At 54.1% G+C, this 68227-nt stretch overlaps 4 protein-coding genes across 5 annotated transcripts in view; 2 read left to right on the top strand and 2 right to left on the bottom strand.

Annotated features, from left to right (window-relative positions):
- FANCE (FA complementation group E) overlaps positions 1–4734 on the top strand; it is a 13878-nt gene extending 9144 nt beyond the window's left edge. Inside the window, exons 8-10 of the mRNA XM_032410188.1 lie at positions 893–959; positions 2649–2774; positions 4193–4734. Of these exons, the coding sequence (XP_032266079.1) occupies positions 893–959; positions 2649–2774; positions 4193–4294 (295 nt within the window). The 3' untranslated portion in view covers positions 4295–4734. The remainder of the gene's footprint in view (positions 1–892; positions 960–2648; positions 2775–4192) is intronic.
- A 795-nt stretch (positions 4735–5529) lies between these two features.
- RPL10A (ribosomal protein L10a) lies at positions 5530–8019 on the top strand. The gene is made up of 6 exons (XM_032409961.1): positions 5530–5612; positions 5924–5998; positions 6074–6154; positions 6510–6658; positions 7335–7507; positions 7814–8019. The coding sequence occupies exons 1-6, from the start codon at positions 5608–5610 to the stop codon at positions 7982–7984; spliced, it is 654 nt and encodes a 217-aa protein (XP_032265852.1). The 5' UTR covers positions 5530–5607; the 3' UTR covers positions 7985–8019.
- Positions 8020–11964: 3945 nt separating this feature from the next.
- On the bottom strand, positions 11965–34175 carry TEAD3 (TEA domain transcription factor 3). Its single transcript, XM_032410121.1, has 14 exons — positions 34055–34175; positions 33112–33318; positions 23844–24095; positions 21976–22040; positions 18111–18173; positions 17046–17057; positions 16315–16452; positions 16169–16218; positions 15524–15585; positions 14597–14700; positions 14284–14457; positions 13939–14079; positions 13707–13859; positions 11965–13526 (listed from the first exon to the last, which is right to left on the bottom strand). Exons 1-14 carry the CDS (start codon positions 34173–34175, stop codon positions 13413–13415), a joined length of 1656 nt encoding a protein of 551 aa, XP_032266012.1. The 3' UTR covers positions 11965–13412.
- Positions 34176–34556: 381 nt separating this feature from the next.
- Positions 34557–47000, bottom strand: TULP1 (TUB like protein 1). Of its 2 annotated transcripts, XM_032410186.1 has the most exons (15): positions 46954–47000; positions 46778–46829; positions 46299–46389; positions 45840–45995; positions 44777–44926; positions 43464–43565; positions 43270–43389; positions 42856–42974; positions 42676–42681; positions 40074–40244; positions 39794–39906; positions 38806–38920; positions 38626–38724; positions 36327–36498; positions 34557–34690 (listed from the first exon to the last, which is right to left on the bottom strand). In XM_032410186.1, exons 1-15 carry the CDS (start codon positions 46998–47000, stop codon positions 34557–34559), a joined length of 1647 nt encoding a protein of 548 aa, XP_032266077.1. The 2 variants fall into 2 exon arrangements, with proteins under 2 accessions (XP_032266077.1, XP_032266078.1); XM_032410187.1 differs by lacking the exon at positions 45840–45995.
- Positions 47001–68227: the final 21227 nt, after the last annotated feature.

Here is a 68227-nt window from a genome sequence, read left to right as displayed (position 1 = left end):
TCTAGATATTAAATGTGATAATGTATATAGACCTCAGCACAGTACTTGGCCCCGAGTTGGTGCTCAAAAATTGTTATTAAATTGGTGTTCAATTTGGCTATTAAAACTGGGGAGTCAAGATCCAGACACGTAGAAACAAATGACTAGCTAAGAGCCCACTGACACTAAAGTGAACTATAAAATGCTGACTCTCACGTGAGAAGGGGACAGTCTGAACAGTAACATCAGCCACCACTGATCGAGTCCTTTCTCTGTGCGTTAGAGTCATTCTCTCAGTTAGTCTTCACCCAGTGCTGTGAGGTGGGTGCCGTGGCCGCCCTAGAGACGGAAAACCTGAAGCCCAGGGCTGTTAAGGGACGTGGGCCAAAGGTCACAGAGCCAGCAAGTGAGAAAGCCTGGGATCAGACTCCAGGCCGTGCAGCCAGGAGGCCACACTGCTCCCGGGGGTGACACGCTCCCTTTCCACACGAGCGGAGGACTGCCCTAGCCCAGGAAGCACAGCTGGAGTGGACGTCCCCGTGGGCTGGGCTCTGCCCTCTAAAAAGCCTTATGGACCTCTTACTGCGCCATCGTCCTCTTCCCTGGGTCACCCTTACCTTCTGTACTCACGATGCACTCTCCACTCCTGCTTGCTTTTCAGGAAACCTTGGTGCACCTTACACCAAATCCTTCGTGGTCTGCCCCAGGAGTCTTGGGTTGTAGCCTTCCCAGCACCGAGTGTGGGCTGGCTACTGGGTGGCTGCCAACATGGGTCGGGGGGCGGGGGGCTCTGACTACTTGCTCTGTTGGCTGGGGGATCTTGGCTGTCTCCGGGGCCTTGCCCTGCCTTGGGGGTAGGAGCAGTAGATACCCAGATGTGGGCTGTCCTCAGCGGGGCCTGTGCTTTTTGTAGACAGATCTTGGAGCTGCCCTGGAAAGAGGACACTTTCTTGGTGTTGCAGTCACTGCTGGAGCGGCGGGTGAGCAGGCTGCCTTGGGGAAGGGTGGGTGAGGAAGCGCCGCGGTGCTGTGGACGGGCGTGGGCCTCCTGGGTTTCTGGTCCCTCCGGGGATGGAGGCAAGCAGAACAGCTGCCCTGCAGCAAGCTGGGCCGTGACAGCGGGTGAGTCCTGGGGCTTGAAAGGCTGGTAGCCGAGAGCGGACTGCGTGGTAGAGCCCAGCTCTGCCTCTTCCTAGCTGCGTGGCCTTGGGGAGGGACTTGTGTGTGTGTGTGAAATTTTATTTCATTTATTTTATTTTTATTTATTTTTATTTTATTTTATTTTATTTTATTTTGGTTTATTTGAGAGAGAGAGAGCAAGTGAATGCAGGAGGGAGAGGGAGAGAGAATCTGAAGCCGACTCCATGCTGAGCACGAAGCCTGACAGGGGGCTCGATCCCATAATCCTGGGATCGTGACCCGAACAGAATTAAGAGATGCTTAACTGACTGAGCCACCCAGGCGCCCCGAATTTAATTTTATTTTTGAATAAATAAATAATAAACATGTTCACAATTTTTTAAAAAGATTTTATTTATTTGAGAGAGAGAGACAGAGATAGCACGAGTCGGGAGGAGAGGGAGAAGCAAACTCCCCGCGGAGCAGGGAGCCTGACGCGGGGCTCGAGCCCAGCTCGATCCCAGGACCTTGGGATCATGATCTGAGCTGAAGGCAGACACTTAGCCAACTGAGCCACCCAGGTGCCCCTCACAAATTTTTTTTTAAGATTTTACTTATTTATTTGAGAGAGAGAGAGTGCATATGTGTGAGTGGGGGCAGGGGCGGAGGAAGAGGGAGGGCGAGAATCCCAAGCGGACTCCCCACTCAGTGCAGAGCCCTACTCAGGGCTCAGTCCCATGACCCTGAGATCATGACCTGAGCCGAAACTAAGAGTCAGATGATTAACCGACTGAGGCACCCAAGCGCCTCTATATTCACAAATTTTAAAGCTCAAAGGATATAGTGAAAAATGCGCCCCCCCCATCCAGACTCCCCTCTCCAGGGCTAGTCAGCATTAGTAGTTTCAGGGGAACTCTCCCAGAGGTGCTTTTATATACAAGGACACGTGTTTAAGGTGACTTTTTGCCTACTTTTTTGCGTAGATGACAACACAGCGAGCTCAGGGCTCTGTACTTCGCTTTTTTAACTTACAGTATATTTTGGCAATTTTGCCATATGACTACCTAAAGTTCCGCCTCATTTGTTTATAACTTAGGTAGCTGACCTAACCTCTTTATGCCTCAGTTTTCCCATCTACAAAAGGGGAGTGATGATAGTATGTACCACACAAGGCCGGGGTGAGGTCGAAATGCTCATTGGTGTAAAATGCTCAGAACAGTGCCTGATGCATAACAAGTATTTATTAAATTATTATTAAGGAGAGCTTTTGTTGTTATGCTGGCCGTACCCTGGGGACTCCTCAGCCCTTTATATCTTCAATCACCAAGTGAGGCCGAGACCTGTGTGCCAGGCTTTATGTGCATTATCTCATTTAATTCTTTACCGTCTTTAGCGTTAGATATCATGAGCGCCATTTTTACAGATGCAGAAACTGAGGCTTTGTTTGGTTATGTGACCTGTCCAGGGTTACTTACTTAGAAAGTGGTAGAAGTCGGAATTGAATCCAGGGCCCTTTCTTCTTCTCTTGTCTCATCTCCCAATGTGTGCAGGTGGAGATGACCCCTGAGAAGTTCAGTGTGTTGATGGAGAAGCTCTGTAAAGAGGGGCCAGCAGCCACCACGTCTGTGGCCTATGCCAAGCTCATGCTGACGGTGATGACCAAGTATCAGGCCAATGTGAGTATTGGTAGGGCCATGAGGGCTGGTGCTGCTGCTCTGAGTATGCCACGAGCGGGTACTTCTAGATGTTTGCCAGGGAAGACACCCTGAGTGTTAACCAGGGAAGCTACAAGTTCAAGCCTCAGACTGGGGCATGAGACTGCTTAGGAGTTCGTTCATCCAGCCCACACTGCCATGAGCCAGATGCTGTGTGGGGCTCTGAGGAATCAACAGTGTCCATAACACAGTCCCTGTCCTTGACTTGACACTCTCCACTGGTGCCAAGCTAGTGAGGCGGGAGAGAGATGATAACCAGATCAGCATAGTATCTGGAAGGAGCCAGGCGAGAGGTGTGCACGGGGCATTTGGTTGCAGAGGGGGAGGAGGCAACTAAACCTTGTTTGTGGTTGGGAGTTCGGACAGGCTGCTCAGCTCTGAAAGGGTGAGTGGTGGCCAAGGGCCAAGACTGAGGAAAGGGCATTTCAGGCAAAGGAAACCGTATAAGCGATGAGCATCCAAGGGGATCTACAGGTAGTAGCTGAGGTCTAAAAATGTGAGAGTGGATGGTGGGAGGGGTGAGGTTAGAGGTCAGAGTTAAAACACTGAGAGCTAATACCACAGAGCCCCTGCTACGGCTTAGGCACTGTTCGAAGCCCTTTGCTTATGTTAACTTGCTAGTTTATTCCGTGTGTTGGCCCAATGATAAAATACTATTATTAACTCCATTTTATAGATGATGAAGTTGAAACCCAGAAAGATTAAAGTGACCTGCCCAAGGTGCCATGGCCAGGCCATGCTAGCATCCTATGGAAGACCCTGTAGGTTATGATGAGGAGCATGGACTTTTATCTTGAAGGTCAGGTATCCTTGGCTGTTGGCTCTTAACCTTTTTTGGGGAGTCACAGTCCCATTTGATGACTTGATGAAAGCTATAGATCCTTGAGTGACTTGGTCAGATTTGCATTTTGTAAAGGAGTCTCTGGCATCTATAAGGAGTGGAGACTGGAGAGAAGATACATGGCAGAGACCTGTCAGGAGGTTGTAGTGGCAGGTCAGGGAAGAAATAGCAGGCCCCAGAAGGAATGTGGCAGCCACAACAGAGTATCTCTGACCCTCAGTTTTCTCATCTGTATAATGGGAGGGTTGTGCAGATTACATGAAGTTATGTTTATAAAGTGTTGCTACGTAGTAAGCACCCAATAATTGTCATCTGTTATTAGTGTGGCTGACTTAGTAAGTTGTACAGTTAATATTTGACCCCAGGTCCACTTGAACACAAAGACCTTGTATAATCATGGTGAAGTAAAAGTAATGCGTTTAGATATCTCCTCCATTGTCCTTGTGTCCTGATTCCTCTCTCTTTCCTCCTAAACAGTGCCATGGGGCAAAGGGGAAAGGGTTGCTGGAGTCCTGATATGATTCTTCCTTCTCCCCAGATCACTGAGATCCAGAGGCAGGGCCTGGCCACAGCCCTAGAGCTCAACACCACTTTCCTGAGGAAGTCCCTGAAGGCCGCCCTGAGACATCTGGCCCCCTGACCATGCACTAAGGGACCACACTCCTGGAGCTCCCTCACCAGCTGCCTGAAGGACACTTCTGCCCTCAGCACCTCACCCTGACCCCTTGCCTGGGGGTAAAGGCTGAGGTCCGCTGCCTCCCTGCTCCAGGACGCAGAGAGGACATCTTGGCCTCCCAGCCAGCAGGGAAGGTCCTGGGCTAAGCAGCCTTGATGAGCTTTATTTCCAAGGGATGCTGACCTTGGGCTCACTCCTTGTCACTTTTACTTCAGACTGTGGGGACAGAAACTTTCAGAAAGGCCTCAGTAGGGTCAAAGCAGACCTAGGTAGATGAATGATGCTTCAGGATCCCTGAGGTGACCTGTGTCCTCAGCACAAATATCTTGCACTCAAGTGTATGTTATGACCCTCTGTGTTCTGACTTGGATAATAATTTATTAAAAAGCAGGTATTTAATAAAAAGCAGGAAGTTTTAGTATTTTCTTCGAAGCAGCGTCTGCCTTCCTATGAACTCTGGGTATTTGTTGAAAACCAACAGACACCACCACCACCCACCCTACTCAGTGACAAGGGGCATCTTTTTCCTGGTGAAGGTGACAAAGTTCTCAAGTTCATTCATTCACATTCTTGGCGATGATGTGTGATGCCACTCCGCTCAGCCCTATCAGAGCTGTCTGTTGCGTAGGTGAAGTGTGCACTGACCCCTGGGGAATGGGGCCTTGAAGGTGGGTGCAGCTGTCTGGAGTTGGAGAAGGTTTGTTCATAGTAAACACTTAACTGGGTAGGTGTGATTCAATCAACTATCAGCTACCTTCCCAGCTCTTCCCCCACTGCAGGCTTCGAGGGGCCGGGAACAGAACTTTCATGACATTTCCCTTCTCACGACTTCTCTGAAACCATGAGCCCCAGAGCAAGATGATGAGGGACAGGTCAAGACTAAAGCCTGCTTTTGCGACCCGAAGCAGGGGCGATGGGAGGAAAAGGGTGGAGGGACAAACATGCGGGAACTGCACGCTCTCAGCGGCCATCACGCTGCGGTGCCCAGGACCGGCCTCTTAAGTGGCCGGCAGTAGCTGGCGCGAATGGGGATATTCTCCGCGTGCCACGGGGCGCCCGGGACCGCCGCACCTCCTCGCCTTCGAGCCAGTCTAGTTGTGCAACGCGCGGCAGCGCCCTCTAGCGGCAGCAGACGGCGGCGCTCCCCGGGATTGAGCGACCAGGCCGCGCTCGGGAGGAAGCTACAGGAAAAGGCATCTCGCGAGAACAAGAGCCCTATTTGAGCGCATGCGCGAACTCCATTGCTTTCTTTTTTGGTTACTGCGGCGCGAAGAGCCATGAGGTGAGTGGCGCTTAGGGAGCCATCCGCCCCCATCCGCGATTCCTGGCACCCTGGTAGGATGGGAAACTTGCGGGCTGAATCGGAGGTGGTCTTTGGCCCTGTTTCGCTCAGGGGCATGTGTCGCCGGGCGTCGTCCTGCAGTCCCCGGCCCCCAGTAGGGTATCTCTTCCTCGGGGCTTGTCGTTGTCGCGCCCAAATCGCCCGACGTGGTGTCCGGAATCCCCTCGGGTGGGGTGCGTGTGGAGGCCCGAGGCTTCCGACCACGCCGAAGCCTCCAGGTGCCGAGCGCTCGTCTTGCGTCTCTCCCGCAGCAGCAAAGTCTCCCGCGACACCCTGTACGAGGCGGTGCGGGAAGTTCTGCACGGGAACCAGCGCAAGCGCCGGAAGTAAGCCCGGGCTCGGGGGGAGGGCGGCGGCGTGCAGGCCGCGGGCGGCCGCCTGACTCTGTCGCCTTCTCGAAGGTTTTTGGAGACGGTGGAGCTGCAGATCAGCCTGAAGAACTATGACCCTCAGAAGGACAAACGCTTCTCGGGCACCGTCAGGTTGGCACCGCTCTGACCCCACCCAGCCCTCCGTGCGCCCCCGTGCCCGTCGCCACCCTCCAGGCTCCTGTTGAGCTTGAGACGTCGGGCGCGGGTGGCACGGACGCGCCTGGGTAGTTCAGACCCCCTGCCCCGGGCAGGCGTGGCTGGACGGACCCCCACCCTGGGTCTTAAAATAAGAGGGGAGGCGTGGGGAGGCCCTGGCCGAGCCCGCCGGCTAGTTTGAGAAGCCAGACTAGCTGTTGGTGAATTGGACGTTCTGGGTAAGGCTCCGTGGCTGCAGCGGCCCCAGACCCCTTCACCTGCTTTCGGAACCCCAGGCTGGGCTTGACCTGTTCTGTCCCCCAAAACGCAGGCTTAAGTCCACTCCCCGCCCCAAGTTCTCCGTATGTGTTTTGGGGGATCAGCAGCACTGTGATGAGGCCAAGGCAGTGGATATTCCCCACATGGACATTGAGGCCTTGAAGAAACTCAACAAGAATAAGAAATTAGTCAAGAAGCTGGGTGAGTGTGCCTTAGGGTGGTTTTGTATTTGGGCAGACAGTTGTCATGGGAGTGGTAGACAAGTGGCAGTACTGCCATCTGGATTTTAAAATGATGGGAGAGGGTGCAGAGAATCATGATGGAAAAGATTGCTGTGGTGGGTTAACTTGAGTGATAGTTTTTAACCTTTTAAAGATTCCTTTTTATATTTGCTTTGAGGATTCTTCTGAACAGGTGAGCTCCCCTAAGTTGACCAGTCAGGTGCTGGTATGTTCTGAAATAGGGTTTCTACTTAAAGCTCTCTCTGTTTCTTATTTTTTTTCTATCTTTGTCCTATGTGGTGGAAGCATTTCACAGATAGGAAACTGGTACCCTGGTTGTCCTGTGACTAGGAAGTGGGCAGGCAGGATTGGAACTCAAGCAGTCTTAACCAGTGTGTGCATTTACTATTGGAACATGAGGAGAGTGGGTCAGCCTGGGCTTCTGACACCAGGTTTCATGTGAATGTTGGGCCAGTAAAAGTTCAGGGGGTAGAGATAAGCTGGAATGAGGAGAGGATTAAAAAGACTTGGTACGTGGAGAAGAGGAGTAGAGTGTGGTGGTTAGAGGCCACTCTCGTGGTTGGTTGACGGAACTCTGTTTGGAGCTTGCCTTCGAGAGGCCAGATCCTAAGCATCCAATGGCTTCTTTTTACCAGCCAAGAAGTATGATGCCTTTTTGGCTTCAGAATCTCTGATCAAGCAGATCCCACGAATCCTGGGCCCAGGCCTGAATAAGGCTGGCAAGTTCCCTTCCTTGCTGACCCACAATGAGAACATGGTGGCCAAAGTGGATGAAGTAAAGTCCACCATCAAATTCCAGATGAAGAAGGTAAGGAGGTCTGACTGGGTTGCATAGCTTAGTTAAGCCGTGGTGGTGGTAGGCACCACCAGCCCTGAAGTTTAGCCCCATTCTCCAAATGGGAGCCCTGGTTTGCGTTTCTGTGGATACTTAGGACATGTGACAGTCACTGGGCAGAATTGAAGTTTTTCACATAGCCCTGGTCTTCCTGGCCTGGGGTCAGAGTACTGTTCGTAGGGTCACTGGAGGGGTGGGGAGGGGTGGGCCTGTAGATGTGCCTACTCTGATTCTTTTCCATCTAGCCGTCAGCCTGATTCGACCTCACTCTTCCCGCAGGTGCTGTGTCTGGCAGTGGCTGTTGGCCACGTGAAGATGACAGATGACGAGCTTGTGTACAACATCCACTTAGCAGTCAATTTCCTGGTGTCCTTGCTCAAGAAGAATTGGCAGAACGTCCGGGCTTTATACATCAAGAGCACCATGGGCAAGCCCCAGCGCCTGTACTAAGGCGCACAGTTGAATAAATCCTAGTGCTACCCTTACCTGTCTGCCTGTGACTAGGGAGAGGGAGGTGCTTTGTGAGCTGACACTGCATGCCATAGCACTGTGCTGGTGACAGCAGTTTCTGGCACCCACTGATGGGTGGTCATGTTCTCCATACTGCAGACCCGGAAGTACATTCTGTCTACCTTCAAAGCCATGTGGTCTTACTTAGATCTCTTGGATACTTTATAACATGTAATGGGCTGCTAACAGGACTGAAGCTTTTCTGAACCCTGAGAAGGGCAGATCTGGGCTAAGACTCCAGCCTGTAGTGCTCCCACTGCTTGCTACTGGAAAGGGAGGGGTAGGACCTTCACATTTTGAGGACAGTGACTCTTTTCTCAGCAGCATGCTTAACCTATGGCCTGAAGTTGCCTCTCTGTAACCATGATTTCTTTCGTGGGCTTCTTGTTTTAGCCCTCTAAATTGTGCATTTGGGCTTTTGGTAGGGATCACAAAGAACGTTGGGTTCCTAGATTCTAAAGGATGGGAGGGGTGCACAACCCTGATTTGCTTGTCTGATCCTAAATTAAATACTCTGTATTCAGGCTAGTAATTTACTCTGTGAGATGCTTAGGAAAACACAAGTAGGAGACCTGTAAAATAATGTAATTGCCCCTGTTTTCTAGGGGAGTTTAGCAAATGGGTAGAATCAGGCTGTGGAAGCTTAGGCCGTCTGCTCTCCAGGTAGGTAGGCTCTGCCCTCTTCCTGACCTGAGGCACTTCCCTGTTTGGGGGGGGGGCGGGGGCTTTGTTTCTGTTTTTTTAGATTTTATTTGAGAAGGAGCAGGGGGAGAGGGAGAAGAAGACTCCCCACTGAGCAGGGAGGCTGATGCAGGGATCCCTGGGATTGTGACCTGAGCCAAAGGCAGACCGAGCCACCCAGGTGCCTCTTCCCTGTTGGGAGTTCTTGCCTCCAGCACCTATTACTGGGAAGTTGGGTTTTGGTATGGGAAACCTGTGATTTGATTTTAAGTTAGTAACTTCGTAATTTTGCTTAAAGGTAAAATGGTTACAACCTAATCTTGGAATGAGTCTTGAGTTTGGGTTCCAGGGTTAATAGGCGTAGTTTGCTCCTTTCTCTATTATTAAAGCGTTAGAAAGGAGTGCTAAAATACCTATGCTTGTCAGACAATGTTCCAGACAGGGAAAAAAGCTGGCATATAAAACTAGTTGGGACCCAATTTTATTGAAAGGAGAAAGTTTATGCAGAGTAAAAGTGATTGGAAGTTTCCATATCAGAATGTTGGCCATGCTTAACTCAGGGAGAAAAATGATCGGGATTTTCTGAAGTTCTATGATCTTTGTAATCAGAAGAAAAACTAAGGCAAAAGGATATTTTGAGGACTAAGAGAGTGTAATCAGAAATGGCATCTGTCCAGCCTCACAGTGTGTGCTCAGGCTGAGAGCCACGAGGCAGAAGCCTCAAGTCCTCAAAGTTTGCTAAGCTGGACCCCAGCTGCGCGGCTAGCAGCCAGTCCTGAGGGCCTCGGTGGGCAGGGCTCTGAGCCTGAGACCGGAGAGATGTTTCTGGTCCACCAGCGGCCGCGCTGTCCCCACAGTAGCTGTGGAGGGAAGGGTTTTAAAGGCGGTTTCTCACTTCCCATGTCTGCTCAACTGTTCAGTGGGTGCAAGAAGGCCACCCCGTGATTGCCTGCAGGCAGAACCCCTCCCACTCCCTGAGTTTGAATCCCAGTTCCTGTGAGCCTGTTCGTTATTCTCAAAACGGTTTCCTCACCTGAAAGCGCAGATGACAGCACCTACCTAAGACAGTAGGACCACATTCAAAGCGTTAACGTGCTTTGCGCGGTGCCAGGCTCTCAGCGCTCAAACAGCAGTTGTGAAATGGCAATCACATGCGGCTACAGACAGACGGGTTCCAGCCCCAGCACACAAATATCTGCTTGTCTGGCTCAGTTGGGTTTAGGTGCTGAGGAATGGGGAGAACAAGGTGGCTTCAAAATTAGTCACGCCTTCCTGTTTGAAATGAGCCAAGGATTAAACATTTTTTAATAGTTTTGGAAACTCGAGGGGAGGGTAAGGGGGCGTTTTAGAAATACTTGGGAACTTGAGTCTTCCTGGAGTATTGATTTGAGTCGCGTGGATTTAAATCAGACCCATTCTATCAAGCCTTACGCCCTCGGGTGGGAGTCCTTAAAAACCCACTATATTAAGCAAATGCTGACTCCCTGCTTTCTACTGGGCTGTGGGGAATCCGCAGAGCCCAGTGCCCGCTCTCCCAAGGCCCACAGCACTACAAGAAAGAGGAGTAGGCAGGAGAAGGGAAAGCAAAGGGAAAACGGGTGGAGGCCGACTGATTCCACTGTGAATGAAGTTGGCTGTTTAACCAAGTCCCAGCCTCTCGGATGATTAAGGCTTAGTGTGCACCTGAGTTAGGATTCAGAGTTCAGCTATCTGGAGAGCCCCAGTTCTCAGGCATTTGTGCTACAGGGAAATAAAGAGCCCCCGTGAAACCTCAGAATGGTGCCTAGGCCTTGAGTGTGGCGTTGACCACCAAAATGGCATTCCTCCCTCTTCCCTGGGAACATCAGAACAGGCACAGGGCAGGAAAGACAGAACTACAGTCCTGGTCTTTGAGGTCCAGCCATCTTGGCCCTTCCTTAGAGCTTCCCACAGAACCCGGAGCAGGGGAGAGCCACTTCCAGGAGAGGGCCCTAGGCTTTGGGCTCACAAGATTTACCTTCTTATTCTGGTTCCTTCCTTACTTTGGGACCTTGAAACTAGTCATCACCGACCTCTGGCTCTGTTACATTGGGGAGGAGGGGCAGTAGCGGGGCAGGGCGGAGTGGGGTCGGGGGAGACAAGCTAGGAGGCCAGCCATATTTCACTTGAGTTTTCTGCATGAGACCTACATGATTCTAAAAGAAATTACCCGAAGGCTGTTTACTCCGGGAGAGTGAAGGCAACAACGCACGTGATGATGCCTCAAGCACCCAACAGACTGAATTACCTGTTAGCCCAGAGATTGGATTTTGCATCCAGCCTTAGGCCTGGCACACGGGGGGTCCTTCATAAACCACTTTCTGACCCAGGACCCCCACCTACCTGCCTGGGGCTCCAGGCACCGTCCCCATCCTGCAAGTGACAGCCTGGGGTCCATCCAATGTTGTGGACTAAGACAAAAGGCTATCAGATGATTTAAATAGTCGACCATGTGCATGGACTTGGGAGTCGGGCTGACCAGATTCAAATCTTGGTGTAGCCAGTGACCGGCTCAGTGAAGAGAACATTTAACTTCAGTCTGTCTCCCCGTCTGTAAACTTGGATCAATGATCTAGAAGACAGTAGATTCTAGAGTAGGGTTGCCAGATGTAGCAAATGAAAATACAGGACGCTCATTTAAATCTGAACTTCAGACAAACAACGCATGTCCCCTCCTCCTCCCCCTTCTGTGGTCCCTGTGGTATGTGCACAAGCCGGCTCAGAGAGGAGAGCAGGGCTCTCCCAGGCAGACAAGAACAGGTTGGGATCTGGCTTCCCCTCCTAGCAGCCATCCCCTTGGGAGAACACTCATCCTTCTTGAGGCTCTCTTCTCTGCTCTCAAGTGAGGATAGGACAGTGAGAACCAGTAGCAGCCATCATGAAGACTGGGGAGTTAGCAGGGGCTCCATGTCAGTAGTTGTGTGACCTTGGGCAAGTCACTTCAAAGAGACAATTTAACTGAACCTAGGCCAGCACTGGGCACATTTCAGCACTCAACTCACGGCAGGAAGGGGTCAGAGAAAGGGAGTGTGCAAAGCTTTTATGGGATCTTTGAATCATACCTATTTTGAGTGTGGGTATGGTGTGGGGCCCCCAGCAGAGATGGGGGAGGGTGGGGTGACACATCAGGACCTAACCTAGTGGGAGCACCCACACGAAGCTAATCCAGCCCAGAGAGGTCTGCCACACGCTAGTCACACAACTAACCCACAAACAAATAACTTTAATTTTTTTTTTTCTTTCTTTTTTTTTTGGAGCAGGAGCCGGGCCTTGAGGACCCCTGCCCCAGCCCCGCGCCACGTTTATGATATAACCCATCACAGCTGGATTTAAAAAATACACAAAAAAATATAATATACATTATAAAACCTATGTTGGGTTTGGAAGTGGCCTGAGCAATATGCAAACTGTGAGGACCTTCAGGAAGCTCAGGGGCGGGCGGTGTAAGGAAGGGAAGGGGCACAGTACTTCATATGAAACTCGTCAATGCCCAGAGGCGGCTGGTAGACAGGCCAAGCTGGCTGAGGGCTCTGGCTGTTGGGGAGGAGCAGCAGGGGAAGGGTGAACCTTCAGTCCCAGAACTGGCTCTGGGGAGCTGCTACTCCAGGCCTGGGAGACCGGAGGTGGAGAGAAACGTAAGGGACTGGTGCCCACCGAGGGCTCACCAAACCCAAGTCTTGGGCATTTGAAAACATCAAATCCTTCTGATACCCCTTGTCCCTGGGACACTGGTCTGCCCAGAGGCTGGGAATCCCATCTTCCTACTTGACCCTCCAAGCTATTTTGGAGCTTGCCCCTGGGGGCCTTCTCCTATCAGGAAGGTGCTGAGGGGCTCAGGCCCCGGATGTGGGCCGGAGCAGCTTGGAGGAGGTCGGCACAGGGGCTCCCGAGGCCCTGGCTGCACTGTGGGCTGACGGAGGGCACCTAACAGGTGCCAAGCACCTGCTGCTCCTCTTTTCCTGCCTGGTCAGAAGCAGCTGCTCCCCTGGGAGGAGGCCCCCAACCTGGCTGGCCCCAGCCCCCAGTACAGACCGTCTCTCCCACCCCCTGCGGCTGGCCCCCCACTCCAGGGAGGCAGTGTATACCTGGGCTCTGGGGACAGACAGCCCCGGATGAGAATTCCAACTCCGCCCCCCTAGCTGGGTCCCTCGACTTCTCGGAGTTTCAGCCCATCATGAGACACCAAGACCCACGCTTGCCTTGCCCGGTCTGAGAACGGCACCAGGCCCGGCACACCACAGGTGCAAGAAAGTGGGGGCCCCTCTCTCTTCTTCTCACCCTAACCCCAACTCGACACTCTCCTTCCTGGGGCCTCTGCACTCTCACCTCCTCGATCTCCATTCTACCCTCCCCTGCTGGCCACACATGCCTGAGCCTGAAGGGGTCGGATCCGCTCACTGGAGGTTGGGCAGAGCTGGGTGATGGTTCAGCGTCCGGGGCAGGCTGCCCCACCACGGAGCCCTCCTCTCTTCTCCCACAATTAAAGCGCAGAACAGTGGCAGGGAGTGTGTGTGCTGGGGGTAGGTGGGGAGGCCTCCTGGGTCCTGGGCCTGAGGCCTGGCAGGCGGGTGAGTCCTCAATCCAGACCTCCGGGGGGGAGGGGAGGGGCCAGGCAGGTGTGTGGAAAAGATGCTTGTCCTGGATCCTGGTGCTGGGGGCCGACGGTGGCCTAGTCTTTGACGAGCTTGTAGACATGGTGCTGGGCCCCGTGCTCGCTGGTGGAGACTTCAAAGACGAAAGCAATGACAAGCAGGGTCTCCTGGGAGTCCCGGCTCGTGACCACCTGGGGGCCAGGTAGGAGGATGCAAGGGGTTAGGTGGCACAGGGCCACGGGGGGGCGGGGGGCAGGGGCTGAGAAGACCCTTCTTCTTTCTGGACAGCAGTCTCCTCACCTGAGCCATGGGGCTGGCCACCCCCACTTTGAGGCCCCGTGCCCCCCACGCGCCCTGCTGCCCCCCCCCACCTGCAGGATGGTGAAGTTCTCCAGGACGCTGTTCATCATGTACTTCTCCGGCAGGTGCTTCAGCTTGTGGATGAAGTTGATCATGTACTCGCACATGGGGGAGCGGTGGATGCGGTACACGAAGCGCCCGTTCTCCAGCCTGGCGTACTCTGTCTGCGCACAGCCGCGGGGAAGGTGTCACCCCCACGTGCCTGCTCCCGGCCCCTCCGTGCCACCCTGGGCCCCCACTCACCTCTACCTTCTCCACCACCTGCTTGCCAAAGGAGCACACCTTGGTGGAGACGCTGATGGTCATGCTATCTGCCGAGCTGTACTGAGAGCTGACCCCGTAGAAGGCTCCGGGGCCCTCCTGGATGGTGCTGTTGAGGTCGGCCTGGAGCGGGGGGTGAGCCGGGGTGGCGTCAGGTGCAGGCAGAGGCCAGGGGGAGGCTTCCCGCCGCGCCACGACCGTGTTTAGCCCCAGGACCCATCCCTAGCACCCTGCCCACGGGCCACAGGGTCCCCGGTGGGCGGGGTGGGCCCAGGTGCGCTTTGCATGCTGGGGATGGGGTTGTCGGGAGCACAGAGGGCAGCTCACCCAGAACTTGACAAGGAAGAAGGCGTTCGGGGGCCCCTTCTCATAGAGTTCCTTCAGTCCACCCTTCTTCTCAGGGAACTTATCGTAGATCTGACGCACGTCGACGGCCTCCAGCGGCGGGTCTGAGAAGGCAGGGTTCGTCTGGCCGATGTGCACAAATAGGTGTTTGCTGTACTGTGGGGAGGGCCCAGTACGGGGTCAGGGGAGCACTCAGGACTCGACTGCCCCGGGGCTTCCCACGCCCAGGCCCCTGAGCCGCGGCCCTGAACCACAGGCTCGCGCAAACCCTCACCCCCACCGCCAGGCACGTTACCGTGTCAGGGTCTCGCTGCACCTCCATGAAGGCCGAATACTCGAGGAGCCGCAGCCGGGAGGAGGCGATGGTGCGGTCCTGCCACACGGGCACAGAGGCAGCAGCTGGGGGGAGCGGGGTCAGGGGCTCGTAACCTGGGAGGGCGAGATGGACCCTCATCTGCATGGGCGTGTGCGCATGCTTACGTACGGAGCTGCCCCCCAGCTGCACGGAGCCACTGGGCAAACTAGAAAATGGCGCCCCTTTCGGGGAGGAACACAGGCTGGATTTTGAGCCCTCTGCCACACCTCCTTGTACAGTGTGCAACCTGCACAACTGTGCACGGTGGGCCCAGTAGCATACATGGGGGGTGGTGGTTTATATGTCACTATTAATGTGTGTCCAAACAGAAAATGCAGATGAGTAAAAAGGGAAAAATAATAATTATCCCGAATCCCAATACCTAGACAGAGTGATACTCTGTTAAGATTTTGGTGTATTTCTTTTTTTTTTTTTTAAGATTTTATTTATTTATTTGAGAGAGAGAATGAGATAGAGAGAAAGAGCATGAGAGGGGGGAGGGTCAGAGGGAGAAGCAGACTCCCTGCTGAGCAGGGAGCCTGATGCAGGACTCGATCCCAGGACTCCAGAATCAGGACCTGAGCCGAAGGCAGTCGCTTAACCAACTGAGCCACCCAGGCGCCCTTTGGTGTATTTCCATAGACGAATTTTACAAATATATAGCAATGTAGTATCTTCATTGGTGTGTACAACACTGAAAGGTAAGGGGCCTGTTCGCGGCCTTCCCAATCCCCTACAGATGCCACACACTTCTCCCTCCCAAACACAGGCACAGCCTTGGGCGCCCGCTCTTCTGAGCAGTGGTGCAGGTGTGGAGGGGCGGAGGGGCGGAGGGGCGGTGGCGGCGGTCTCGTGTGGGGCACTTACTGCTGAGCGTGGGCGGCAGGGGCGGCTGGATGGGGTAGGCTGGCTGTGCAAAGGGCTTGATGCTGCGGACAGGAGCACAGCCTGGTTAGAGGGTCACCCCCCAGCCCCACCTTCCACCTGGTCCCGTCACCTGGGAGTGTCATCTGGTCTCGGAGCCACCCCACCTTTCTGCAAAGGCCCAGAAATGCACGCCGGCAAGCTAACTCACCCGCTTTGGGTTTTCTCCACATTTGAGCTTTTATGAAACCCTGCTGCATCTCACAACTGCGGTGCACGCTTAATGTGGCCTTTCAACCCCACCCTGAGAGCTGCTCATTAAACTGAGGGTGTGTCTGCGGATGCAAGCCCTCTCAGGACCCAGGGAACCGAGCAGCCTCGACTCCCCCACGTGCTGACTCGGAGACCCACCGACAGCGACGGAGGGAGAAGTAACCGAAGGGTGGCCGGACGGACAAGTGGGATGAGGAGGCTGATGAATGAACAAACACGTGAATGGAAAGACAGACGCACGGCTCTTACTGGTGCTCTCCATCCTCTATTTCTGAATTAAAACTTGGCTCAGCTGTTGCTGGCACCCGGCTCATAGGGGGAGTCCCAGCGGCCGCCAGGGCCCAGGGTGGGAGAGGGCTGGACCTCGATACTCACTCCTGAGAGGGTCCAGGCTGCTGTCCCAGGAGAGGGGGGCTGCTCCAGAACTGCAGGGAGGGGACAAAGCCCGGCGGCCCCTCAGCATCCACCACCCCGCCACCGCCCAGCCCCGAAGGCACTCCCTCACCTCAGCCCCCCCATACCCGTGAGGAAGTGGAGAAAACGCCTTGGGGCAGAGGGGAGGGCGGGCTGAACTTGTTCTGTAGGACGCTGGCGGAGACGATCTGGGCGGACGACATGGATGCCATGCTTTGGAGGGCTTTGTCCTTGGAGACCTGGTCCTGGGGAGGGGAGAGGCCGCGTGGGGACGGGCCAGGTCAGAGACCGGGCCGGGGCTTGCCTCACCTCGGGGCCCCTCCAGGCCCTCAGGGCTCTGTTGTGTGGGCTCGGGAGAGTCTCAGCCCCTGCCTGGGCCTGTCTCCTAAGAGGACCTCACTCCTCTGGGTCCAGTGCACGGTAAGAAATTATTTTATTTTATTCCATAACCCAGTATATACCTGAGCACTTCCCCTTATGTTGTGTGGCATGTGCTCTCCTATTTCCTAGTCTGTTTCATCAGTGGTTCTCAAAGTATGGTCCGTAGACCAATGGCACCAGCATCACTGGAAGCTTGTTAGAAATGCAAAGTCTCGGGCCCCAGCCCAGACCTACTGATTCAGAAACTCTGGGGGTGAAGCGCAGAAATCTGTCTTCACCAGCCCTCCCGGCGATTCTGACGCATGCTAAAGTTTGAGAACCACTACATCTCATTTTTAAACAATGTCAGTTGCCAACCTATTAAATTAATTTCACAATTCATAATTTGGAAATCCTGTGTTAGATGTTCTCCCCCTCCCACATCGTCCCCCAGGGGAGGGAAGGGCAGGCTACTTACCAGGTTCATGGCCTGTGAAGGAGAGGGAAGGTAGATTAGAAGAGGCACACGTGAGGTCGATGCAGGGTGGGGACATGCCCTCTCACCCCCCTCCATTCAGTGGCCACCTGGCTTTCAGGTCTGAGGAACCCAGGGGAGCTCAGAGGCAGCTGTGGACCCTCCCCCAACCCCACTGCTACCCAGGGGGAGGGCTTGCTAGCTGGGGGTGCCCTGCAAAGGGCAGGATGAGGGAGGGCAGGCTGGAGACCTAGATGGTGGACCATGCTGTCGCCCCTGGGGTCTGTCCGCGTCCTCTGGAGCTGTGATATAGGCATGGGGGCCTGGAGCGGGAGGCCCAGTCTGCTGCGCAGCCGGGAAGCAGGTAGAAAACACGGCCTACAGGGGCCCTGAGCCCCATGCTCTGAGAGCCTCAGCTACAGAGCAGCCAGGATTGGGCATCCAGTGCAAGGGACAGCCAGGCCCACCACCATAACTCTGCCAGCCGATGCGCCCGTGTCTCCTCCCTGCCCACCTGAAGGCCCCGTGCAATTAACAAGCAGCAATCAGGAGGAAGGAGAAAAAGGAAAAGGAAGAAGAAGAGAGGTGGGCCCTAGTGGCCCCCAGATGGTCTTCCTCTCCCTCACTGTAGGGCTGGCTGTCCCCCTGGGCTTCTGCTTAGTCTACAGGGGCTGTGGCCCGCTGTAGCCCGAAGTGGCCTTTGGGCTTCATGCTGTTCTTTGTGTTTGAGACACCCTCCACCCCACCACAGCCCTTCAGCCACCTCTCTGCCCTGCGCTCAGAAAACAGCAGGGCCAGGCCAAGTGGCAGGGGACTCCCTACCTTCAGCTTGGACTGAATCTCTCGAGATTTCCGCCTGGCTAGAACCTGCAAGTGGCTAGAGACCTGTAGAAAGAGAGAGAAAGAGAGAAAAAGAGCAGAAAGGGCAGAAGAGGCAAGAACAGAGCTTCAGCCAGAAAAGAGGCACAGTGGGGCCAGAGAGGTGGCCGCGGCAGAGGCCTGAGCCGTGCAGAGAGCGGTGGAGGCGCCGAGGAGGGACTGGAGGCCCTAGTCAGGCGCCCAACGTACCTTGATGCCAACCTGGTACTCCCGCACCTTCTTCCGAGCTAGAACCTGTATGTGGCTGGACACCTAGGGGCCGCCCCGCGCCCCGCCAGAGAGGAAAACACAGACAGTGAGGAGGCACAGCATGGGGTGGCCATGGGCAAGGAGCATCCCAGCCCTCGTCTCTGGGAACAAATGGAAGCAAGGGGGAACTAGGGGGCCCTTGTGAACAGACACCCCTGAGCCCTGCCAATTCTCTGCTCTCTTCTTGGCCTATTTTGATCAAGAGCCTACAGTAGCCTTTGGTACTACCATGTACAGTTGTATAGGTTGTTCACTGCACAAGAGGATCTAACCTGGTAAGGGCTAAAATCCAGCCCAAGCTCTGCTGCTCAAGTTATGTGCCCTGGTACTGGGCTGCTTCTAACCCAGAGGAAGGGTATCTTTTTATTTTTCCAAAATGGGTGACTTTTCCCTCACTGATATCCTCAGAAGAGACACCGTTTTCTTGTCTTTTTTTTTTTTTTTTAAGATTTCTTTATTTATTCAAGTAATCTCTACACCTAATGTGGGGCTCGAACTCACAACCCCGAGATTAAGAGTCGCATGCTCGGGGCGCCTGGGTGGCTTAAGCGTCTGCCTTCAGCTCAGGTCATGATCTCAGGCCCCTGGGATCGAGTCCTGCATCGGGCTCCTTGCTCAGCAGAGAGCCTGCTTCTCCCTCTCCCTCTGTCTGCCGCTCCCCTTGCTTGTGCTCTTGCTCTCACTACCTCTCTCTCTGTCTCTCTGTGTCAAATAAATAAATAAAATCTTAAAAAAAAAAAAAAAGAGAGAGTCGCATGCTCTAGCGACTGAGCCAGCCAGGCGCCAGAGACACTTTTCTCTGATTGGCATCACCAATGGCCATAATGCTCGTGCTGGCCATCAGAGCATACATCGGGGCCATGTCCGCTACGAAAGCGCTCCCCGCACCACTGCCTGAGTCCTCGTGTCACCCCAATAGCTTGCCAGCCTATCAGACCAGGCCTGGCCCTGTTCCTGTTCTGCTCATTCAGCTTCTTCCCCCAACATGCCTTGACTAATATATGGCAGGACACACACACACACACACACACACACACACACGGTAGGTGCTCTTAATAGCAGTTCTTCTCCAGCACATTGTCAAAGGTCTGACCCTTAAGCCTCAGAGAACCTAAATGTCCATATTTTCCCCACAAAACAGGAGGGGACACATGGTTCCCCGAGGCTGCTTCACACTCATGATCCACAATGGCTGTGGGCTTTCTTTGCAAGTTGTTTTTATCCCCACACAGTTTCTTTTTCTTTTTAATCATAGACCGAAAGTTACTGTGTATGTGATGCCCCGGGGCCCCCTGCTAGTTGGTTAGGACCCAGGTGGATGTGCCCCATACCGTCTCATCAGGCACCAGAATCAGACGTCTGTCCAGCAAGATTACCCATCACTGCATATCATGACAAGCAGTGACATTTATTGAGTAGCTATGATTTTACATGTACCTCCTCTGACCCTTACTAAGAAGTTAGTACTAACATTATCCCCCAAGTTACAGATGATGAAACCAGCACACAGAGAAGTTAAGCAGTTTATCCAAGGTCACACAGCTGGGGGCTGGAGCTGGGATTTGAACCTAGGTGGCCTGACTCCCGAGCCTACTTGCTCCACCACCAAGCTACGCTCCCAGGATTCTTCTGACCCTTAGCACAGAGGACCACTGCCAAATGGTCAAGTCTGTGACAGCTGAAAGTCACATGGGACTTAATCCTAATGTAATATTGAGCTGTTTTTCCAGTACGGAGGCATCACACTTGCTATTATTGCTGTACGTATCTGTAAAACCCCTAACACTGCATTTTTTTTAACCAAAAGTAAAATAGAAACCCTTGCCTGTCATCTGGTTGCTCTTTGCAACACATAAAGACATGCTTTGCCCTCACAAACATAGGATGGGTCTATCTTGTCTTACCTACCTACCTACCTACCTAATTTTTCTTAAGGCTTTATTTTTTTAAGTAAGCTCTACACCCAATGTGGGGCTCAAACTCACGACCCTTAGATCAAGAGTCGTCCACTTTACCAACTGAGCCGGCTGGGCGCCCTGGCTTTCTGCTTATTAAGACGTAGTAATAATCACAATAGCAGTGGTACATTCTTCTATAGTGCTTAGCTAATTTAATGGCCGAGGACCAGAAGCTGGGGGGCAAAGCACCCCTTGCCCACAAGTAGGGGTGAGGGTATTTGTACCTGGGGTTTTGATTCATCAGCCCTCCTCCTACAGTCCCAGGCGCCAGGGAACAGGGCCCCTGTCTGTGGGGTTCCCCTGGGTAGCCCCAGTGCCTAGCACACAGTCGTAGCTCAAGAATTCGCTCACTGCGGGGCGCCTGGGCGGCTCAGTCGTTAAGCGTCGGCCTTCGGCTCAGGTCATGGTCCCAGGGTCCTGGGATCGAGCCCCACATCGGGCTCCCTGCTCCGCGGGAAGCCTGCTTCTCCCTCTCCCACTCCCCCTGCTTGTGTTCCCGCTCTCTCTCTCTCTCTCTCTCTCTGTCCAACAAACAAGTAAATAAATAGAATTCGCTCACTGAATAAACCTGTCCCACATAAACTGGCCCCGGGAGAGAGGTTCATAAATGCCTGAGCAAATGGGGGAGGCTCCTGCTCCCACAGAGGGGGTGGACTCGGAACCTGCCTCTGAGACGGCGGAATGGGGCACGGCGCCTCTGTCATCCGCACACATGGGGATCTGGGGAGGTGGGTGCAAGGTCCAAACCCCAGCAGACAGGGAGGCTGGGAGAGCCGAGGATCAGAGGCGGCTTCCAGTCCTCCGGTCTCTGCGCCCAGCCTGCCTCTCTCTGGGGCACCCTGCACGTCAGCCACCCCAACCAGCCCCCTTTCTGGGTTCCCTCCCGGGACGGGAAGCCACCCAGTCATCTCTCCATGCCCCCACTGCCGCTGGGGACCTCCGTCCCTGCCTCTGCCCGGCCCTCCCTCATCCATGGCCCAGCTGCTCCAGGGCCAACATTCCTCGACAGATGCCACCCGCCACTCCCTGTTCTAGTCCCTTCCATGGCACCCAGCTGCCCCGAGGGGAAACCTGTCCCTCAGGCCTCCGGCCAACCTCTCTCCCTGTCCTCAGCTCTTCCCACCCCTCTCTCCACCCCCCCACACTGCTGACAGATGGCTCTTTCCTGCCCAGTGGGTTCAATCCTGGATCCACCACCTAGCAGCCGAGTGACCTTGAGGAAGTTACTTAACTTCCCCCTGCCTCCATGTTTTCATCTGGAAGATGGAGATAATTATTAGACCTACCTCCCGAAGTTGCTGTGAGGAATACACGGATTCATAGAACGTAAGCCCCGTGTGGGTTCCCGGGGATTCTATGTATATCCGACTTCCTCAAGAACTTCTCCCCTTTTCCCTGCCGGGCTAAACCCCGAATTCCTCCCTAAAAACGCATCTTGGGTGTTATCTCCTCCAGAAAGGCTTGGCAGCCCCTTCCCCCCTTGCCCTGCCGGGTCCAGCTTCAACCCCTGGCTGACAGCACACACTCACCCTCGGCTGGGCCACGCCGCCCTGCTCTGCCCTCGTGGGTCATTGCCACCGGCTGGTCGGGGCGCCACTCCGGGCCGTGACCACACCAGGCTGCAGCTGCCCCATGGGGCTCATCTCTGGTCACTGAACCCAAGGCCCCGGGCGGGGTGGTGGCTGGTCGCAAAGGGCAGTGCCCCTTTCTCTACGACCGCGGGAAGAGCAGCCCGGGGAGCGTGCGGTCCCTCGGGAGAGGAAGGGGGACAGGGAGGGGCTGAAGGGGGCAGCTGAGGGAGAACGCGCGCGTGGGCAGACGGCACGGAGCACGCATCCTCTCCCCACCTGTTTTCTTGTCCGAGTCTTCCCGGTCCTCAATTTAATGTAGCGTGCAATCAACTCATTTCGACCTGGAGTGGGGTGAGAGAAGGGTGAAGAGTTGGCCAAGGGGGGCAGCTGGTGGCTGCAGACCCCCCACCCCCCGCTGCGAAACATACAGGCCTCTCCCCCAACCCTGCTCTTCTGCCCCCTCTTCACCCCAAGGGGCACACGCAGGCAGGCAAGGGGTGGCGGGGAGTCCCAGGACCCGGGGGCTTGCTGGTTGGGGGAGGTGTGAGTAGGGGGCAGCAGGGTGGGAGGGGACAAGGTCGGGGGCCCACCAGGTTTCCCTGCACACAGACGGGGGCAGGGGTGGCCACGGGGCAGCAGGGCAGCTGGACCGCTCACCCCTACCCCACTCCTAGCCCCACTCCTAGCCCTGGCAGCACCTCCTTCCTCCCCATGCATGACGCCTGTTCCAAATCTTTAAGTGTAAGTATTCGTGTGTGAGCGAGGCCTGCCGCGGGTGGCACCCGGCCCCGCACACGTCCCCATGGGAGTCTGGAAGGTGGCTTCCTATCCTAGCTGTCCTTGCCATAAGGGGAGACCCTGGACAAGTCCCCTCCTTCTCTGGCGAAATGGGCAGGAAGGACCCAGTGGTCTCCAGCACACCCCCCACACGGACGGCCTGTGCTGGGATGTCCTCAAGCCCATCACTGTGTCCCTGAGCCTGTCACCCCCATGTCCCAGGTTACCAGTGTCTCTCCTGCCCTGTGAGATGCTGACAGATGCTGAGCCAATACCTTTCATCCCCCCAGTCCAGGCCCCCAGCCCCACAACCCCACAACCTCCCCAGAAGGGCCACATTCTCCGGATTCCTCTTCCATGACAGAACCAGCCCCACTGCTCCTCCCTTCCTGCCTGCCCCTCTCCACCCCACTCCCTCCGCCCTGTCTAAACATACCCTGTGGGGCTGCCCCGGCCATCTGGGAGGTAGCCGTGGGGGAAGCACCCTGGGACATCTGCCTGCCCCGTGCGTGAGGGGGCTCCGGGTCGAGGGGTGGGCGTGGCACAGTGGCTGGGGACAGGGGACACGGCAGCCCTTACCACTTGGCCCAGCTGTCTCCTTCCCGCACCCCGCCATGGTACTGGCCGCCGGGATGGGACGGGCCGAGGGCCTGCCTCACTCAGCCATAGGCTGTCAGGGAGGGTTGGAGGGAGCTGGAAAGGAGCCAGGCCCAGAAGGGTTGAGTTATCCCAAAAATGCAGCTCTGGGAGAGCCCTCTCAGGGCTGGACAAGAGGGGGACACTCCCTTCTGGGGGCAGGAGATGAGCAAGGTGGCAGAGAGCGGGCCAGGAGAGCAGGAGAGACTTGGCGGGGGGTGGGGGTTGAAGGGTCTGAGGAATGAAGGAGTCCCCATGTCTCTCCAGCCCTCTTCCTAACACAGGCCCTTGTGACAGCGCGGCCTCCCCCCCCCATACCCATGCACTGGACGGAACTCGCCAGTAGGACACCCCAGGTCTCACCCCTCAGGCTTCCCCACATGTGGGGGGACCCTCTCCCAGGCCTGGCCTGGAGCACCCGGCACTGACCCAGTTTCCTGTGTCCACTGAGTCACCCTGAAACCCGCAGGCCAGCGGCGGGGGAGAGGAGGAGCAGATGGGGGTGTCGAGGTGTGGGCCCCAATCTGGTGGAGGGGGCAAGCCTGGCTTGTTTATGAGGAGGATCCAGACACACAGGCTCACACGCCCAGACTCGCCCGTGGCGGGCTGGCGGGCTCGCAGCACTTCGCCAAACCGGTTGGGTGAGGGGGCAGAGAGCGGGGGGCGGGGCCCGGGAGGGCCAGGCCGCCTCCCCCAGTCCATCCAGTGTCCCCGTGTCTCCCCACACGCACCGTACATCTTGCCCTCGTCTGACAGGATGATCTTGCGGCGGCCGCAGGGTGGGTAGATGGCCAGGGCCTCCTGGAAGCTCTGCTCGATGTCGGGGCTCCACACGCCCTCTGCGTCGTTGTCCAGCCCCTTGTCCAGGCCCTCGGGCCCGTCCTCCCGGGCCTCCCCGGGGCTGCTGCTGGCATTCCAGCTGCTGGACGCTATCGTGCTGGTTGCTCTGGGCTCTGGGCCTGAGCCCACTGGGCAGCCGGGGCCTGCGGGGCAGGCACAGACGGGTTAGGGCCAGGGCTCTCCTAGACCGGAGCCGTCTCCCACCAGGGGGCAGGGGCTGGGGGGGGAGGAGGGGGTATACTTACTCAGTGCTGTGCAGCCTTAAACGAGCTACCTCACCTCTCTGAGCTTCGGTCCCAAAAGATGAGGGAAAAGGTCTCCTTGAGGTCGTGAGGGTTAAAATTAAATGAGATCACGACAAAGGACCAACCACAATGCCTGGCTCATAACACTCAAGACATAGGACCGGTGGTGATCAGTAACAACAATAACACCTCATATCTACAAGGCACTTTTGTGGGCGAAAAGCATGTTCATACTCACTTAATCCTCAAAACTAAGGCAAGGAGGGCGAGGAGTGATACCCATTATTCAGATGGGACACTGAGGCTCGCAGTCGTGCGGCGATGAGAAGAGGAGGGGGCCTGCTGGGTGTCTCTGCAGCTCTTCCTCCTGCCATCGGCAGCCCCCTACTGGGGACCCTCACCCTCCTCGTTCTCCCCCCAGCCTCAGCGCAACCCTGCTGAAGACCCGCTGTGGGAGGGAAAGGGCCCTGGACCTAGGAAGGGTGTGGTTTTGACTTCCCTAAAAGATAACTCCCAGGAGCGCGGCCAAAGAACCTAAACATGGGGCAGGGACCGCCCCAAGAATCGCAAGGAGGGAGCCATGCTGGTTGGCAAGGGAGCAGCTGAGAAGGTGCCTGGCCCACAGCCTTGCTCAACCCCACCGGCTCCTCCATCCCACTTCCTGTTCCTGCACCTCCCGGCCCCACAGCGGCCCGTAAACCACCCACACGCCTGCCCCTGCCCTGGCCCACATCGCAGATGGGCCAGGACTCTGTAAACTCTGAGTTCCCTGCACACGCCAGGCTGGGGTATTAACTGAGACCACACCCGGCAGTCCCCCCAACACACACAGCTCCAAGGCTCATCCCCAACCCCCTTCAGCTTCAGACTCTGCATGCCCAATGTCCAGGGAGCCTCGGAGCCCAAGATGGCTAGATCCAGAGACTTTGCTGCGGTCTGCAGGGAAAGCTGGGGTGGGGTAGGGGGCAGGTAGGGTGGAGGGGGTGGGAGACCCCTCTGAAGCTGGGGAAGGGAATTCTTTGCCCTCAGACAAGAATTCCAGGCCCTGCCAAATGGGTAGGGGCCCTCTGTGTGGGGCCACCTGTTTGTCTGGGGAGGCTTGAAGAGGGTCGCTAGTGGCATGGGATGCGGAGGGCCGAGGGGGCCCAAACGTCAGATGGAAACAGAGTTAAGGCTATTACTCTAAAGAGAGCACCTGCCATACGGCAGGCCCTGTTCTGGGATTTTGTACACGTTGACTCATTTAATCCTCACAATAACCTATGCGGTAGAGACTATTATTAGTCTCACTTTATAGATGAGGAAACCAGAGAACAGAGAGGTTAAGCAACTTGCCAGACACACAGCTCGGAAGGGCTAGAGCCGGGTTCAGAGCCTGGCAACCTGGCTTCAGTCTCCTAACCCAGGGGATGAAGCTGAGAAGCCTCACCGCCTGGAGCGAGAAAGGAGGCCCAGCTGTCAGGGCAACTACCCTGAGCCCGCCCAGTGGGGGTCCAGCCCAGGGGCCTCCCCTCAAGCCCAAGTGGCTGGAGCAGCTTCAAGGACCCCCACAGGGCTGTCGCCCTCGCCCTGAGGCCTCCGAGACCACGAAGAATAGCTCTCCACACCAGAGGGCAGCCCAGGCGAGGGGAAGCCGCGCTCCTGACCAGGGAAAAGGGGCCACACTCCTCTACTCCCAGCCCACTCTCCCCGCCAGGAAGCTGTAGCCCCATCCCCTCCTCAACTCCTGAGGCCAAGTTCTTGGAATACAGATGTGAGGGGGCAGAGACTCTGGGGGCCCAGTGGCTCCCATATTGAGGTAGTTGAGATGCAGGGCCTCCCCCGAGAACTGACACTGCCCCAGACTGTCAGAGGGGAGGCAGAAGAGGGGCTACGGTGCTCTAAGACCCCTCCCAACAGAGTCCTCAACCCATGTCCCCCCCCAATCCTTTCCTGAGGCCTCCCTCAGAGCAGCAGGGGCCTGGCACATGGGGGGCCCTGGCAGCCCCAGACTTTTCAAAGCAACTTCCCGGCCTCCCCCAAGTCCCTGCCCGCCTCCCCTCTTCCAGGCGGTGGCCCCCCCCTTCTCGGGGTGATGTCAGCCCCGCCCCGCCCCCCGCAGGAGCACTGTGGCCAAATATGGCGAACGCAGCAGTGCTTGGGAGCTGGGACAGACTGGGGGGGCGGGGCGGCGGCCCCAGGCTGGGACCGCTGGCAGCTGGGGAGGGGGAGGGGAGCCCAGGGGGCGGCTGCAAGGACGAGTCAAGGAGACTAGTGGGACCACCGTCCCTTGCCCTGGCCTGTAGGCACATGCAAGACTCACTTTCTAGGAACACTCCTGCGGGCAGAGGCACCAGCACAGGGGCCCACAGGTGACCCCGCCGCCCCACACAGCCATGCCCAGGAGCCCACGTGTGCAGGTATGCCCTGCGGGTGCCCGGAGGAGAACCTTCGTAGCCCGCGGGCAGCGGCACCAGGCAGGGGGCTGAGCGGGGGTCCCTGTCCCACTGTGGCGCTCAGGAGTCGGCGCTGGCTGCTCTGGTCTTCCCAGTTACTGCTGTGGGACGACCGAGACTGGTGCGCGCCCACCCTCTTCTCCTCAGACCCTCACACCACGGGGGACCCAGCGTGGGGGCGCGGGCTCTTCAGACAGCTGCCGGCTGGCCTGCGCGATCGCGGGGCTCGGGCGCCGTGCCCGGGGAGAGGGCAGCCCCAGGCCGGGGAGGGCGTCATCCCCGCTGTCCAGAGCCTCTGCCGCCGAGAGGGGTGCCCGGAGGAGGACCCAAGTGAGGGGCGAGGGGGTGGAGCCTGGGGTGGGGTGAAGAGAGGGGGACAGACCCTGACAGGCAGATAGGAAAACAGACAAGGGAGACAGGAGAGTCCCAGAGAAGAAGAGACAAAGCCCCCACAAAACCTTGGAGTGAGACCCAGAGAAGGAGAGATCCAGAGAGAGGCAGGCCGACAGAACAGAGAGAGTGCGAGAATGAGAGAGAGAGAGGGAGAGTTGGATCCAGAGACGGTTGGGGCAGGAATCATGACTGACAGACCCAGACAGACAGAGACCAAGATCCGGAGAGATGGAGGCACACAGCTGAGGGAGGGGGGTAAAAGGGGCAGGAAGGGGGAAGATCAATAAAGTCAGATAGAGTCAGGCGGAGGGGGGGGGCGCGGTGAGAGAGCAAGAGATAGAGAGAGAGAGGGACAGAGAGAGAGAGTATGTATGTGCATATGAGCTGACAACAGAGCCCAGAGTTCAGGACAGACCTAGAAGGAAGGGGTGTCAGGGAAGCCACTGCTGGGGGCCGGGGTCAGCCACAACAGGGCCATGTCCAGGACACCCCACTCCTGTCCCATCTGTTCCGCCTCTTCGAGACCACCTCCTATCTCCCTCCACAGAGGCCCGTTATTACCACAGGCTGCCCACCCCCGCTGCAGCCCACTCTGCCTCCATCCTCCATCTGACCAGCCATTCCTGCTTCCCCTTTGAGGACCCTCAGCCTTCTGAGGTCAGAAGGTGCCTCTGGGTGGTGGCAGGGATGGGAGCTAGGAGGCTGGGTGAGCAGGCTTTGGGGCCCCGGCGGGAGATAAGGGGCCCCTCACTGCCCACTCCCCACCCTGGGGCCAGACTGCTGGAATAACTGGCTGGACAGCTCCGGTGATGGGAGGGTGATGGGAGGCCAGCACTGGGCAGCTGCACAAGCCCTAGGCCCCCGCCCCCCACCCCCAGGCCCCGCAGCCTCCAGACCACCCGGCCCTACACCTCCCTTCCAAGGGACGGGAGGAGACTGGTCTGATGCTTGGGCTCCCCCAGCCCTCTGCCCTGGATGGGGATGCACACAAGGCCAGTCAAGGCAGGTGGGGGTCGTCCCCAAGTCCCCCTGCTACCCTCCCTTCCGTACCAGTCCCACTGGGAGGACAAACTGAGCCCAGTGACCCTCGTGGGTCTAGTGGCCAGCAGCTGCCCACCCCTGCAGGGACCACAGCCCCCGAAGAGCTGTCATGTGGAGCCAGAACACCACTCAAAAGGCAGGAAGATTAGTGAAGTCAGCAGTTGCATCCCAAATCTCCCCCCCCCCCAAACCTGGGCTGGGCTGACCCTCTGAGGGGGCTGAGGATGGGGAGGGCAGCTGATGAGGGCTAAGGGAACCTCCCCACCCCCTCTGCCTTTCCCTTCTTCCTTCTCACCCGCCCCCACAGCGGGGCCAGCTGTTCTCCAGCTGCCAGAGGCTCCCACCCTAGAAGTAGCCCTGCTCCGGTTGGGACTGGAGAGGGGGCAGGAGGGGGATGGTGTCTGCCTCCAGCATAAGGACCCCCAAGGGACCCTGCCAAGCGGCCACACCCTGCCAGGCTGGGGAGGGAGTACCCTCCTCCCTGGAGCAGGGTAGAGATTTGTTACAGGAGGAAGCAATTTGCAGAGCCCACTAGGAGGGAGGTGGGGAGGCCTCTTCCCCTCTCTCCCGCTTATTAATGTGCTTCCAATTTGGGAATCAGGACTCTCTGCACCCACCCACCCCCACTACTCAGGGCACAGGCTTCCCGGGGACCAGAGGGGGCAGGCTGTCCATAGCTCATCTGCACTGTCACCCACCCCCCGCCGCCAGTGTAAGGAGAGTGGGAGGTAGAGTCTCGGAGCCCTCAAACCTCCGCAGAAGGAGAGGGACTTCCCTTCACCCCTACTCTAGGACTCTGTCCTGTCTCATCCTTTTTTTTTTTTTTTTTTTAACTTGGTAATCTCTGTGACCAATGTGGGACTCGAACCCACGACCCCGAGATCAAGAGTCGCACACTCCACCGACTGAGCCAGTCAGGCGTCCCCTGTCTCCTCTTGTCCCGCTCCAGCGAAGTGCCTGGTGTCCAGCTTGGGGGTGGGGGGCGGCAGCCAATGGGTAACTTGGTTAGGTGGGTTTCACAGTTGTCCACGGACGCGCCGAGGGTCTTGCCTCAGTGGCCTGTGCCCCGGCCCCTGGTACTCTGCGTCACCCGCTGAGCTGCCACCAGTCATTCGGCCGACCCCCCGCCCACCCCCCGACTACGAGAGTCACAGTGTCCTCTACAAACACCCAGGCTTCCTCGTGGCCCTCCTCGCTCACACACACACTCCCTTGCCCAGCCACCGTCCCACACACATTCACGGTGACCTGCGTCCCTATCCTGTTCCTTCTTCAACTTTCTATTGTGGTAACACACACATTACATCCAATTTACCATTTTAACCATTTTTAAGTGCATCATTCAGTGGCGTTAAGTATTTTCCTTCTTTGTTTTTAACGGTTATCTTTTACACCATCCTCCACATGGACGCCCCAGGCATCGGGGTCATGGGCCCCCAAATTCGTCACACACGGTCTCCCGAGCATGCCTGGCCCAGCCCTGATGGCTGCCACCCACACTGTCCCCTGGTCTCAGCAACCGCAGAGAGTGCCCACCCACAGAGGCAGCTGGGTCACACCCCACAGGTCCCCCGACGTGCGGGGCTGCCTGGGCAGGGCCTGGAGCTCAGGCTTCCCCACTCGGCTTCTCACACAGCTGCTCAGCAGCGTGTCACCGCGCTTGCTCCTCACACGCGCCACATACGGTCCTAGTTTTACACAGTGTCATGTACAGTTGCTCACGCAGCCCATCAGAGTTCCTACAAACCCGAGGCCACCTCGTGCGCTGTTCACACACACACACACACACGGTATCACGTGTGGTCACACCACAGCACCGTACGTCACGCAGAGTGGCACCCGTTCTGCTTCCGACACACACAGCGTCCAACAATCGCAGTGTCCCTCACACACGCAGAGCACGTGGATCCCCTCAGAGTCAGACCCAGCCTCAAGCTCCTGGTCTTTCAGAAGTCATGTCCCCTGCGATGGCCACTCACACACACAGACCACGTGTACAGCTTCTTCCACTCACTCACTCACACACACACACACCCAGAGGACGTCACGCATGGTGGCTCCCACGTACATACAGCATCGGTCACACACACCGGTGTTCTAAAGTCACGGGCATGTCACAGTTGCTCTCCTGTGCAAGTCCAGCCTCACATGCAGTTACACAAACTGGTTTTAGCCGGTTCTGTGACACACGCACCGCCCCCCACGCAGTGTCACCCACGCAGAATGTCCCACTCAGTTTCTGTCTCACACACGTCCAGCGTCACACACGGTTGCACTCTCATTTCCCTCTATCACTTCCTGTCCTTTCGGGCCTGGCAGGGAGCACAGGAAACAATCAGCACTCTAGGAAACCTCAAGGGCTGAGGCTTTGGGGACCTGTGCAGGGACAGGGATTCTCTGGCCTCCAGCCTCCTGCGGGACCCTGCGAGGACAGGCGAAGTCCGTTCCCCTCTCGGGTCCTCCCCTGAGGGGCAGCACCTCTCCTGCAGACAAGCCCAGGCTGGCACAACACCAGGACAGAGGTGAGGGCAGGGCAAGGCCTTGAGGATGGGGCTGAGTGTGATCTGCTGACCTCTGACCACAGAGGCTCCCGCCATGGCTCCAGGGCTGCCCCAGACGCCCACGGAGACCTGGACCCCACAGCCTCTGCAGCCCCCACGTGGGAAGAGACGGTGACCTCCTAGCTACCACCACAGAAAGCTGCAGCATTTAGAGCCCTCACGGCTCCCCAGCAACCTGGGGTCTGGCACCCCAGATCCCTTCCCCACTCTCCTCACCGTGGGTGGACCCCTCCGCTCCTCATCCCTTCCTAAGTGAGGAGGTGGACAGGACTGATAGCTTCGGTTCCCTTCCAGCTTCCACACTGAGCCCTTTGGGGGGTCTGCGAGTCAGGCAGAGGGGCAGGCCATCCACGTGAGCTCTCAACACAATTCACCCTGGCCAGCCCTGCCAGACCCCAGGGCCACTGCAGAGGGCAAGTTCCCCGAGCTCCACCTGGCTTCCCTGTCCCTTGACGCCTGCGGCCTGCAACCTTCTCAGCCACACTCTCCTGGCTTACCTACTCCTCGGTCACCCCCGGGTTCGTCCTCACGTTCTTCCCTAGATCACTGATCACCCACTCACCTCTCCAGACCTCACTAGGTTCACAGTCCATAACGGAAGGAGGAAGGCCCACTGACTAGAAGACTGAGACTTCGGAAGGAGCTCAGAGACAAGGGACCCGAGAAGTCATTTATTCTGAGCAGGGAAACTGAGGCCCAAGATGACACAGGTGGTTAAAGGCCCAGCTGGGACCACATCTCTTATTTCTTGACCTCCTCTTTGAGATGACCCCTTCTGGTTCTAACATTGCCTCAACTGGCAGAATACAAAGGGTCCACAATCCTGAGTGCGAGAGTGGGAGCACAGAGACAGATAGATATGGGGACACACACACACACACACACACACACACACACACAGCTCTGTCCTGCCAATCACTGACCATCCTACTGAGCCAGTCCCCAGCCCCAGTGCACTAATTAGCATTAATTATTGTTCCCTCCCTAGGGGGATGGGGGAAGGATCATGTAGTTGAGAATCCCATCAGCTCTTAGCCTCTCCCTGAGGAGGGGGCATCCAGGGCCCCTGAAGTCACCCTCACCAGCCAGCCTGTTCCTAGAACATACATCTGTCCATTCCCTGCCCACAGGGTGAGCAGGGATCCAGAAGACTGCAGAACCATGTCCTGGAATGACACCCTCCTGGGCGAGGGTCTTGGAAAAGGAGCTACAAGAATCTAGAAGGGAGGAGCACATAATCCCCCTAAATGTCCAACTCTGGGGGGACTTTGGATTTCCTCTTTGCCCCAGGCTGCCCCTGACATTCTAGCCAAGGAGATGTCCCGGCTCCCTGCACTGGGGTGAAACATGTATACACAGAACCAGGCCACAGGAGACAGGATACACAGAGCCGCCATGGGTTCCAGCCCCTAGAGCTGTGTCCAGTCCCTACCCCCATCCCCTGCTTTCCTGGACTACAAGTCCAGGCCTGACCTGGTTCTGCCTCTACCTGGAGAGAGAGAAAGCACAGAGGGAGGTGCCCCCTGAGAAGCCCTCCCCCAAGGCCTCATTCCCTCTTGTCCAGAAAGAATCTCTGAGCCCTGGAACAGGGCCACTCTCCCAAAAAGGTGAGAGTGGGGTCTCAGTGACACTGCCCTGGGGCCTGGCTAGCTGAAAACCAGATGCAGACAGGCACTCCTGGCCCTCCCTCCCCAGGCGGGAGTAAAGGGCATGACAGACAATAGTGGTGGTGGTAGTGGTGGGGACAAGCCTCCTTCAAACCCTCTCAAGTCTAAACAAGGGCTCTAAGGAAGTGTAGCGAAAATAAGGCCCCAAAGCCAGCCCTCTTTGGAGCCAGGCTCCTAGAGCCCTGGTCTGGAACTCCGAACCCCCACCCCAACAGGGGCGGCAGAACTGGAAGGAGCTTAAGCCCCTGCCTCTCAGGGGGCACACGCCCGGGGCGCGCAGCTCTGCTCCCAGACACACTCCACAATCCGGCGCAGCCCCAGGCACCGCGCGCAGGAGCCGGCCTGGGCGCCGGGAGGCCGGGCCCGAGGCCTGCGTGGAGCTGGGGCCGGGCCGGCTTCGAGAGAGCGCGAGCCGGGAGTCCAAAGGGCGGCGGGGCCCGGGAGTGGGAGTCCCGGGTAGAATCTCCCCGGTGGCAGGGCCCCGAAACCGTGCGGCCCCCAGACCCCTGCCTCGACACCCCAAACGCGTACGTTGGGACAGGCGATGGCACCGGGGACAATCTCCCGGCTCCCCGACCTCCCCCGACCAACTCGTCCGGGTCGCGGGGGGGTGGGGGTGGGAGGGGTGGGCGGGGCTTCCCGGAGAGCTTTCCCCCCCCCTTCCCTCTAAACTTCCCGGCACCCAGATCTGGGGCTCAGGCTCAAGCTGGACAATAGCTCGGGGACCCAGCCCCCCTCGAGGGCCCCCCCAATCCAGAACCAGCCAACCAAACCACCTCTCCCAGCAGGGCCTCCTCCCGGAGTCCGCCCGGCTTACCTGGTCCGAGCTCGGGGGGGCGCTCCGGCCGGGCCGCTCCGCCGGGCCCGAAAGAGCTGAGAGGGGGGCCGGGGAAGGGGGGTCTTGGGGAGGGGGCTGGCCGGAATGTGCGGAATGAGCCGGGCTGGAGCGGGAGGCGCCGGGCGCGGAGGAGGGAGCGAGCGGGACGGAAAGTTTGTGTTGAGGAGCCGGGGCGGGGGGTGGGGGCTGAGGGGAAGGAGGGGGCGGGGCGCGCAGGGGGGCGGGCACCGGCCGGGAGGGGCGGGGCCGCGCGGGGCCGCCCCCAGTCGGCGCTCGGGCTGCCCACCCCGCGGCTTCGCGACCCGCGGCTGCTCCCGGCCTTCCCGCGCCTAGGCGCTCCCCTCCTCGCCTGCCTGTGCCACGCTCCCAACCGCTCCCTGCACGCCGGGCCTTACTCCACCTCCCCAGGACCCCACCGCAATTTGGGGCTCAGGCCTGGGCGGGCCCGAGGGCGGGGCTCCCGCCTAGCCGGCTGGACTCCCGTCGAGGTGCCGCGTCACGAGGAGCCCCGCGGAGCCGGACCGCACGGGCCTTGGGGCTCCCTACCCACACCCCCCCGTCCCTACCCCAGTCCCGAGCCGCCGAGGCGGAGCGCCCTCTCGCGCCCGAGAGCCCGCCCCCAACTCCCGGGGCCCCAGACCCCGCCCCGCCCTGGCGACTGCGCCCGCCCTGCCCGGACCCGGTTTGTCTGGTTCTCCCCGAGAGGCTTGTTTCTCGAATTTCTCCCTTTCCCCTCTTCCCGGACCTCCGGGCCCTCCCTCGCGACCCGGGGCCCCCGCGGGGGGCGTCTCGACACCACGAGCCCGCCGAGTTTCGGTAGGACCGGCGCTGGGCGCGGGGGAGGGGACGCGGGAGCGCCCCGGGCCTGGGCGGGAGCGGGGTTGGGGGGTGGGGAGGCAGGCCTCCGGCCCGCCCTCCGGACCTCTCCCGCGCTCCGGACCCCTCCCGCCGCCTCGTTCTCGGCACGCGCTGAAGAACCACTGCTTGCCGGGTCTGGGACGCGGCTTTATTGGGGATGTGTGTACCCGGTCTTCCGCCCGCATCACCTACCCCCTCTTCCGAGCCCGCCCCACTCCTCGATCCCGGAGGGGGTTAAAACAACACTGACTACTGCTCCTGGACAGGAAGTGACTGGGGCGCGGGGCGGGGAAGGGGGGCGGTTGGTGAAGCGGCTCAGGCTAGCTCCGCGACCAGATGTGCGGCTCCCGACTCCAGATGTTCTTCATCTCTGTCGGACCGCAGTCTGAGCTCCTCCCTGCCTCGGCCTGTGCCGGGCTGGGGAGTGGATGGAGGTCACTCGGAGACAGTGAGGGGTCAGCCCCGGACAAGAGAGGAGTCTTCAGTGGGGGCTTTGGCGAATGGACCCTGCAAGCCTCCACTGAATCCTTTCCCCCGCCCTTGGCGGGCGCTGGGGGCTGCTGGGGTCACTCGCAGGCCAGCTTCCCGTCGAAACTGGAGAGGGCGATGGCGAAGGCCTGCAGGGCGCACAGCGGGTACCGGTAGTCTAGGGTGAAGGCGTCCTCGGCCACGCGCCCGAACTGCAGTACGATGTAGTCGGCTGTAGACACAGACGGGTGGTGGGGGGGGGCAAGATCTCCTGGGGTCCCAGTCCTGGCAGACAGTGTCCTCAACTTTGGGAGAAGTCTCCCTCCTTTGCATTGGGGCCCTAATCCTCAGCGACCATCTCAATTATTCACCCTCCACCCATCCACCCCTTCTTATCTGGCCCAACCGGCCCCACCTGCCGCTTGACCAGCCTTCTGACTGACTGTAAGCCCCTGAGGGCAGGGATCCTGCCTTATCTTCTGCCACCCAGGGCTATGGGTAGGACAGGCACTTAAATATAGGAACCTGTCACACTTCCCCCAGACAATGGCTCTGGCCTCATTCCTTCTTCCCATCCCCAGCCCCCAAGTCCCATCTTAGACCGCCAGGCTCTCTCCCTTCACTAGCCCCCCGGAGTCCCTACCTTATCGAGTGGCTCCACTCAGCCCCATCCCATATCTGGTCCAGGTTCCCAGCCCCAGTCCCAAACACCTCCCCCAGCATCCATAGGGACAGGAAGTTGCTAAAAATACCCCTGATCTCTGCAGACCAGGCTCCACCAGAAATGTGATCTGGAGAGCAGTTTTCCAAGGCCTTGGGACAGGTGACACTGGGGACACATCCCTAGGATGGAGTGGGGGATGGAGAAGTTGCTCAGTGTCAGCCAATCCTGGGAACCCGGAGTCCCTTGGAAGGTATCTTTCCATCCCAAACTTCCTCACCCTAGTGGGAACCTCTCCCCCAGGCCTGTTAACAGGGACATTTTTACTTAATTGTGTTCTGGGCATATCTTGTTTCCCTAACTCCTTGAGGGCAGGCCTTTGACCTTACTTGAGAGAGGACAATAGAGCAGGCATTGGGAGATGATTAATATTCCCTAGCCCTGCAAGGCGGCCATCTTGAAGGGGTTGGGAGCTGGGGCCCTGGAGCCAGACCACCGGGGTTCTTGTGCCAACTCTACCTCTTACAGCTGTACTACCTTGGGCAATTTACTTAACCTCTCTATGCCTCAGTTTTCTCATCTGCCAAGTAGGGACAATAATAATATCTTCCTCAGGTTTTGGAGGGGTAGGGTTGTTGCAAAGATTTAATGATTCAGTATCTGTAAAGTCCAGAGAACAGTGCCTAGCACATAGAAAGCCCTGTGTGTCTGTGAAATAAATTTTGTTGGCCAGTGGGACCTCCTGGAGTCGCTGAGAGACTTTGGGGAAGGCGCCGCCCTCTCTGAGCCTCAGCAGCCTCTTTGACCACGTAGAGGTTGGGCTATCAGTGGTTCTCAAGCTCCAGCAGATTAACTCTCCCTTCAACACAGTCTTTCTTACCCAGAATATCCCAGTATCTACCCCAGGCCCTGGTCAATGCCAGAAAGAAGGCCTGCGACAGTAAGCCCCGAGACACCTGCTTGGAATACCTGAGGCTCCTGGGAACAAGCTGTCAATGCCCCTGCAGGAGGGAGTGACTTTCCTGGATGTTCTGGCTCCAGCGGGAAAGGACAGCTTTGTGCACGTGCGTGCGTGCGTGTGTGTGTGTGTGTGTGTGAGAGAGAGAGAGACAGAGAGAGAAAGAGAGGTGGTGGGGAAAGGCCCGAGGGAGGGTCAGGGTCCTGGAGGTGGTGGGGAACAGCCCGCCTTGGGCCCTCAGATACTCACGGTCATCGGCGTGGACAATTTGGAAGTTCTTGACTGAAGCTTGTGTGACTCGACCTTGGAAGTTGAGGGTGTAGGAGCCGCTGTCTTCGTTCCAAACAGGTGGCTTGTTGTGCAGCTCGATGAGGCTCTCCAGTGTTTTGTTCTGCCAGCGCACCAGCAACCCATCGCTGGCCTGGGGTGCCAAAGGGGAGTGTCAGGGAGAGGACATATGGGGTGGCCGAGATATCTCAGGACCGAGGGGAAGGGGCCTGGGGACCTGTGCATGCCTTTGCACGTGTGTGCTAGTGTGCAGACTGGACACGGACATCCGTTCGGGGCATCCTTGACCAAGGACCAAGCAGCTTGGTCTCTGCAGTATCCTTGTGGGCAGGGTGGACCTCTGTGAGAATGGGTCTCGCCGTGGGATGCCGAAGTGGAGGGGTGGGAGGTAGCATCTGCACACAGTAGGTGCTCTGCGCCCTTGGCCCCCAAGGGGTCCTCGGGACAGCCGCATGCTGGCACCTGATCATAAGGATGCACTAGACATGCTGTGATTGACGCGGAGCTCGCAGTTGTGTTTGGGGAGACGGACAGGTAAACAGTGGTTAAAATAAGATGTCCCAGAAGAGAGTTTCTCAGAGGAAGGAGTGGTGCCTACGTGATAGCGCTCTTGAGATACTTCTTTCCTGAGTTCCCTTGGCACTGGTCACATTCGTGGCTTAGAGTGAGTCTGCGCAAGATCATGTCCTCCGAGAAGCCTCCTTGACCCCGTGTCTGATTTAGACGTCTTAGCTCAGAGTCTCCCTCCATAACACCTGCTCTTACTATTTCTCCCACTACACTGTAATGGGCAGAATTAGATACTTAAAGGGCAGCTATCGTATTTTATTGATGGCTCTGTGCCTCAGTTTCCCTCACAACAGGGTCTTGTGAGGATTAAAGCAGTTAATAGTGCATGGCATGCTATTCAGATCCGTTCCTGGCCCAGAGTACATGCTCAATAAATGTCGCATTGTTCTGATGGTTCCTGTTTGCTGATTTTGGATCTTCAGTGCCTGGCTTTAATGAACGACTGTAGAATGAATGGACGGTGAAATGATGAAGAGTTACCCGGAGCGGCCCTGGGGAGTTGTCACCAAGCCCAGACACACTCGGGAGGCCCTGCCTCTGGAGCATTTGTGTGTTTAGTCCGGGCCTGGAAGGAGCAGCTGTGGGACCCGCGGCTCCTCGAGACTAACAGCCTTCCGTGCCTCGAGCCCCGCGGGTTGGCCAGGCCTCTGATTACGGTGTGACTTGCCAGCATGGAAGGATGTGTGATCAGCTGACTGGTGTTATTTTTCCTTGTAAATGAGTAAAGTGACATCACTGCGGGTATGGAGCACGCCAGTCATCCTGTCTCTGCAGTCCCGGGCTCACTGACCTGCGGAGCGAGCGACTGACACTGAAGATGGCCACCTCTCCCCGGCCCATCTCTCCGTCTTACCCTAGACTACACACACACACACACGCGCGCGCGCGCACACACACACACACACACACACACACACACACGCAACCTTTGCTTTTTAAAATAGAAGGCAAATCAAGTCGCTCCTGAGAACCCTGCTGTGGCTTCCTGTTTCTCCGAGTACAAACCAGTTATACAGGCCCTATCTGAGACTCAACTCTCACCTCTCACCGCAAACCCACCGGGCATCATCCTGCCTCAGGGTGTTTGCATTGGCTCTTCCCTCTGCCTGGATGCTCTCTCCCTAGATATCTATAGGCTTGCTCCCTCACCTCCTTCATGTCTTTGCTTAAACGTCACCTTCTCAATGAGGCCCACTCCGACTTTTTCTTTCTTCCATACCACTTGTCACTTTCTAACATTCTACACAATTTACTTATTTGTCACAATTATTGTCTACAGTCCGTCCCCTCCGCTAGAATGTCAGCTTCAGGAGGGCAGATCTTTTTTACTCACTGATGTCTTCCAGTTACCTAGAATAATACTCAGCACTCATTATACGCTGAATGTGTATAGTACGATATACACAATACACCACTCATTCAGTGAATGAATATATGAATGGATGATTTGGTGTACACTGGGGGAAAAAAAGCACCTCATTGTATTGGTTCCAGTGAATTCAATTACAAAACCCCCTAATTCATCCCACGAGTTTCCAGAATGAATGAGTGACAGGGTGATGAGTGTGCCCAGGAAGTTGGGTATGGGCAACCTGAGCCCCTGCCCCCCAGCTCCCCAGGAGTGGGTCATGAATGGATCACATGGGAACAGGACCCTCAGGGGGAGGCGTCAGGGAGGTGCTGGGCTCACATTTCGCGGCCGGATGGGGACCCTCTCGTTGTCCGTATTCATGCCAGGAATGATGACCGTCATGCGCCGGGGACCCCGGAAGCCCAGCACGTTGGTTTCCTGGGAGGGAGATGCCTGTTAGGCTGGTCCCTGCGAAGGGGAGGGTCCTGCCGGGAGGGGGGTGCTGGGGGGTGTTCTCACATAGATCACAGCTGCCAGTTCCTGCCGAAGGCTCCCCACGTTAGTGCTGCCTCCTCCACGGTGCGGGTTCTGCCCATTGTCAAAGACGGTAAAGCGGTTGCCCAGGAGATTGGACCTGCAAGCAGGGTGCAGCTGGGGGCAGGGCTGGGGGGACTCCACATCCCTGCTCCAAGACCCTTCCTCATAGCCAGGCAGTTTGGAGAGCTTCCTATGTCAAGGGTGTGGGTGTCTTAGGACAGAACAACTCTTGTCCCCTGCCCCAGGCTCCCCTCATGAGGTCTTTTTAGAAGCTGGATCTGGAAGGACACTGGGCAACCTTCAGATCTCAGCTCTATCTCTTACTGACCCTAGGCAGGCTGAACTCTCTGAGCCTCAACATCCCCCTCTGTAAAATGGGCCTAATAACAGTATTTACCACTTGGTCAATAAGGGGACTACATGGATTCATATTTGGAAGTTAGAACAATGCCTGACACATAGGTAGGCCTTACATAAGTGTTTGTTAAATACATAAATATAAGAAATAAGACCTGACTCGGGGGTACCCCCTTCCCCTTACCTCTCAGATGCGCAGTGAGGATTAGATGAGATATATGGGGAGACACAGCACAGGGTAGGTGCTGGATATTTGTTTATTCATTCACTTAGTAAATGTTTTATTGAGTCACTACTATGTACCAGGTGCTGGGAATTCAACTATGAACGTGACAGGCGTGGTCCCTGTCCTCATGGACCCTTATGACCTATGTCAAGTGAGGTCCCTGGTCCAGCAGCACGGGCATCACCTGGGGGCTTGTTAGAAATGAAGACTCTCGCCCCACACCCAGACCCACTGGGCCATTTTAACAACGCTTCCAAGTGATCTGTGCACATTCAAGTGTGGGAAGCCCTGGGGCAGGGGACATTTCTAGAGTGCCCAATGTGGTGGCAGAGGGAGACGGAAGTGACTCGCCATGGTCTCTTGTGGCCCTGGGCCTCCCAACCCCACCTCAGCTTCCCAATGAAATTCTCCCCTCCTCGGGACAGATTGGTGGGGTCGCTGGAGATGAGGTAATTGGCCGTCTTGCTACGTTTCCGCTTCCTGCCTGCCAGGAGGAACACCTGGGGAGAGGGGGAGACAGGTGAAGGAAGGAGGTGAGTGAGGGGAAAGGGAAGGCCTGTTTGCGTCGGACTCCACCCGCACCCCCATTTTGGCTCTAGCCACCCCCCCGCCCCAGCCTGGGTCCTGCACCTGCACTCTCTCTCCCCTGCTGTCCCCCCCTGCCCACCTTCTTCTCTGTGTCCAGGTGCAGGAAGTAGGAGGGATACAAGCCCCGATCCATGCCCTTCTTGTCCCGGGTCAGCCTGCAACGCACTGTCCGGTCCTGAGGGGCGGGCCGGAGCACGAACTCCTGGGGCTCATCCACTTCTATGGGTGGGGAGGGGGCTCTCTCCTCCTTCTGGGTCGGGGCAGAGCGTGCATCAGTCCTGGAGCCCTGGCTTCTCTGCCCTCAGCACATCCCCAGTGCCGGGACACAGGCAGGGCAGGCAGGACGACTCACCGCTTTCTGTGTGGAGGAGAACAGACAGGCCAGCTACCGTGGGCTGGGCCCCTCACTTCCCCTGCAGCCCAGCAGGCCATGCTAGGCGGCTCTGCGGAGCTTGGCGCTTTATTATTATTTTGCTTCACTTTGTGGTTAAGAGCCTGGGATCTGGAGCCAGACAGCTTGGGTTCAAATCCTGGTTCCACCACTAACTCTGTCATGTTTAACTTGAACCACCCTATGAGTCAGTTTTCTCATCTGAGAAATGCAGAGGTTGGGGCTGGATTCCCCGGGAGAGACCTTATTAATTTATATATTAACAAACACTCCTATAAAGTCTACCAATGCGCCGGGCATAGCTCTAAGTATCTTCCAGATATTAACTAATTTAATTCTCTTAGGTAACTACTGAAGTAATTGTCCAATTTTACCGAAGAAGTTGAGGCTCAGAGAGGTTAAGCAACTTGCCCAAGTTCACACAGCTAGTAAGAAGTGGAACGGGGCTTAAAATGGTGCCAGGGCCAGAGCCTTAGAAAGTGTCCTTCATGTGGACGCTGTGTCAACGGGTGAACTGAGGTGGGGCCAAAGGTATGAACTGCCGTGTTACAGAAGGATTAGCTGCTGCTATCATTACAGTGTATGGTCAATATCAATGACTGCAGTAGCCAGCCTCCAAGATGAGCCCCAGTGTTCCCTGCCTCCTGGTATTTACACTTCGCGTAGTCTCCTTCCACATCGTATCAGAGTTTGGTCTTTCTGACCAATGGAATATAGCCCAAGTGATGGGGGGAGGGGTCACTCCTAAGGCCAGGTCATAAGAGATACTGTGGCTTCTCCTTGCTGTCTCCCTTGGGCCACTCTTGAGCCCTGGGGGAAGTAGGCTGCCATGTCACTAGACCACTCAAGCCGCCCTATGGAGAGGGCTCCAGCCAACAACCATGACAGTGAACCATTCTAGAAGTGAATCCTCTATTTCCAGCCAAGCTTCCCGAGTGACTGCGGACCCAGCTGACATCTTGACTGCATTCTCAAAACAGACCCCAAGCCAGAAGTACCTTGCTAGGCCCCTCCTAGATTCCTGACTTGTAGAAACTGAGAAAAGAAATGTTTGTTGTTTTAAGGCACTAAGTTTTGGGGGTAGTTTGTCAGACTGCAATACCGAGGTAAGACAATGAAGAAATAAATAAGCTTATCTTGCTCATGGGAAAACTCCGAATCACAGTTTGGTTGCATTCCACACTAGGGTGGCCTAGGCCTGACCTGGTGACCCCACAGCTGCCCCTTTGGATCTGGTGCCCTCTGCCCTCATGTTCTATCCCTCCTAAGAGGGGGAGCCAAGATCGTAACCCCAACTTTCCCACTAGGGAAGAGAGGGGACTGCCAGCCTGGGTGTGTGCTATATGAGAGCTACGGAGAATCCCTGATACGCTGCGGTCGGCCATTTTTGCTGAGGGCAGGTTTGGACTACGTGTGAGGTGAGGCTGGTGTCGGTGAGCAGGCCCTTAGCCTCCGGGCAAGGGAGCATCTCTTCTCCACTCTGGGCTGCTCCAGAAGAAACTTGGGAAACGCAAGACTATGTTTGGAATGTGATGTGGAGAAAGCCAGAGCTTATTCAAACATTTCCACAGCTGTAAATTTCTAGGGCCTACTGTATTGAAGGCGGCACTGCGGTTATATTCCCCGTGGGAGATAAGAAACTGGCCTTTAGTTTATATATCGGTATCTGGTGATGTTGGCTAATGTGAGTCAGTCCCGCAAGACCTGACCACTCCTGAACAAACTAATAAACCCACATGGCTCAGACCCGGCTCTGCCCTCAGGGTGATCTCTCCACTTGTGGAAACCCAATTTCTCAAAGACTTTCATCACTTTCTCTCTCCAGTTTGGCCCCCCTCTCCTGCTTACCCCGGCTTGTGCATGTTGGTGCCTGAGTCCTATTTGTGAGAAAGAGCAATATTCAAGAGAGTTAACAACCTGTTCTGCCCCTGGAGACTGCCTGGTCTGTCCAAATGGACCCTGGTGGGCCTGGAGGAGGGTTCTGGAGGCACCTGTCTGCCAGTGTTAACTCTTCAGCTGCGGGAAGGTTGGGCCATCCCGGATTCGGTAGCAGAAAGCACTTGGGGCCCCAGAGCAGTAGCGTGAAAATATTTTAACAACTCACACAGTCAGTGAGCACACTCTGCCTGCGTGTTCTCGCCCTCTGGTACAGAAGATGGGTGTCTCTCCGCGTGGTGGCTTTGTGAGCATCTCTGGCTGGGGCTGCTGGTTAGGCCGCAGAGGGGAGGGCTTAGAGCCCAGATAACATCAGGCCCGCAGGGAGCCAATCCCAGCCTAGTGACCCCTCAACCGCCTTCTCTGTTCTCACAAGTCTGGTGACCTTTGTCCTCCTATCGTGTCATCAGAGAGGGAGCCAAGATTCTAACCCCCGGCCCCCCCCCCACGAGGTTCCATACTCTAGTCCCCCAAGCCCAGGCCCCTGCCCTGCTCCCTGAAGGGGACTCGGCCCCCTTCCCCTCTGGATCCCAACCTTTTTGCCTTTTCCTTTCGCTTTGCCCTTCTGATTGCTGTTCTTCATCCCCACGGCTGCCACTTCTTCCTCCTCCTCCTCGTCCTCCTTCCTCTCCTCTTCTGGGCCTTTGGAAGTGCCTGGCATGGAGGGGGTACAAGCCTGTGAATCCCTGACCCTGTGGAGCACTTCTAACACCCACGTCTTACTTGGACCCTCCCCACAACCACAAGAGAGTACTCCCATATTACTATTATCAGAGACTCAGAAAGGCTCAGATACCTGCCTGAGGCCACACAGCTATTTAAGTGGGGAGTAAGATGCCCCTCAAGTCTTCTGACTCCAGAGCCCTCTCCTCACCCCACACTGCACTTGGGTTCCCCACCCCCAGGACGGCCTCTAGATGTCATGGCACCAGAGGCCACGGCCACCCACCTTTCTTCTTCGGAGCTTTCTCAGCTGGCCCTTCTTCCCCAACCAGAAACATGGCTGCTGTAGTCTTCTTTCTCACTCTGGCCGGGCTCCCTGAGGGGTCCTTGTCAGCCTCCCCAGACCCTGTGTGGGTGAATGTGAAGGAGTCACACACCACCATACCCAGAGTCCCCTGTTCCTCGGGAGACCAGTCTCACCTTTCTTCTTCGTCTTTCTCATCTTGGGCCCCTCCCCCGCTGGCGCCTCCTTCTTCTTAATGCGCAGAGGTTTGGCTGGGGGGACAGGGCTTCCCAGGTCCCCTGGAAATGGAGGTAGGGGTTAGACAGAGAAGACCCTGCTGGGGCTGAAGGCCACTTTCCAACCCACTCATCATTTCTTCAGTCCCCAGGGAGGCTGAAGACCTGACAAGGGCCCAGAGTCTGTCTTCTGCTCATTGCGTTTTATTTTATTTTATTTATTTATTATTTAAGATTTTATTTATTTATTTGAGAGAGAGAGAATGAGAGAGAGAGAGCATATGAGAGGGGGGAGGGTCAGAGGGAGAAGCAGACTCCCCGCCGAGCAGGGAGCCCCACGCGGGACTCCAGGATCATGACCTGAGCCAAAGGCAGTCACTCAACCAACTGAGCCACCCAGGCACCCTGCTTGTTGCATTTTTTTTTTTAAAGATTTTATTTATTTATTTGACAGAGAGATAGACAGAAGAGCACAAGCACAGGGAGTGGCAGAGGGAGAGGCAGAGGGAGAGGGAGAAGCAGGCTCTGCACCGAGCAGGGAACCCGATGCGGGACTCGATCCCAGGACCCTGAGATCATGACCTGAGCCGAAGGCAGACGCTCAACCATCTGAGCCACCCAGGCGCCCTGCTTGTTGCATTTTAATCCTGAGTCTGTAAAGGGCTGGACAAACACCAGGAGCTTAACAGGCATTACAGAATGAATGAATGAATGAATGAATGCGGGCCTTCTAACTGAGTCTCTGATTCCCAGCGCCCACCCCGTCTCCCCAGAAAACCTCCTCTGGCAGGTGCTACGACAGTGTTCTGTCCCTCCCACAGAGGCCCAGGGTCCTAGCTACCTGTCCCCATCTAGACCAGCCTGCGGGACCTATAGGGCGAGGTGCCCAGGCCAGAGAGCCATGATAGCATTGATTTCATTGACTGATTTTTACCGTAATGGCTTTGATACTTTTATGAAAATTATAACAATAATACATATTGAGTTAAAAGAAAAACCACTAAAAAAATCACAAAACTAAAATCCTCTGTCCTACCTGGCTCACAGAGCTCCCTGGGCAGGCAGTGGTGGGGATGGTGGGGCGTGGGGGGAGCACACGTACTATGTACTTAAGGACCGTCATGGGGAAGACACCAGAGAAGGAAACTCTTGCGTCCACGCACTGGTAACTTTCCGATGTCTCAACTCTCGCCTATCACTGAGGCCTCCAAGCCCCTGAAGGACAGGGCTAGCTGTCCGAGTCTGTGTGGTCCCTCTGTACCCTCAACACTCACCCTTCTTACCCTGGGCCTTGGCCTTCCTCTCCTTGACCACGGCAGAAGTCTTCTCTTTAGGAACCTTCTTGGGTGGCAGAGGGATTTTCTCTTTCTTTTCCTCCGCCTCCTCTTCCTCTTCGTGGTCCTCCTCTGATTCCTCTTCATCCTCTGTAGGTAGAAGCTCCTCATAATGGGGGCTGGCGTGGGCCCCATTATCTGGGAGCCCGGTCCCCCCAGATTGCTGGGAAGTGGTAAATGAGAGGGGGGGTGGGAGGCTCCCCTTCTGGAACAGGAACAGGAACAATAGGAGAAACACGGTTCTAGCTCCTTCCTCAAACCTTGGGGGTGATTCCAAGGTGTTCGGGGAAGTGAGCTGGGGTTGGGGGAATGCGAGGGGCTTGGAAATCCTGTTCTGGGGGAAATGCCCTTCTCTGTAGGGCCCTGCACCCGCTCCGGGACCCTTACCTCCTCACACACTCCTGCCTGTCTTGCAGTCCCCCCACCCCCCATCACCGCACCTGCGCCGTTTCCCCCCCCCCGCCTCCTCCTCTTCTTTTTTTTTTTTTTAAGATTTTATTTATTTATTTAACAGAGAGAGACACAGTGAGAGAGGGAACACAAGCAGGGGGAGTGGGAGAGGGAGAAGCAGGCTTCCCGCCGAGCAGGGAACCCGATGCGGGGCTCGATCCCAGGACCCTGGGACCATGACCTGAGCCGAAGGCAGACGCTTAATGACTGAGCCACCCAGGCGCCCCCCTCCCCCTCCCCATCTTCCTGGCTTTGTCCGTTTCTGACCTCCAGCCAGACCCATCTGGGCTATCTCTGGCCCCTAGCTGTAGTTTAAGGCAAAACTCTTAACCGCTCCGTGCCTCAGTTTCCCCAACCGGAAAACGGAGTAAAGAACAAGAGAATAAAGTGGGGTTTTTTGGCTCAAAGAGAAGGCCGGAGAAAGAGAGGCTCTTTTCCCGAGTTTTCCGTCTCCCTGTCGCGGTTCCCGTGCGGGCCCTTCGCGCCTTCTCTCCAGCGCCCCCCTCCCGCGCCCCCCCCCCCCCCCCCCCCCCCCCCCCCGGCCCCGTCTCACCGTCCACTGCGTCCGGGGCTCGCGCTACCAAGAAGGTTTCCCGCGGGTCGCGCTTGGCCTCGGGGTCCCTGAGGAACTTGGCGTAGACCGTGTGCTGCGGCCGGGCCTCCGGCGGCTGCGGGGCCGCCTCCTCCCGCGGCTTCCCCTTCCGCCCGGCTGAGCCGAGAGGCTGGGGTCAGGCAGGGCCCGACCCCCTCCTCCGACGGCGCCTGAGCCCCGGACGCTGCCCCCCTCGGGCTCCTTTCCGTGGGGTTCTCCTCTGGGCGCTCTTTCCACCTCCGACCCCCCTCCCCTGGCTTTCATACATCCCTCCCAGCCACTCCCCCCCCGTTCTACCCCGGCCCTCTCCCACCCTTCCAGTTCCCCCCTCACTGCCCCCACCCCCAGGACTCCAGGATTCAGCCGCACCCCTCCCGGACCCCTCACCGGGGGCGCCCCCGGGCTCGGCCCCCCGCCCGCCGCCAGGTCTCCGGGGCTTGGATCCCTTAGGGCCCGGGGACTCGGGAGCCTCCGTCCTCTTCTTCCTCAACTTCTGCCCCTTGGCGGGTCGCTGCGGAGTGGGGGTCAAGAGGAGGGAGAGGAAGGAAAGGGGGGCTCGGAGGGCTGCCCATGACCCTCTAATCCCTTGAGCCGCCAGAAATAACCGCGGATTATCGGGAGGGGAACAGCAGCCTTCTTCCTGGGGAGGGAACGGTGACCCCTCCCATGCATCATGGCCGCGTCCAAGGCCCCAAAGTCCCAATTCCTCCCCTGGACATCCCATGCCCCGAAACACCCTTTTCCTCAAAAGAAAAAAAAAAAAAAAAGCAAAACTACAAGGAAGAAATACCCAGACGCTGCTGAGGGGGACGCGTCCCACTCCCAGATCCCCTTCCCTGCATGGGCTTACACGCAATGGGGGGTTCTCCCTGCCTCCTTTCCAAGCAGGGGTGACATACCTGCTTGGGGCGCTGCTGGACCTCGGGGCTCTGGCCTTCCTCTTCATGTCCACTGAGGGTAGCAATGCAATCAGTCTGTCTTCCTCCCCTTTTCTGCCCCTCCCCAACCCCTCCACCTGGGCCCCCCCAGGGTTCAGGTAGGTTGAGGTGAGGTGCTGGTGGGGGCGCTTCCGGACCTGTCCGAGGCCCACACCTCTCGGAGGGTGTCGTCCTGCAGCGGCATGGTGCAGTCGCCTATCCACACCCCTTCTCTGGCCACCCTGCCGCTCTGGGAGCCTCCCTGCCCTCCCCGGCTAATCCAGGCTCAACTTCACCCCACCTCCCGCTGGCTCAAGAAGGTGGCAGCACTGTGGGAGGTGCTTCTCTCCTGCCCACGACCCCCCCCACCAGGTCCAGCCCACTGAGGGAAGAGGCTGACTCCCCAGTTCTCAGACCACCAGCAGCCTGAAGGACGCCATCGCTGTGCCAGCCCCACCCTCCCCCACCCAGCTTCCGGTCGGAGGTGCCAATTTGTAATTTGTCAGGGGTCAGTGGGGTGTGGGAAGAAAATATTAGATCAGATCCTGTATTTATCTTTATTTTTCATAAAAAATAAGAACTAGGGTTGACTGATATTTAGTATATATGGATTGACAGAAGCATGTGTATTATACAGTATTTTATTAAGAAACATGCCTAATTATGGGTGTACACTTAAATTTTTTTTTTTTACTGATAGGGAACATGCTTTTTTAAAGTTTAGAGACCAAGGATATAGTTTTGTTTTGTTTTGTTTAAGTAATCTCTATGCCCAAGGTGGGGCTCAAACTCATGACCCCACTCACGACCCACTCATGACCCAGAGATCAAGAGTCATGGGCTCCACAGACTGAGCCAGCCAGGTGCCCCCCAAGGATATAGTGTTGATGTGATTAATATGGGAGACGTTTCGTTAAATGCTGAGGAAGCCCAGAGGAGGGGTCTCACTCAGCTGTCCTGGAGGCTTCCTGAAAAGCCTGATCTAAAATTTAAAAGATGATGAACAGGAGTTCCACAGGCAAAAGTAAAAGTGGGATGGGATACCTGGAAAAGGAACAAGATAAAGGCCTAGAAGTTGGAAATAGCCAGGTGTGTTCAAAGGTTTAGCGCTAGGAGGCAGGCAGTCATCTTACCTATGGGTCAGCCCTGAGCCCACGACCTGAGCTCTGTCACTTAAGGGCTGAACGCCCTGAGCCCCTCTGAGCCTCCGTTTCTTCATTTATAAAATGGGCTCAACCCAGTAAGGATATTGTTCAGATTCATTGAGATGAGGGGCGCCTGGGTGGCTCAGTCAGTTAAGCATCTGACTCTTGGTTTCGGCTTGGGTCGTGATCTCAGGGTCGTGAGTTTGAGCCCTGCATCCTGGCAGATTCAGTGAGATGACAGGTGGAAAAGAGCACGCAGTGGGGGGGCGCCTGGATGGCTCCGTCGTTAAGTGGCTGCCTTTGGCTCAGGTCAGGATCCCAGGCTCTGGGGATCGAGCCTTCGGCTCAGGTCAGGATCCCAGGGTCCGGGGATCAAGCCCCGCATCAGCCTCGGGCTCCCTGCTCTGCGGGAAGCCTGCTTCTCCCTCTCCCACTCCCCCTGCTTGTGTTCCCTCTCTCGCTGTCTCTCTCCGTCAAATAAATAAATAAAATCTTAGAAAAAAAAAAAAAGCATGCAGTGGGCACTCAGTAATTGGTAATTATGTGTCCCTTTTCACTGAACTCCCACTTCATCCCTGTCTCCTCAGCATTTACAACACCACTTGATCCCTGAGTGGGGTTCATTTTTTCAATGAGTTAATGAGCACATCTTTAATTTCACTCAATTCTCACAAGAGTCCAGTGAGATAGGCAGGGTAGAGATGATTATCTCCATTTTGTAGACAGACAAACCAAGGCTTGGGGAGGTAACGTGAGTGCTCGGGGAGTGCTCAGCGTCAGCCAGATTGTCAGGTTGCTTGGCTGGGGGCGTGAATCCAGATCTGACTCCTGTCAGAGCTTTTACCCCTAACCCTTGCATGTTTTATGCAGTCACAAGGATTAGAGATGGAGTATGAATGAAACTGTCAGGCTTTTTGTTTTTCACTTGCTTGGTCCACCTGATTCAGATTTGCCCTAATCAGTCTTCCTAAAATACCACTTCTTCAGTTGACACTTTTGCTCAAAAACATTCATTGGCTCCCTATTGCCTAAGGGTCAAATTTAAATGTGCTGGGTTGGCATTCAAGGCTCTCCCTGGTCTGGCCCCAGTCTGCCTTTCTAACTGCAGGGCTATCCCCATCCCTACTACTCATCCAGCCACATAGGCTTGTGTACAGCCTTTACATTCTCTCTCCTCCATGCCTTTGCTTAAGCCTATTCCACGAAACCTGTCCCACTCTAAATAGCCCTCAAGTCCCCATCTCCACGATTCCTCGGTCCTCATTGGCCTCTGAATGCACAGTAATAATAACAATAATAATAATAGCATTTATTGACCACCTACTGTATGTCAGTCTCCTTGCTCCTCTTCTCTCTCCACCCTCACAATAACGTTTATGAGGCAGACATTAACACCCTGATATCGAAGGTGAGGAAGCTCATGGCTGAGAGCTGGTCAACAAATATTTCCAGAGCACCGACTTTGTGCCAAACAGTATGCTAAGCCCTGGTCATACAGTGTGACTCTTGATCTTGGGGTGATGCGTTGGAGCCCCATGTTGGGGGTAGAGTTTACTTAATAAAAAAATACTAAAATAAGTTGAGACCTGAAGGCTTTCAGAGACTAGGAATGAGAACCCTCCAGGCATAAGGCACGGCTTATGCAAAAATTTCCAGGCAGCAAAGCACTTTGCACAATAGAGCCGGGGCGCCCCTCGACCAGGCCCCAAGACCGGTCTTTTAGAGGGTTCCTGAAGATCTCAAACCCCAGACAAATACATGACTGAGAACAGGAGGGCACCTGGGGCTCAGGGCTGATCTGACCAGGCAAACTGGAAACTGAAATATCTGCGTTCTAACAGGGTGGGGGCTTGGGGGGGAGCTGAGGGAATGCCTCACATCTTGCCCCCTGTTCTCCAAACCAGAGGTGTCTGCACTGGACCGAACGTGGGCTGGGTGACAGGCCAGGTCAGAGGACACGGCTTCGGAGTGTGGGCCCATGTGAACAGCAGAAGCTCTCAAGTGAAAGAAAAGATCAATTCATTTCTCAGACCTCTCCTCTTGGGTTGCATGGATGTGATAGATACTTGCATAATAAAGTGTCTGTTTTAGGGATGCCTGGGTGGCTCAGTGGGTTGAGTGTCTGCCTCTGGCTCAGGTCATGATCCTGGGGTCCTGGGATGGAGCCCCGCATTGGGCTCCCTGCTCGGCGGGGAGCCTGCTTCTCCCTCTGCCTGCCACTCCCCCTGCTTTGTGCTCTCTCTCTCTGACAAATAAATAAATAAAATCTTAAAAAAAAAAAAATGAAGTGTCCTTTTTTCCTGCTTCTTTTCATGTTCTGAAGGTTCTCATGAGTCAGCACTGGTATTAAAGTTGCACATGATGGCTGAGGAACACTTTATGATATTAAAAACAATTCATATGACTCTTAAATTTGTATATACGTAGGTCAGACCTTAATGTGTGAGGCATGATTGCAGTTCCTCGTATTGACACATCGGATGCTATTTTGGGAACAGTTCTGTTTTCCTAAAAATATTTAATAAGGTGGAATTAAAATGTCTAAAACTATTTAAATTCGATTACATTTTGCTACTTATTAATTAGAAACCATATTTGCCTTTAAATTTTAATACATAATTTTGAATATATTAGAAGGAAAGTCACTTTTGAAAACATGTGAAAAATAACTTTATTAAAAAGGTTTCTCTTGGGGTGCCTGGGTGGCTCAGTCATTAAGCGTCTGCCTTTGGCTCAGGTCATGATCCCAGGGTCCTGGGATCGAGCCCTGCATCGGGCTCCCCGCTCAGTGGGAAGCCTGCTTCTCCCTCTCCCACTCCCACTGCTTGTGTTCCCTCTCTCGCTGTCTCTCTCTGTCAAATAAATAAATAAAATCTTTAAAAGTAAAAATAAAAAAATAAAAAGGCTTCTCTTTTTAAGTTAATTTTATTTAAAAAAATTTTTTTATTCATTTATTTTAGAGAGAGAGAGAGCAGAGAGAGGGGCAAAGGGAGGGAGGGAGAGAATCTCAAGCAGACTCCATGCTGAGTGGGAAGCCTGACACGGGGCTTGATCTCACAACCCTGTGATCATGACCTGAGCTGAAATCCAGAGTCTGGCGCTTAACCAACTGAGCTACCCAGGTGCCCCTAAAAAGGTTTTTTTTTTTTTTTACGTTTTTTATAGTTACTTTTTAGGAGAATGTATTCATATTTTGTATGCTTTGAATGCAATTATATATTTTTTAAAGATTTTATTTATTTATTTGTCAGAGAGAGAGCATAAACAGGGGTGGAGCAGAGGCAGAGGGAGAAGCAGACTCCCCGCCGAGCAGGGAGCCTGACTCGGGGCTTGATCCCAGGACCCTGGGATCACAACCTGAGCCAAAGGCAGATGCTTAACTGACTGAGCCACCCAGGTGCCTGCAATTATATTATTAAAAATCCTTTGAGAATTAATGCAGGTCCAGATCATGAGAGGAACAGAAAGTAGCGAAGTAGAACTCAGAAAAGAATGAATGGAAACTTCTGGGTCTCAGTGATGCTAGATTTGGTGAGCACGTGTGGGAATTTAGAGACAATATAAATAAATGGTCAGATTTGGGTAAGGCCTGGGATTTAGGATTGAGCATCAAGATTTTGGTTAAAATGAGGGTCGGGGGGCACCTGGGTGGCTCAGTTGGTTGGGCATCTGCCTTTGGCTCAGGTCATAGTCCCAGGACCCTGGGATCCAGCCCCACGTCAGGCTCCAATGGGGAGCCTGGTTTTCCCTCTCCCTCTATCCCTCCCCCTGCTTATGCTCTCTCTCTCTCTCAAATCAATCAATCAATCAAATCTTAAAAAAAATAAAATGAGGGTCAGTTTAGGAATACGAATCCGATCAGGAATACAGATAACTTCTAATACCTTCTGATCTAACACCATTGCAACAGGCCTTTCTCCAAAGAAAAACAGGCTCGAGGCTCCATAATTACACCTTGTTTTGGTCTAAAAATGACAGTTCTTAGCTTGATCACTGGCATTAGTCACCAGATCCAATTCCACATGAATTTTAGCTGTTTTCTAAAATTAAATGTACTTTTTTTTTTTTTTTTTTAAGTAGGCTCCACACCCAGCGTGGAGCCCAACACGGGCTTGAACTCACGACCCTGCGATCAAGACCTGAGCTGAGATCAAGAGTTGGGTGCTTAACCGACTGAGCCACCCAGGCACCCCTAAAATTAAATCTACTTTCAGAAGACAGAGATTCGCCATCACCACCAGCTGGGATGCTGATAAATAGTGACTCCTACCACGCGCCAGGCACAGTTCATCCTCACAGTCTGCTTGCCTGTCTACAGCTCAGAGAAGTTAAGTGACTTGCCCAAGTAACTTGGAACCTATCGTTGACCAAGCGCCCACTCTGTGCCCGATATTTACTTGTGTTTTCTCTAGTCCCTGAGGAAACTTTGAAAGGTGGGGGGGCACCTTGTTTCACCTATGGCCCTGTTTTCTAGCCAGTAAAGTGGTGACAATAATTATACGGGATGGTGGGGAAGTTTGGAGAATTGAATGGACTGATAAGTGTGGGTGCTTAGCACAGTGCTGAGCCCAGAACAGGTGTCCTGTTGATGTCAGCTGCCTGTCGTTTTACCTTCATTTCACAGATGAACCAAAGGGAGGCCCAAGTCTCTGAGGGGCTCAAACCCAGGGCTCCCTGGGTCAGCGTATGTGGTGCAGTGGTAAAAAGAGGGGATCTTGGGAAAGTCTGAAGCAGTGGTTGAGACCTAGAGATTTTGCCCAGAAACAGACTCAGAGTCCTGCTTCACCACATCCCAGCTGGGTGACCTTGGGCAAGCTTGCCCTCTGGCTTCAAGTATCTTGCCCCCAACCTCAATTTCTTTCTTTCTTTTTTTTTTTTTTTAAGATTTTATTTATTTATTTGACAGAGAGAGATAGCGAGAGCAGGAACACAAGCAGGGGGAATGGGAGAGGGAGAAATAGGCCTCCCGACGAGCAGGGAGCCCGATGCGGGGCTCGATCCCAGGACCCTGGGATCATGACCTGAGCCGAAGGCAGACGCTTAACGACTGAGCCACCCAGGCACCCCCCAACCTCAGTTTCTTGATCTGACAAGATAGATGTATACCTGGAAAGGATCCATTCAGGTGGGCTTATCAGAAACCTGGGAACCCTACTGCCTGAAGGTGTGTCCAGACTCCGGCAAAAAAGAAAATGGATCTGAGCTTTGAAATGGCCAGTTTCTGCCAGATTTATTTTTTATTTTATTTTATTACTTTTTTAAAAAGGTTTTATTTATTTATTTGACAGAGAGAGAGAGAGACAGCAAGAGAGGGAACACAAGCAGGGGGAGTGGGAGAGGGAGAAGCAGGCTTCCCACTGAGCAGGGAGCCAGATGTGGGACTCGATCCTAGGACCCCAGGATCATGACCTGAGCTGAAGGCAGATGCTTAACCAACTGAGCCACCCACGAGTCCCTGCCAGCTTTATTTTGTTGAGGTTGTCTGGGGCTGCTTTCATCCATCAAGGTTCTGTTGGTGTCATGTGGCTCCTGGCAGACTGTTCCACAAGGAAGTTCCTCTCAGTGAACCCTAGACTTCCAGTGCCAGGGTCCTAGCCTCAGCCTTGCTTTTTGGATAAGGGAATGGAGGCTCAGAAAGGTTAAGTCACTGTCCTGGGTCTCACAGGTGGGCTGTGAGTGAGCAGGATGCAAACCAGCCGTCGGAGCTCAGAGCCCTAGGAGAGCCCTGCGGTGGCCCACAGAGGAGCTTCTGGATTGTTTGCTGAATGAAGCCCTAGGTGCCTACTGGGTGCTGGCTGCAGAAGCTGAAATGGGATTCAAGCTCAGTTTTCATCAGCATGGAGATCACAGCCTGAGGGAGGAGTGTTGCTTGGGGGGGTGGGGGTGGGGCACAGACAATGAAACAGGGCACTGATGTCTGCTCTGGAAAGTCTAGTGTGACAGTGATATTATCGGGGGACTTCATGGCTTTTCACAGAATCAGTGTGCCTCTGGGCTGGAATTGCTCTGCGGGTCATGCAGCGCGGCCCCCAGCAGAATCAGCAGTCCTCTTATACTCGCAGTCTCCCGCCTTTGCTTGCACACACCCAGACACAGGCTGCTCACTGCCTTCCAAAGCCACATGGAGACAGGAGAGCAGATTCACTTCTGCCCGCTCACCCCCACGCACCAGGTGCAGGAGAGCCATCGGAGAAAGGGACTGACTGACGCGAGAGATGGATGAGGGCTGGAGTCAGATGGATGCACAGCAGGGCAGGCAGGCTGTTGTGGCACAGAATGACGGCTCCTTCAATAACTATTCATCGAGCCCATACTGTGTGCCAGGCAGTGTTCCGGGTACTCGACATATGGCAGTGAACAAAATGCACGAACTCCCTGCCCTCGTAACGCTGACATTCTAATCTATTATGCGGTGTTAGAAGGTGATACAGGGCGCCTGTGTGGCTCGGTGAAGCGTCCGACTCTTGATTTTGGCTCAGGTCATGATCTCCGGGTCGTGAGATTGAGCCCCACATTAGGTTCTGTGCTGCGTCCATGTGGAGATTAAAAGTCTCTCTCTCCCTCTATAAAAAAAAAGAAAGAAAGAAAAAAGGAAGGTGATACATACTGTGCAGAAAATAAAAGCAGAAAAGGGGGAAAAAGTGTAAAAGTATGAGGGGAGCGAGGGTTGCATGTTACAACAGTGATTGGGAAAGGTATCACTGAGAAGGTGACATCTAAATAAAGAGCTGAAGAGGTGACAGGTGAGCTGCATCAGTATCTCGGGGCAGAGCATTCCAGACAGTTGAAACAGCAAGTGCAAAGGCCCTGAGGTAGGAATGTGCTCGGCCACATTTGAGGAACAGTAAGGCTGGAAGAGAGTGGGTAAAGGGGAGAGCAGTAGACAAGATAGAGATACTTGGGGTGAAATGGGGGCCAGAGAGCAAGGGAATTAAGGTAACATTGGGCTCTACTTGGTGACAACTGGGGGACATTGGAGGGTTTTGAGTAAATTTTAATAAGACCAAACTTATTAACATTCTGGAGGGTTGGGGAGGCAAGGAGGCCAGCAAGGAGGCCAGCAGTTCTCCAGGCAATGACCAGGTGAGAAGGTGGGGGACATGACAGGCCACCCCGGCTCATTGCATTTGGGGTTAAGGGGTCAGGGTGAAATCAGGCTTTGGCGTGAGCAACTGAAGTGGTGGAGATTCCATTAACTAGGATGAGAAGGACCTTGGAGAGTCATGTGTGGGAAGTCGGGAGTCTAGTGTTGGATGTGTTCAGTTTAAAGTGCCAATTGAGGGGCACCTGGGTGGCTCAGTCAGTTAAGTGTCTGCTTTCAGCTCATGATCCTGGAGTCCCGGGATTGAGCCCTGCATCAGGCTCCCTGCTTGGTGGGGAGTCTGCTTCTCTCTCTCTCTCTCTCGCTCTCTCTCTCAAATAAATAACTAAAATCTTAAAAAAAAAAAAAAATGAAGTGCCGATTGAAGGGTGCCTGGCTGGCTCAGTTGGAAGAGCATGTGACTCTTGATCTCAAGGTCATGAGTTCGAGCCCCAGGTTGGGGGTAGAGATTACTCAAATGAATAAATAAAAATAAAAAAAAAATAAAGTGCCCATTGGATGTGCATGTGTGAGGTCACAGGGCAGCTGGACATAAGGTCTGGGCTAGAGAGAGAACATCAGGAGTCATCAGCCCCGTGTGGCAAACACCTGGCTGGGATGGCTGAGGGAATGAGTGAAGACAGAGCAGAGGGGGTACTGAGGACTGAGCACAGGGGCACCACAATGTTAGAAGGTGCCGGGAAGTGAGGGGGGATCTCACTTCTCAGCCAAGGGGCTTGAGAAGGAGAAGACAGGAAGGGAGGAGGACACACTGGAGTGTGAGACGAGGAGCGAGCAACCGTGTCAGGTGCGGCTGAGAGAGAGGGCGACCGTGTAATTTACTGTCCAAGCCCACACACTTGGGAGTAGAGGTGGGCTATTCCAAACCACACTGGAGCGACAGACATAAACCAGGGCCGGCCCCGGGCAGGTGGCAGGAATGGCCACTGTAGGTGAGCAAGGAAGCTGGTTGCTGGCTGTCCCTACCCTGGAGGTTGCTGGTGGCGTAGGCAAGGGCATTGCTGGAGGAGTGGGGTGGGGGCAGCGAAAGCCTGCTTGGAGTGAGTGGGAAGAGAGAAAGTGGGGAGGGCCGGGGGAGCAGAGAAATGGGGTGGTGGTTAGCGGGGGAGCTGATTCGAGCAGGAGGTGTTTTAAGTTGGGGGAAATAGCATATTTGTAAGCTAAAGGGACAGGGAAAGGTGACAGATCCCCTAGTGGATGTAGTTTCTGGTGAGGTTGAAAGGTGGTGGGAGTTGGGGGGCCAGAGGGAGTGAGCTGGGTCAGAGAGTGGGAGGATGAGATGGAGATCCCCAGGATCAGCGGTGACACAGTGATGATCTGCTCCAGTGGCGGAGGGCAAGTTGAGGATAAGAACAGAGAGGAAAGGAGGCCAAGGGACAGAGAGGCTGAGCTGGGCACTGGAAGGATTTACTTGGATATGGAAACCACCAAGAATTACAACAGGGACATGCAGGAGAGTCAGTGAGGCAGGACCAAATCTTCAAAGAGTGGTGTAGGCTGGTGATAGGAGATTCAATACTGCAGTCCTTCCTAGGACTAGGGAGGGGCAGATAATGGTCTGGGAGCATCTACTTGTCCTTCAATATGTCTTCTTCCTTAATAATAAAACTCTGATTTGTAGCTAGCATAAGGACACCCAGAAAAAGAGATTTCCTAGCTTTCTTGTAGCCATGTGGCCATGGGGCCAAATTCTGGCCATGGAGATGTAAGTGGGAGTGTGCATGCCACTGCCTCAAAGTGTTCTTTACAAGAGGGGTGCACCATTCTTGGTTATTTTTTCCTTCCCACTGGCTGGCAAGAGGACCTAATGGCTGGAGCTCTCGCAGCCATCTTGGACCATGAGGTAACTTTGAGAGCTGTGACTGTGGAGCAACCAGCTAGGAGCCTTGATTTGAGAGAGAGAAAAGAAAAGAAACTCATCTTGTTTAAGTCACCGTGACATGGAGATTTTATTTTATTTTATTTTTTAAGATTTTATTTTTTTATTTGAGAGAGAGCACAAGCAGGGGAAGGATGGGGGAAGGGCAGGAAGGGAGGGGCAGAGGGACAAGCAGACTCCCAGCTAAGCACAGATGCCAGACGCAGGGCTCAATCCTAGGACCCTGAGATCAGGACCTGAGCCAAAGTCAGACGCTTAATCGACTGAGCCACCCAGGGACCCCAACATGGAGACTGTTACTTGTAATTAAACCTAATGCTAATGGCTACAAGTGGAAAGTTATGTGTGGGTCATACTGAAAATGACATTTAGTGCTAGTAGGTATTGGCAGGTGCTAAGAAGCCTTTGAAAGTTGTTGAACAGGATATGGGCTGATGGGAACTGGACGTCCAGAAAGGCCATGGAAATTAAGTTAGAACACACACAGGAGACAGCTGAAGTGAGGATGTATAGTTAAGACTTGGCTCAATGACGGCATCTGAAGGACTGGGTCTGCACCTCAGGTTTTAGGAAGGTTGGCATTAGTTTAGCCAGCAGTGTAGGGACTTCATCATGGTGAGAGTCAGGTTGGGGTGAGGTTTAGGGCTGAAGTTTATACCAGGGTTGGATTTCAGGTCAGAAATAGGAAGAGTGCAAGGGAGTCGCTGGAGGTGTCTGGGACGCTCAGAAATGGGCATGTAGGGGTTCTGGGATATGACTGGTGCTAGGGTTAGCGTTTGACGCAGTGGCTCTCAGACGGGCCATTCGGAAATGTGGGGGCTGTTTTAAGTTGTCGCAATGACTGGGAAGGTTGCTCATGGTGTTTATTTTTATTTTTATTTATTTTATTTTATTTTAAAGATTTTATTCATTTATTAGAAAGAGAGAGAGTGAGCAAGCAGGGGGAGGGGCAGAGGGAGAGGGAGAAGGAGACTCCCCGCTAAGCAGGGAGCCCTACACGGGACTCGGTCCCAGGACCCCGGGATCCTGACCTGAGCCGAAGGCAGACGCTTAACCGACTGAGCCACCCAGGCGCCCCTATTTTATTTTATTTTTTTTTTAAAGATTTTATTTATTTATTTGTCAGAGAGAGAGCGCGAGCAGGGGAGGGGCAGAGGGAGAGGGAAAGAGAATCTCAGGCAGACTCCGTATGGAGCTCGGAGCCTGACGTGGGGCTCGATCTTACACCCCTGAGACCATGACCTGAGCCGAAATCAAGAGTCAGTTGCTTAGGGGTGCCTGGGTGGCTCAGTCGGTTAAACGTCTGCCTTCGGCTCAGGTCATGATCCCAGGGTTCTGGGATCGAGCCCCACATCGGGCTCCCTGCTCCGCGGGAAGCCTGCTTCTCCCTCTCCCACTCCCCCTGCTTGTGTTCCCCCTCTCTCTGTGTCTCTCTGTCAAATAAATAAATCTTAAAAAAAAAAAAAAAAAAAAAGAGTCAGTTGCTTAACCGACTGAGCCCCCCTGCCCTCCACTGGTGCCCCACTCATGGTGTTTAGAGGCAGGAGCTGGAGGTGATAGATGTCCTGGAAGGTGGGAAACAGACACAGGGGTCCTGCCCCAAATGTCCTGCCCTCTGGGGAAACACTGAAGCAGGCAAAGCAATGTGGGGAAGAAGGGGGAAGCTGAGTAGCATTAGGTTTGAATCTGCTCTGCCACGTTCTTCCCTGGGTGGATGGAAGCCCTCAGTTTCCCCATCTATTGAATGGGATGATGATAGAAGCCTCACAGGTAATGAAGTTTGCAGATGGCCCAGCACAGGGCTGGCCCAAGGGGAGATCAACTGGGAGAGACGGATATCCTTAGAGCTCGGGGCCAAGCTGAAGGCAAATCTGGGTAAAACTGAAGCTCAGTCTGGGTTTGGGTTACTTTGGGGGCCATGGTGCCCAACCATGGCTGTGAATTGGAATCATTCAGCGTTCTTTTTTTTTTTTTATTTTTTTTAGTAATCTCTACACCCAAGATGGTGCTCGAACTCACGATCCTGAGATCAAGAGTGGCATGCTCTTCCGACCGAGCCAGCTGGGCGCCCCCATTCAGGAGTTTTTACAAAAATGCTGATGGTTGGAGTTGCCTCCCAGAAATTCTGAGTTAATTAGTATGCAGTGGGGCTTGGGCAGTAGGCGCTTTAAAAGTTTCTTAAGACAATCAAAGCCTGGGCGCCTGGGTGGCTCAGTGGGTTAAGCGACTGCCTTCGGCTCAGGTCATGATCCCAGAGTCCTGGGATCGAGTCCCACATCAGGCTCCCAGCTCAGCGGGGAGCCTGCTTCTCCCTCTGACCCTCTCCCCTCTCATGCTGTTTCTCTCTCTCTCTCTCAAATAAATAAATAAATAAAATCTTAAAAAAAAAAAGACAGAACCTTTTGTGGGGCCTGAATTTCTCGCTCTTTAAATGAATCATCTTAGTCAAGTAGTGGTTCTCAAAGTGGGGTCCCTGGACCAGCATCATCAGCGTCACTTGGGAACATACTGGAAATGCAAATTCTCAGACCTTACCACTGACCATCAGCAGCTGGGGCCCAGGGGGATGGGGGTGGGCAGCAATCAGGGCACCCCTCTGGGGGTTCTCATGCCCACTCAAATTGGAGAACCATTGCAAAACCTCACTGTCTCCAGGAGACCCTCAAGAAAAGACTGATGTTGCTTCACCCTCGGGCAGTTCTCCACACTTCTCTGAATCGTGGAGCCACGGCTCCCGAGCTGTGGATGGCAAGCTCCATGAGGTAAGGGACTTTGAACATCCTGTTCACAGCTGTCTCTCCAGGGCCTGGCCCAGAGCCCGCCCGTGTTGAGTAACTGAATGAGGAGGGAGAGACAGAGAGAAGGATCTGTGAACAGGGAGGGGAGACCCTGCCTTTCTCTTGTTCTCTTAGTTCCGCAGAATGTGAGCCTAATGTCTCTGTGTTTACAGATACAGATTTCTGGCACAAATGGGCGCTCAAATGCCTGCGAGGCCACCTGGCATTCAGGGGCAGAGGTGTGGGGGCGCTCCAGCCCGGGGGTGGGGGAGGCACACCACCGGCTAGTGCCCATCCCAAGTCCGTCTGTGTGTCCACAGTGTGGTGCTTGACAGTGGCCTGGGTGCAGTACTTGGCAGGCAATGTCTGACATTTGTCCTCTTTTTTTTGACTTTTTATTTTGAAACCATTTCAAACTTACACATACGCCGCAGGACCCGTCTAACGCACTCTGGAACACCCTTGGCTGAAAGACCCCATCTGAGTTTTGCTAACTGCCTGCATAACGGCCTTTACGGGTCCAGGACCAGGCTTGGCATGGGTTCTTCCGTCTCCCTAGTCCTCTTCGAGCTGCGATGGCTTGTGGGCGGGTGGGGGGAATACTGCTATCTGCGATCCTCACTTTCAATTCCTGTGATTGGAGAGTTGCCTTCGGGACCCAACCTCCGAGTTAAGAAGCCACTCCTTGAACATCAGCTCAGCTGAATTCCCAGGAGCCCTGGGGGTGAGCCGGGACTATGAACCAACCCAAAGCCAGGCAGGACTTGGCTTGATTGGCCCTTTAACTGGGCCAGCTGGGAGCATTCTCATCTCAGGCAGCTGGACCCAGGGGTTCAAAAGGTGTCCTCCAGTCTCACCCTCTCTGCCTTGCTCTGATGTGGTAGGAAAGGTGACCTCTGGCGTCTCCCCATCACATCAGTTCCCCCTGAGCTGGGGCCGGACTGGCTTCACGTGGGTCACCTGCTTCCCCCTCCGATTACTTGATTTCATTCAAGAGGATGGGGTACTCGGAATGGCCAGTTCGAGTCTTGGGCCCACCTGGGGGCGGGGCTCTCTGTAATTGCTAGCCCACGCCCAAGAGAAAATGGTCGTGCTAAAAGGAAAAGGAGGGGTGCAGCTACTTCTGATCAGTCCGCATGGGCAGCCATTGTCAGAGTCAGGAATGATAATAATCCTAGTGGTATTATAGCCGCTGGCTTAGCGCAGTCCTCGTAACATTTATTGAGGGTGTGCTGGGTTCCGGGCACTGTGCTAATATCTAAATAGCTGGCTTAATACAACCACTTTATGTGATAGATGCTACTTTCATACACGTTTTCCGTACGAGGCAACTTCGCAGAGAGGCGCAGTTACTCAAGGTCACACAGCGGTGTGCAGCAGACCCGGGGGTCCCACATCCACAGGCCTCGCTCCAGAGGAGGTGTTGGTGCACACAGGAACACACCCTCCTCCGACCTCGGCTGGGGGCTGTCCCAAGGCGCACTTGTCCTCCAGCGCACCTGTGAGCCCCGAGGGAGCAGAACACCTCCGCGCAGATTGCTTATCAGAAGTCCAGAGCCTAGAGCAAAGCCGGCAGGAGCAGAAAACAGAAGGGGTGAGTTCATAGCAGTGGTTTTCCACTACAATACTTACCGGACCTTTACAAAACCCCAGTGGTCAACCACACCCCAAACCAATTAACCAGTATCTCTGGGGTGGGGCTCAGGCTTCAGTATTTTTTTTTTTGTAAAGATTTTATTTATTTGAGAGAGACAGAGACGGAGACAGAGAGAGAGCATGAGCAGAGGGCGGGGGCAGGGGGAGAAGCAGACTTCCCGCTGAGCAGGGAGACCGGCTGGACTGGGGACTCCATCCCAGCACCTTGGGATCATGACCTGAACTGAAGGCAGATGCTTAACCTACTGAGCCACCCAGGCGCCCCAGGCTTCAGTACTTTACAAGGCTTCCCCGGTGAATTCAATGTCCAGCCAAGGTGGAGAACCACTAGTTTAGAGGCCTTCTGGCTTAATGGAAATAGCTGTGGGTTAAGATCTACCCGGGTTTGAGAGACTTGGCCCCATCATTGCAAGCTGTGGGATGTTGTGCCAGCCACTTAGCTTCTCTGAGCTTAATTTCCTCATGTGTGGAAGAAGATCTGTGGAAAAGACAGCCTGGGGATTGTTGGGGCTTAATGAGATGTCCGTAGGCCCGTAGCACAGAGCGGGCACTCAGGTCCAACCTTACTAGTAAGGAGTGGGCAGAACAGACCAGGCCATGGCCTCTTGCAGGATCAGACCTTTGCAGGACCACCCAGAAAAGCAGGGGGATGCCAACGACTCACCATCACTAGGATGAGGCTGTGGAATAGACTTTAGGGGCTTTGGGGACCCTCGGACTCCAGGTTCTCCCACCTTGAGTTTCTGTCCTCACTGAGGGCCTTGAGGCTTCCAAATGGGGTGAGCTTGAGGAGTGGGCCGGCTGGAGTTGGGGCAGAGTGGGGGCAGAAAAGAGGAAATGGTTGTGCAAGTGCACTGACTCAGCCCCACCACTAGGTGGCGACAGGAACCCACCCACTGGGGGAGGACCCCAGCCAGGAGAGGAAGACAGAATAGCACAATAGATATTAGAGGACTTTTTTGTTTTGTTATGTTGTGTTGTGGTTTTTTTCTTTTTTGTGTTTTTTTTTTTTTTTTGAGTACTAGGTATGCTAAAGTCTCATTTTCTTTCATTTCTATTTACTTCGTGCAACAGTCCTGTGGTACGCACCATATCCTCCTTTAGCGGGTGAAGAAATTGAGGTGGTCCTGCTAACTGGCAACTAGGAATTAAACCCAGTCAGTCTGACTCCAGATACCTTCTATGAGGTCATAGAAGGTCAGAGCTGCGAGGGCCTTTGGACGTTCTCAGGTCTTGTGATTCCTAAACCTTTTTGATGATAAAAATCACCTGAGGCTCTTTTAGAAAAATTTCAAATTCCTGGGGCCCAGGCCAGGCACTGAGTTAGAATGTCCCAGGAAAAGGGGCCTGAGAATGTGTGTGGTTAACAAGAGTCCCTGTTTGGAAACCTGGATCTATTCTCAGAGAGGGAAAGTGACCTGTTGAAGGTCACATGGTCAGTCTCCTCCAAGCTCCTAATACCCTGAAATCCAGAAGCCAGGTCACCCCCTAAAAAAGATAAGACAATATACCATGTGATCCAGCAATTCCACTTCTGGGTATATTCCCCAAAGAACTGAAAGCAGGGTCTTGAAGAAATAGCTGACCACCCATGTTCACAGCAGCATTACTCACAATAGCTAGAAGGTGGGAGCCACCCAAGTGTCCATCAACAGATGAATGAATAAGCAAATGTGATCTACATATACAATAAAATATTATTCCGTCTTAAAAAAGGGAATTCTGTCACAGGCTATGACATGGATGAACTTTGAGGATGTTACGCTAAGTACAATAAGCCCGTCACACAAAGACAAAGGCGGTATGATTCCACTTATATGAAGTACATAGAGGAGTCAAATTCACAGAGGCAGAAAGTAGTATGACGGTTTCCAGGAGCTGGGGGGAGGGGTATGGGGAGTTCATGCTTAACAGGTACACAGTTTGGGAAGATGAGAAGAGTTCTGGAGATGGATGGTGGTAGTGGTTGCATAATAATATATACTTAATATCGCTGAAACGCACATTAAAAAATGGTTAGGATGGTTGATTTTTATGTGTATTTTACCACAGTAAAAAAAAAAATTGGAAAAAAAAAAAGATGACCACAATCTGTGCCAGCCCTGGAAGGTGATAGCGAGGAGGAGCCAGAAGATAAATATGATTTCCTTTATCTTTTTTTTTTTAAGTTTATTTAAGCAATCTCTATAACCAACATGGGGCTGGAACTCACAACCCTGAGACCAAGAGTCACAGGCTTTTCCAACTGAGCCAACCAGGCGCCTCAATTTCCTTTATCTTTTGAATAATTTTGTGAATAAATATTACATGGACATTGAGGAATACTGTCAAATCACCTCTCTCCTCAAAAAGGATTGTATTGGAGCGCTTGGGCGGCTCAGTCGGTTAAGGGTAGGACTCTCGATTTCGACTCAGGTCATGATCTCAGGGTCGTCAGATTGAGCCCGGAGTGGGGCTCCATGCTGGGTGTAGAATCTGCTTAAGATTCTCTCCCTCCCTCTCCCTCGGCCCCTCCCCTGCCTCTCTCTCTAAATAAAATAAAATAAAATAAAAGGATTGTACTAAAAATGTATGAATATATTTTTTCCCAAAGCATCACCAACTTTGGGTTTTATCATTTTCCTTGTTTTTCTTTTTTTAACAATAAGCGTGGAGCCCAATGTGGGGCTTGAACTCACGACTCTGAGATCAAGACCTGAGCTGAGATCAAGAGTCAGATTTTTTTTTTTTTAAAGATTTTATTTATTTATTTGACAGAGAGAGACACAGTGAGAGAGGGAACACAAGCAGGGGGAGTGGGAGAGGGAGAAGCAGGCTTCCCGCCGAGCAGGGAGCCCGATGCAGGGCTCGACCCCAGGACCCTAGGATCATGACCTGAGCCGAAGGCAGACGCTTAACGACTGAGCCACCCAGGTGCCCCAAGAGTCAGACGTTTAACCGACTGAGCCACTCAGGTGCCTCTCTCGCTCTCTCTTTTTATTTTTTCTAAAATTTAATGGATGAGAGATGGTATTTCATTATTGTTTAAATTTGAATTAAAACTTACTAGATATTAAGTGGAAGGTCCAAAATTTACCAGTGTCATTGACAGCCTCAGAATAATTTTCCCCAAAATGTTAATTGCCAATTTATTATACTAAATAAAACAAATCTGTGTTTATTGTTAAAGTGAATCAATAAAATGACTACATCTGTGATGCAGAGGGGAAGGTGGCTCCTGCTTATTCAGGAATTCCAGGTTCTCAGATGGAGGCTCTCAAGGCAGAGGGATGGAGCTGGGGACCAAGTATGTAAAAACTCCCATTCGTTTTGCTGCACCACGAGCTCCCAGTGGCTATTATGTGACATCGAGGTCCCTCAACTTGTGGTAGGACAATTATGAGGGAGAGGCTGAGCAGGGATGTTCGCTCGCCCCTGGCCCACCACAGTGTCCTGGCTGATTTCTCCAGGCTGATTTCTCCTTCAACTCTCTTCTCTTCCTAAAGAAGACTGATTCTTCCATGTGGGAAAAGTGGCTAAAAAAATCTGTGTATGGAGGAGGAGCCTTGGTTTATTATTATTATTATTTATTATTATTATTATTCGGTAGGAGATGGAGATTGAAATGAGCAGCACAGAATAGCTTCAGGACATGAGGAATGAGGGAAGAGAGGAAAAGAGATTTTAATTAGTGTAGCTGTGAACTATGTATCTGAATCCCTTTGAAGTCCTTTGAGAAGCATGACTAAGGAATGAAATTGCTTGTTAATTACTTTAGGCTATTGGGTTATATCTTGGGTCAGATACTGTTCTGAGACTGAACCACATGGGACTGTGTTTTCTTAGGGTTCCACCTTTATTAATGAAGACCAGGACCTGAGTTCTCGAGCCTCCAACACCCTGACCTTCCTGCCACCCACTGCCAGGGCCACACCCTGGACCCTGTCATCACCCGAAACTGCTCCACCTCTGAAATTACAATTCAGACATCCCACTCTCTGATGACGGTCTTCCCACACTCCACCTACTACCCTTTGCTCACTTTCTTCCACCACACCTCTCCTTTGACCCCACTGGGACTTCCAACCCATCGATCCCAATTCTGCCCCCAACCATCTTTTCCCTTTCCTCTTGGTAATAGCACCTACTTTTTCCTTGGAGGAATATTCTTTTATATATATATATATAAATATATATATAAAAAATATAAAAAAAATATATATATATATAATATGATTCAGCTGAGACTGTCTCTATCCTCCTCAGCTCCAGGGGCAGGCATATCTGGGCAATCATATTTCAGACGCCTGGCCAACAGCAGTTGGTCATGTGATGCTGGTCAGTCCAGGGAGAGCCAACCCCAGGACTGTTGCTGAGAGTCCGGAGAAGGGGACATTTTCTTTCTGCTCAGGTGGCTCAGCGGCAGGACGTAGCCTGGACTGGCTGGGGGTCTTCCTGGGGATGAGAGCCTGCATGATAGTAAGAAAAATTGAGCAAAGAGAGGAGATTTCTAATAATCTTGTTGGAGTATCTGGCACTAGCCATTCCTGAAACTACCTTGGGTTTTTCAGACAGTGAATCATATCTAAGATTTGTAAGTCAGGGTTGGATTCTATCACCAGACACAGACCTGTTATAGTGTTGCTTCCACTAGCCTCTAGATCAGGGGTTCCTAAACATTGTTGCTCATCAGAATCATGTGCGGAGATTTTCTTCCCTTAAAACCTTTACGTGAAGGGGGTGCCTGGGTGGCTCAGTCAGTTAAGTGTCTGCCTTCAGCTCAGGTCATGATCCTGAAGTCCTAGGATTGAGTCCCGCATCGGGCTCCCTGCTCAGCAGAGAATCTGCTTCTCCCTCCTCTCTGCCCCTCACCCCACTTGAGTCTGCTTCTCCCTCTGCTCCTTACCCTGCTTGTGCTCTCTCTCAAATAAAGAAAATCTTTAAAACAAAACAAAACAAAAAAACCCAAAACCTTTACATGAAGGATAACAAAGATACAGAAAAATGCGTAAAACATAAATGTACAAGTTAATGCATTATTATAAAGCCAACTCCCATGTAACCTCATCTATATAAAAAAAGAGAATGTTGTTAGACTCTAAAAGCCTCAGCCCCTTCCTCCCGTTCAGAGGGAACCACCACCCTGACTTCTATGGCAATCACTTCCTAGCTTCCTGTGATCCTTTTCAGCCTGAGTATGCTTCCTGTTGGAGGAGGTAATCAAGAGGACATGACCATTGGTTGACCCTTGAGCTAGACTCAGGTAATCGGAGGCTCCTCATCCCCCCACGCCCCGTCCTTGGAATGTATGTTCTACCTGCCATTCCCATAGTGGGAGCCATTTTCAAGGATACAGTCTTGAGAGAATAAGGTGGTGTTGAGACGGTCTGGATACATACCTGACTGAACTTTGAACATTTGGCAGGTGGTTGTTGCCACCACAGACAAGCCTTGTGGCCAGGGGTGGCCTCTTTCTTGGGTCTCTCCTTGCCCTCTGTAAACAGGGGCCAGTTTTCAAACTAACACTTCCCTAAACACTGTGGTGTAGTTTTGCCTGTTTTAGAGTGTTATATAAATGGAATTATTTATTAATCTTAATGAAGCCAAATTTGTCAGACTTTTCCTTTAAGGTTGGTGCTTTTGTGTCATGAAAAGAAATCTGTCACCGCCCCCCCCCGAGGTTTTCATCCTAATTATTTTCTTTCACCCTCTACCATCTTTTATAATCTTTATTGTTCTGCTCTCCGTATTTAGGACAACAACCCACCTGGGATTTATTTGTTTATGGTGTGAGGTAAGGGTCAAGTTTCGTTTTTACCTCATATGAACACCCAATCCATTTACTGAAAAGGCTCATGCACATCCTTTGAATGCCACATGAATCACAACCTAAGTGTCCATATTGATGTCAGTTTCTAGTCTTTTCCTTGTCTGTCTGTCCTTGTACAAATACCACCCTCTCCTCATCACTGTACTTTTATAAAAAGTCTTGATTTTCATTAGAGCAATACTTCCATATTGTTCTTCTTTAGGAAGCTATTCTTAGCCCTTTCATTTCCATATGTATTTTAGAATCAACCTGTCATGCTCTACAGAAAAACAAAAACAAAAAAACAAAAGCAAAAAACAAAAAACAAAACCTGTGGGGATTTTTATTTGATTGCATTGAATCTATAGATGAATACATTGTTTAACATTGAGTCTTCCAATCTTTGTTTTCTTTTTAAGATGAACATGTCAGGGGGTACCTTGGTGACTCAGTGGATCAAGTGTCTGCCTTGGGCTCAGGTCATGATCCCAGAGTCCCAGATCAAGCCCCAGGTCTGGCCCCCCGCTCAGCAGGGAGTCTGCTTCTCCCTCTTCCTCTGCCTGCTTGTGCGCTCTCTCTCTCTCTTGCTCACTCTCTCTCAAATAAATAAAAAAAAAATATTTTAAAAAAGATGCACATGTTAGGAAGAGAAGATATAGGATGGGGGCACCTAAATAATTTCTCTTTTTTGGGGGGTCCTGATTTATTGAGATATAACTGACATTTAACACAGATTGTGTAAGTTTAAGGTGTATAGGTGTTGATTTGATGCATTTATATATTGCAAGATGATTACTACCGTAAATAAGCTGACACCTGCATCCTGCCTCATAATTACCATTTCTTTTTTGTGGTGAGAACATTTAAGATCTACTCTTTAAGTAACTTATTTTTTTTAAGATTTTATTTTTTTAAGATTGTATTTATTTTTGCAAGAGATTTTATATATATATGTTAAATACAGTATTATTAGCTATAATCACCATGCTGTACATTAGATCCCTAGAATTTGTTAATCTTATAACTGGAAGTCTGTACCCTGGAAGTCTGTCTTCCAATCCTGACACATGGAAATATTTATATGT

The sequence above is a fragment of the Phoca vitulina genome, unplaced genomic scaffold, assembly GCF_004348235.1.
Source record: "Phoca vitulina isolate PV1807 unplaced genomic scaffold, GSC_HSeal_1.0 scaffold11, whole genome shotgun sequence".
Taxonomy (NCBI): Eukaryota; Metazoa; Chordata; class Mammalia; order Carnivora; family Phocidae; genus Phoca; species Phoca vitulina.
Note: the sequence above shows the minus strand (reverse complement) of the source record. Positions and strands in the feature narration are given on the sequence as shown.

Excerpts from the sequence above, each read along its gene's own strand:
- RPL10A (XM_032409961.1), top strand. Across the intron at positions 5,999-6,073 it reads AACCAGCGCAAGCGCCGGAA|GTTTTTGGAGACGGTGGAGC; the intron begins GTAAGCCCGGGC and ends GCCTTCTCGAAG. Across the intron at positions 6,155-6,509 it reads CGCTTCTCGGGCACCGTCAG|GCTTAAGTCCACTCCCCGCC; the intron begins GTTGGCACCGCT and ends CCCAAAACGCAG.
- TEAD3 (XM_032410121.1), bottom strand. The coding sequence starts at position 34,175 with ATGCGGGCGGAAGACCGGGTACACACATCCCCAATAAAGCCGCGTCCC. Across the intron at positions 18,174-21,975 it reads AGACTCGGACAAGAAAACAG|GTGTCCAGCCACATACAGGT; the intron begins GTGGGGAGAGGA and ends GGCGGCCCCTAG. Across the intron at positions 14,080-14,283 it reads TCTTCCTTGTCAAGTTCTGG|GCCGACCTCAACAGCACCAT; the intron begins GTGAGCTGCCCT and ends CCCCCGCTCCAG.
- TULP1 (XM_032410186.1), bottom strand. The coding sequence starts at position 47,000 with ATGCCGCTGCAGGACGACACCCTCCGAGAGGTGTGGGCCTCGGACAG. Across the intron at positions 44,927-45,839 it reads AGCCCCGGACGCAGTGGACG|AGGATGAAGAGGAATCAGAG; the intron begins GTGAGACGGGGC and ends TTCTACCTACAG. Across the intron at positions 38,725-38,805 it reads AACTGGCAGCTGTGATCTAT|GAAACCAACGTGCTGGGCTT; the intron begins GTGAGAACACCC and ends TCTCCCTCCCAG.